This window comes from Pyrus communis, chromosome 12 (assembly GCF_041283825.1).
Source record: "Pyrus communis isolate YQ-2024b chromosome 12, ASM4128382v1, whole genome shotgun sequence".
Taxonomy (NCBI): domain Eukaryota; kingdom Viridiplantae; phylum Streptophyta; class Magnoliopsida; order Rosales; family Rosaceae; genus Pyrus; species Pyrus communis.
This window is the reverse complement of record NC_142576.1, coordinates 23,683,345-23,744,292: the sequence shown is the minus strand read 5'-3', so window position 1 is coordinate 23,744,292 and position 60,948 is coordinate 23,683,345. Positions and strand designations below refer to the sequence as shown.

Sequence of the window (60,948 nt, the reverse complement as noted above, 5' to 3'; positions counted from 1 at the left end):
ATGTGAGTGAGGTAAGAGAAAAAAAACAGTGCAAAATATTTTTTGCGAAATTATCTTAACACTTCATTTCTGCCATTTTTATTGAGTTGTGCATAAAGGAGCTACAATGTCTTTTCATTCTCTTTTGGTATGACAAAAAAGTTCTATTAAATAGTAGAGATATTTTCGACAAAAAAAAAATGTAGAGATATAATCTTTTGAAATTAGGATTACAATTGTTTGAATTATGTTTTAACTAATTAACATGAGTTCAAGGCACGTTAATGGTTTAGAGACATTGTTTGATAACGGTTTTGTCTTTTAATTTTTAATTTTTTATCTTCTTTGTTTTTTAGATATGAGAAAAGTATATAGAGAAATGAGGGTTGAAGAAAGGTGATAGGGGAAAGGAAGAAATAATTAACAAGGGAATGAAAATAAAATATTGAAAGTAAAAACAACTTCAAAATGTTTTGAATTTTTTTTTAGTTGTTAAGTAAAATCTAAAAGCGAGGGATGACAATGAACCCTCAAACAACAATTACAAAATTTTCCCACTAAAGGTGGAAGCTTCAAGCTTGGTTCTCTCCTGTTTTTCTTATTTGAAATTAAGTCAATATGTACGATCGTTATGATGACAATGGTATGTCGATCAAGTCATTTGATTCTCAAGTAACTCGATATCCAAGTTAGTTGATACTCAAGTGATCTTGCAGTCTCGATGGCGGAATAGAACGAGTAGAGGAGAGGAAAAGGATCTGGTATGAACATTTATGCAAGTTAAAATTGTCAATGTCAAAATTCAGATGGAGTCTGATTGGGTTCAACACTTATTACGAGCTTGAGTGACGATATAGTCCCAGCAATAGTATCGCTTCTTAAAGGAATTTCTAATTTGAATACATTGCACCATATATTCCAATTAGACCAACACAATATAGCCGCTCGAACGAAACAGAGAGGCCAAAACTATAACACAAAGAAGTAGGCCCAATCCGAAGTTATAAAAACTCTCAGCTTTGTAACTTTGCCGTGCTACAAAGAAGATCCTGCGCATTTCTGTTTTGATTTTTAGTCAAAATGATTTTTAAGATAGACATACTCTTCATTTTGATTTTTGAGGTTTGAAATCAATAGAAATGGTCATGAGTTTATCACTGTCAATTATTTTAGCCAATTTGTGAAAAATCTCGTTAAATAAGGACTAATATGACAAAATATCTTCAATTATTGTCAAATATTTTGGTCAATTGTTTATTAATTTGAGGATATTTTTATAATTTTGATCCTTATTTAATATAGATTTTTTATGGAATAACCAAGATGATTGACGGTGGACAAACTCATGAATCACTTCAATCTATTTCAAATCACTGAGACCAAAGTGACGAGTTATACCAATCTCAGAGCCATATTGGTTGAAAAGCTAAATTGCAAGCTTTCTTCAGAGAAGGATCAATGCCATTCCCACTGGGTAGTACCATCCACATATCCATTTATACTTCTTACACACTCCTTTTAATTTTTGACCGTCGAATTGAATAAATTGAATAAATTGAAAAAGATAAATGGCTAAAAATTTAAGTAGAGTATGAGAAAAAAATGTGTGAATAATCCAATCTTTCCCATTAGATCGAGTACGCAAATTACGGGGTTGAACGAGGACCTAGTCTCGTCAATGTTACCTCTTCTGAGATGAATGATTATTTTGAATACTTTGTGCATGACACCTGATCCATCAAGTACCAAAAGACAGACTGGTAGATCATCCTTACACGGTTCCGAAGCGCGAGAAAATGATTTTACTGTACGTATGCTGCGCCTCTATCGCTCTCTCTTGCACACACTCATGAAGCACATTTTACGATTTTCGAAATTTCTTGCATCAATCAGGAGAATGGTTGAATAAACCGTTTCTAACTTCTCCTCATCGTATCTGAAAAAAAAAAAAAATAATAATAATAAAGAATTCAATTGATTTCATTGTTTCCCTTCTAGGCCTCCGCATTTGATATGGGATACTGGAAATCCCAGAAACTTGGTTTTCTTCATCAACTCAAGGAGGCAACTACAGAGCTTTCCAAGGGGGAAAATGAACTAGAGTTGGCGAAGTATATACTCGAGCACGCTCAGAATTTGAAGAAAATGGATACTTCATTCACCACAGCAATCTAATGTGGGAAAGACCATTAGCAGAAGCAAGATAATCTGCAGTACTGCCACGGTTGTCTTTCACGAAAAGCAAAAGGGACGGAAAGAAATGTGGACATATCCATCCTTCATCTTCTCAAAAGGCAAACGACTTGAAGTTTGAATTCCAATCAAATAAAGATGAGCAAGAGTACGAATATTATAGCATTTTAAGCACTTGATAGAGAAGACTTAGCAATCGGAATACTATAACATATGCATCTATGTCAGGCATTTTGTATATGTCTAGCGCATTGTGGTCTAGTGAATTAATAGAACTCCAAAAACATGATTTCTTGCATAATTAATTATACTAATCCAGCAGGCAAGTCTGCTACCAAAACAGGGATAAAAACCAAGAGTCTAGCAATGAAAACCAACATGTCAAAACAATGCACCAACAAGAAGCAAAATGGGTGACCATCGACTACCACACACCAGCAGATTCTTAAAAAACATGGAATGCCTCAACCAAATGACGAAAAACTACAAGTAAACCAGTAGCAAACTGGTTTCACAACGGAAGTATGCATTTCCAACATCGGTTTGCTATTATTATATGTCCTTACTTCATCCTGTAAATTCCCAAAGTTCATCTTTTGATTGTAATCTCCTTCTTCTGGCCAGTGGACATGACCTCAGCAGAAACATTCAGGATACCATTTGCATCAATTGAAAAACAAACATCTACTTTAGCAACACCCTTAGGAGCTGGAGGAATGTCATCGATGTCAAAGCCACCCAAATAATTATTATCTTTGGTTAATTCGTTCTCACCCTCGAAAACTCCGCAGTAAACACCAGTTTGATTGTCCTTAAGAGTTGTAAAAGTATGGTTCTTCTTGGTGGGAATTTTGGTGTTTCTTGGGATCATAACATGCATGAGCTGTTCTTCACCAGAATCTGTCCCAAGTGACATAGGAATGACATCCAAGAGAGTGAAGTCTTGAAGCTTCAAACTTTGATTACCATTCAAGACAGCAGCTTGAACAGCAGCACCATATGCCACAGCCTCATCCGGATTAATGCCGTTGGACACCTCCTTGCCGATGAACACGTTGTGTAATAGCTCCTGCACCTTGGGAATTCTAGAGGAGCCACCAACAAGAACAACATCATCGACATTGCTTATGTCCATTTTGGCATCTTCCAAACATTTCTCCACTGGCTCCATGCACTTGTTGAAGAAATCCATGTTCAGTTGTTCAAATTTTGCACGGGTAAAAGTTGTATAAAAATCAACACCCCGATACAAACAGTCAATTTCAATATCTGTCACAGACGTAAACGAAAGTCTCCTCTTCGCCTTCTCACATTCATTTTTTAACCTCCTAAGAGCTCTAGGGTTTCCACTGACGTCCAAACTATGCTTCTTCTTAAACTTCTCAACACAGTAATTCACCATATTGTTATCAAAGTCTTCACCACCAAGGTGAGTATTTCCAGCCGTCGCCTTCACTTCAAAGTCACCAGAACTTATGGTAAGCAGTGACACATCTAAAGTACCACCACCCAAGTCAAATATCATAACATTTCTCTTGCTATACCAACCAGCCTTATTGTCAATTCCATAAGCAATGGCGGCTGCAGTTGGTTCATTGATGATTCGCATCACCTCTAAGCCAGCAGTGACACCAGCACATTTTGTAGCCTGACGTTGTGAGTCGGTAAAGTAAGCAGGGACAGTAATAACTGCTTTCTTCACACTGGAGCCGAGGTAGGCCTCAGCAATCTCCCGCATCTTTGTAAGAACCATAGATGATATTTCTTCAGCAGCAAACTGTTTCTCTTGACCCTCGTGGGTAACCACAATCATGGGCTTGTGATCAGGACCTTCAGTGACCTTGAATGGCCAGAGCTTCAAATCATTTTGAACAGTAGCGTCAGCAAATCTCCTTCCGATTAATCGCTTTGCACCTGTAAAATGAATGCCAAACTTAGAAACTCAATCAAATAAAGTAACGTGGAAGGATTGCAAACAATGGTGTAAAATAAACCAAAAATTTCAGTTAGCTATATCTCTATTTATTTGTAAATGTCAAGTAATATAATGAAAAATGTTTCACTTTTTCCAAGTTTCTCATTCAGTCTGATTGGATTGTAACTAAAAAGATGCTGTTATCAAAGTTATATAATATCATTCAGTACCTACATCATTTAATTATGTCTTTTACATAACTAACCTCATTAAAATGCAAAAACTAGTTAATTTGGGTACTGTGAGTCTGTTACTACCCAAGAAATACCCATAGGATATATTAGGGGTCAAATAAGTAACGGATCGATCATTAAACATTAGGATTAGAAATGCATTACATGAGCATTACAAAGGTTTGTAAGCGGGATTTATAAACACCTTGCAAAGCAAGGGTTGACAAATCTCTCTCACATTGCTTTCTAATGCTCATATGGTGCTTTTTTAATCCCTCTTGTCAATCAGTTTGAGATCCATTTCTTGCTAACTTATCCTCAGACCCTCGAAACATGAAAATCCCTCACCCAACCATAGCATTAAGCACCCATTAGCAGGCTCACAAAGCTCAGATTAAGAAAAGTCAATATTTAGCTAATGAAAAAATTTATGATAAAAAAATAAAAAAATAAATAAACACAAAAAAAGCACAAAATAGTTTATAAGAGTGCAAACACTTGGAGCCTCGAAGGGTTTGAGAAAGAAATTAAAGCTGTCTATTGTTATATATGTAGATGTGAGAAGATTAGCCTTACCAAAGATTGAGTTTGAGGGGTTTCTAATGACCTGGTTATATGCTGCATCACCGATTAACCTTTCAGTATCAGTGAAAGCTACATAAGACGGAGTTGTTCTGTTGCCCTGACCATTCACTATGATTTCAATATGATCATATCGCCACACTGCTACACACGAATACGTTGTCCCCAGATCGATTCCAATTGTGTGGCCTTCTTTTCTACTCATTCTCAACTCAGGAACTGGAAGAACACAAAACAAGGAGAAAAATTATCGCAAAGCGTGTTGAATGAAGAATGCCTGGGTAAGTACGATCCCCGGCTATGTCTTCAAGTTGTGAAGTAAGGTTTCGCAAATAAAAGCGGCAATGAAATTGTAAACAAATGAAATAAATAGCTATCATCAAATGAAAATAGCATGAAAAGAGGGAGTAATGGAAGAAAGAACAACTCTTGGTTGGAATGAGGCTTCCTGTCTTGTGTTTGGAAATGCTGGGAAATAGGGCCATGAAATACCATTTTCTTCCATTCCCATGTTTGGTTTACATTGTCATTTGAACCAAAATATGTAAGTTTTCCAGTAATACTCTTCCATTAAACGCATTATATTGGTAATTTTGGCATCACATGGGAATGTGGGAGTAGTGAAGGTAAGAGACATATACGTGAAAAGAGAAACTTTACAAGGGCTTATAAGAGGTTGGACTACTTCCAATATTACCAATTGGTTTTGTGGTGGAATATGAACTTTCTTTATACTATCAGAGCAAGTTGGCCCATATGTGAAGTCTAACGGCTACACCTAGGGGTGGAATTTTTTGCCAAATTACCATACCAAAGTTGTGCCAAAAAATTTGTACCATTGGTAATGGTATGATATTTGTACCGTACCATACATTTTTGGTACAGTAATGGTATTCAAAACCATTACCAGTGGTATACTGTATCGTACCACTACTATTAATATTATATCATTTATTTATTCATTTATATATAATTAGGTATTTTTATCATTATATATGCACTTTATATTTTTTCCTAGTCATTTATCCAATTATCTCACCGTCTAACCTCTACTTTCCCAATAAAAAAACCTAAGTCTTCTTGCGCTGCGACTCTTCATCTTTTCACTCCTCTAGCCACCAACTTCATCTCTGCTGCTCCAGTTTTGGTGACTCTCTCTCCAGAGTCCATCTCATCTTCTCCTTCATCAAATTGGAATGTCTTTCTCTCTGGCTTCATCAATCAAGTTAATTTTTGTACAATTTTAAAGAATGTAGAGATGGAATTTAGGAATTTTTGTACTATTTTTTTTAGGGATGTTGGGTTCTTTCAACAATTCTTCCATCTATTTACTTCTTGTTTCTTAAATGAATCTCTATTAAATAAAAAAGTTTTATAAACCCAAAGGGAGTGGCTGAAGGGAGTGGCCAAAACACGTTTGGCCCAATCTATAAAATTCTTATAATTAAATAAAAAAGTTTTAGAAACCCAAAGGGAGTGGCCAAAACACGTTTGGGCCTTGAATTGGGTTGGAACAAAAAATCAAATTTTGGCTCAAAAGAATGACCCAAAACAAAGTGGTAATTACCATTACCATACCATGTCAACCAAACTATTTAGCATGCCAAAATTCGGTATACCGAAAGTTTGGCACGGTAATAGTAATATATTTTGTCATACCAAAAGTTTGGTATGGTAATTGATACATGGGTTTTGGTACAGTAATCGCACCTATACCACCCCGAGCCACACCTCACCCAATTCATGTTTCCCACGTATTTAGTTTGAAAATTTTGCTGCACGTGATGAGGCGTGTGAGGAATGAAGGTAAAAGAGTCGCCTATTGGTGATAAGAGAAACTTTCAAGAGCTTATAAAAAGTTAGACTAATTATGTTGCCAATTGGTTTTATGATGAAACCAACTTTCTTCGTAATGGTATCTCATATTGATTCACTAATCTGCGAACCAAACGTCGGTTTGAGATACACGACCGGTCCAATCTATGAGCAGTAAAGACTAAAGAGAGGGTGGACGCCCCATGGCTTTAAATAAAATAACACTAGGTTCATGGGATTAGTTTGATTTTTAAAGGTATTCATCAATTTATACAGCCTTTAAGCAAATACGTATACAAATCACCGAATGTTGATCTTCTCTACTATTTCTAAAGCATCCCATTTCAAATAAGCAGCGGTTAACTGAAGCAACGAATTTAAACGATGAAATCAAAATAAGCAGGAGTTCCTGCTAATTATTCATCAGCCAAGCAAGTTCTCAAAAGAATTAACGAGAGAGGGATTCGAAAGGTAAGGCCTTACCTTTAGCCTTCTTAAAACAAGAAGAAGAAAAGAGTTGTTAGTTTCTTACCTTTAATTTCAATAGATTGCTGAAACAAGCAAAGATCATCAATCCGGGAACCACCGCGACCAGAACGTGAGAACTGGAATTATTTTCTCCCGCTTTAAAGTTTGGCGCCCTGAAGAGTAAACGAAACGAAAATCCCCCGGCCACTCTACTAATAATGATTTATAGAACCGATATTTTTCATCATATTCGATGTTTAACACAAGATCGATTTCTGATAACAAAAGTTAGATACTTGAGCTTCCTGGTTAAGCAATAAAAAGGATTTAGTAAAAGAGATAAGAATAAAGTATTTTTATTACCTTTAAGGTTTAAAGTTAAAGTTTAAAACTTCCTCTTTAAAGTTTGGTCTATTTTTAGCTATGCCTCTTTAAACTGCATTTGATTATATTTTGCCCCTTATAACTTAAAAGTTATCACTTTACTTTCTGAAACTCAAAATTTTTTCTATTTTAATTTGTGGACTTTCTTTTCTCTTTTCTCCTAAAACTTGTAGGTTGTTTCCTAAAAGATGTGGCACCCAACACTTAATAAGACCATGCCACATGTGCAATAAATAATCTAAATATTCATTTTGCGTTAACATTCAACAATTAGAGAATTTTAAACTTGAAATAAATTGAAGAGATGAAAACAATAAATAAACAAATAAAGAAATTGATTAGTTGGCTCACCCAAATCAAATCCACATAAGAAACTAGCATATCTAAGGTAATGTGAATCAAATTTTGAGTTTTACAGAGGTGGCTTTTTGTATTAGGGGGCAAAATAGGATCAAATCAAGTTTTAGGGGGCAAAGTGGAGCGAACTATGAGATTTAGGGGATAAAGTAACAACTTTTGAGTTACATGGAGCAAACTGAGATTAAAATCGAGTTTAGTTGAAAATAAGCGTTAAAGTTCTAACTCATTATATATGGCTTATGCCCATTTGGTTTTGTGGCATTTCTCACTTTTGTCCTCGAAATTGAAAATTGATAAAAGTGATATCTGAGTTTGTCCACCTAAATTATTTTGTTTCTTCAATAAAAAATTTGTCAATATCATTGTTAATAATCTTTTAAAGATGTTTTAAATTTATTTATTTATTTTTTTTTTTTTTGTGAAAACCAACCCCTCTTCTTGTTTTTTACCTTTTTCTCTCATCTCTCTCATCTCTCTCGTCTTTTCGACCTTAATACTTTTCCTAAGAATTATATGAATTCCGTGATTGTTCATCGTACATCATGTGGTTAAAAATCATTTCAAAATTTAAATTTTAAAATTAAATATAAATAGTACTTAACGAAAATTGACTGCACGATATACGATAAACGATCACGATCACATAATTCCTAGGATCCCAAAAAATATATCCGGCGGGGATCGTTTTCCCTTAATCCTTATCTCTCTCATCAATTTGTCCTTGTCAGCATATAGAGAAAAGGAAGAAGAGTGATTAGGATTTCATAATTTGGGGTTTAATTGGCATTGAATAAGGGTAGAGTGTATCACTGAGGAAGTACGGTCCTCTGGTCATGGTGTTTCTTCGAGGTCCAACATAAAAAATACATGCGCTCATGTTGCATTTTGCCAACTTTTTCTTCCTTTTGGTAAGCTTTATGATTGAGTGCTTTCCATTCACATTTTAAAAGTTTGTTTTCTGTGCAAGTTGCGCTTATTTTTTCCTAACCAATAATATTTTGATAGTTGGAAAGGAACCACACCGACAATAAACTTCGTTGTATCATATATTAGGACTCAGTATTTGGGTCTTACTATTTAGCCTATGATATATGTAAGAGAGGAGAAAAACCCTTATTCTATCAAAGTGACATTTCAACCTCACTTTACGGATATAAAGATGGCAAACCATAGTGTCTCTAGCAACAACAATGTAGCTCTCATTTTATATGGTGAACCGGATTGATACTAGTGTGGACGTAGCCCCAACTTGAGGGGAACTGCGATAAATCGTTTTGTTCTTGGGCGTATGTATGATTCACAGTCGGATTTACGTTGGTCCAAGATTAACCCGATTTTATGCATCAACAAATTTTATAGATTTGTGTAAACAAATATTGGTATTTAAATGGACTTTTGGCATTGGATAAGGGTTTTTGGTATTGACTTAGGATTTTGGCGCTGAATAAGGGTTTCTTGCTCTACCGATACGTCCTCATGTGACAGTAGACATGAAAATTTGGCATTGAATCCAACACTTCTTTGGATGCTCAAGTAATAAGTCTTCATTTACTTGGAATATTTGGCACTCTTAAGATGAACATGGTTTCTTTAAGTTCCCTGGTAACAGTTTATCATACATTCAATCTACCACAATAATTGAAGACCGCAGAGTATGATCATGTTCAAAAACCTTATTTCAGCATTTTCTTTTAGATTTAGTAGTTTAGCATTTGAAAGTTGTAAAATTGCATGTGATCTCTAAAAATTAATGAATTTGGTAATTGGTTTGGCAGCTGACCCTGACAAATTCAATTTCAAAATCCACCATGGGGTTAGATCATTCAAGGGAAGTCATGAAAAATAGATTGGAGGTTAAGTTATTTTCTTAGATTGGATTTCATGAAAAATACATCAGAAGGGGCAGAGGCATGGGAAGAGGAAGAGGTAGGGAACAACATCTAGCTCGCAACCCACTGCAATCCACTCCACAAGTTCAAAGGATAATGCTAGAGATTAAATTTGGAGACTAAATTTACAAACTAAATGATGTGTTACCAATAGATATGAGCACGTTTCTCAATATTTAAGTAATAAATTAATCATCAATTTTTATGTCCTTTAGGCCTCATTTGCCAACTCAGACTGTATTGACAATTTCAGTCAGATATGATAAATAATCATTAGATAGTACATATTAAATTAGTCGGACGTTTGGTGCAAATCAGACTAATAATCGAATTATTTATATTGCCATTGTACATAACAGGAGCACTTCATACTATTATTATTTTCTTCAAACCATTATTATTTTTGAAACTTTGATCATCAATGAAAAAGAAAGGAATAAAATTGCTTCAAACCAAAATAATTTTGGTAACTTTTCACAAAATAACATATGTTAAATGGAAAAAGGAAAAACTAAAGAAAAACAGAAGGTAAAAAAACAAATTAATCATACACCGACCAAATTTTGGGATAGGCATGTCAGATAAGCATCTTTGATCCTGCATGATGAACCTTTCAATCCAACAAAACTCCACCTCTCAATTTCTCATACTACTCTTCCAAGAACCAGATTAAAAGCTCCAAAATGGCAAAACAAAGAAAACCCATATCAAATTAGATGAGGATTCACTTTAATTAGAACCCAGAAAGGCAGAAAGCTCCAATACCCATGAATGAAGCAAGAATGAAGCAAGCTTTTTATCCAAAAATCGGAGCTTTGAAGGAGTCCGCGGTTAAAAAGACCAAGTTCTTGGTGATGGCGATGAAGAAAGCCCAAAAGACAGCGATAAGAATTTGTGAAATCAGTCGACAAAGAGAGAATTTGAAGAAGAAGGCATACTTTCAGTTACAGAAGAAGATGGCCTCACAAGCAGATCGCGAGAGAAAGGGAAAGAACGATGAAATTCTGTTTTAGCATTTTTGAGAACCCGACTAAATAATACAGAGGTTTTTGAGTGGAGAAGTTACACGGCGTGAGCCGTATAAAACGGGCAGGCCCTAATTAATAAATTAACCGGTGGATATTTAATACGTAGTAGCATCGAATACTTGATTCGTATTAAATAGTTCTATCCGGTGTTTAATACAACATGTCAAAAGAGATCTTTGTTTTCTAAACTTGATACAATTCACTTGGACTTTACTTTTTGTTTTAGCTTTTGTACTGCTTATTCCTTAGTTTTTAAAAGTTTTTGTAAAATGTCATTATGAACTTATGCATTATTTTTAATTTGTTATATAAATTAAAATTTTAAGCCATTTGTCATATCAATTCATTCAAAACCATTAATTTGTCATCTCATTCTAACTTTGTTTATTTTGGACGTTTATTTGTATGCAAAGATATATTAACACTAAAGTGAGGGAATAAATTGGAGATAATGTGGAGATATCCATCCTTATGATGGGCCATAGGTTTCAAATCCTTAGACCATCTCCAACCGAAGGAGAGCTAGATGACTCGTTTTAGCCCTTTAGCCTTCCAAGAAATTAATATTTTAATGAACAGTGCATTGTCATATTTCTTACTGTCTCCAATCGAGGGTCAGGCCAAACATAGCCCTATCACAAAAAAACCATCTCCAACCAAGGGCCAAACATAATTTATTATTTTAATTAAATTACCTCAATAACTTTACGTTATGGATTGTTAATAATTTTCATGTTGTTAAATATTTTTAAAAATGTTGTTTAAGTTTCATGTTGTTAATTTTTTTTTATGTTGTTTAATATTACTTAATGTTATTTAATGTTAATATTGTTTAATGTTGTTTCATGTTACTTAATGTGTGTGTGTGTGTATATATATATAAACTAATAAAAAAAAATAATCAAGTATGACGTCAGCATATGGCCCAGCCTAGGGTCGGCTGGCTGGCTCATTTGGGTCGCCCAGTTGCCCCTTTGGCCTTTTTTTGTCCAATTTGGCTAGGTCCTCAATTGGAGACGGTTTTCGGATTATTTTCGGCTCTTTGGCCCTCTGGACCCTTCGGTTGGAGATGGTCTTGTCCACAAGGTTGTTTACTGAGACTCCTTCATTGAAGATGCCGCTGCAAAGAGTTGTGATTTCTTTCAACTCTTCATTATAAACTCTCTTGTATTATCTCCTATATTTGGGGATTTATAGAATTGTTATTTGTGATAAGTTCTTCTTGAAACTCACTGATGTAAATGTCTCTATAAATACAAGCATACGAACTCATCAAAATTAACTGAGTTGAGCATCAACAACTCTTATAGCCTCTTCAAATTTGTGTGAATATTTCTCCTTTACCTTCATCTTCTATACAAACAAACAACTTGGAGTTTGAATTCCAAACAAATAATGATGAGCAAGAGCACGAATATCATAGCGTTTTAAGCACTTGACTGAGAAGAGATGGTATTCCGAATTCGATAACTTTGTGCATCTATGTCAGGCATTTTGTACGTGTCTAGCATATTGTGAATTAATAGAACTCCAAAAACATGAAACATGGTTTCTTGCATAATTAATTGTACTACGGTCTAGTATTATTCCTCTTTACTTGTAAGTGAGAGGTCTTAAGTTTAATTATAGCTAAAGACGAATTTGAACCACATTATTGCTAGTTTATTATGAGACTAAACTCACATTCTTTTCCGTGTAGATAATATTATTTGTTTAAAAAAGAAAATTATACTAATCCGACAGGGAAGTCTCTTACCAAAGGTCCAAAAAAGGGATAAAAACCACGGGTCCAGCACAGAAACCAACATGTCAAAACAATGCACCAACACGACGAAAAATGGGTGCCCCTCGACAACCACACGCGCGCTGATTGTGAACAAACATGGAATGACTAAACCCAATGACGAAAAGATAAAAGTAAAGTATGCATTTTCAACTTCAGCATGCTATAATTATATGTCATTACTTATTCATCCTGTAAATTGCCAAAGTTCATCTTTTGATTGTAATCTCTTTCTTCCGGCCGGTGGACATGACCTCAGCAGAAACATTCAGGGTACCATTTGCATCAATAGAAAAGCAAACATCTACTTTAGCAACACCCTTCGGAGCAGGAGGAATGTCACGGATGGAAAATCCACCCAAATAATTATTATCTTTGGTTAATTCATTCTTACCCTCGAAGACTCCACAGTGAACAGCACTTTGGTTGTCATGACAAGCTAGAAAAGTACGGTTCTGCTAGGTTGGAATTTTAGTGTTTCTTGGGATCATAACTTCCATCAATTTTCGTTCAACATGAGAGTGAAGTCTTGAAGGTTCAAACTTTGATTACCATTCAACACAGCAGCTTGAACAGCAGCACCGTACGCCACATCCTCATCTGGATTAATGCCCTTGCTGAGTTCCTTGCCGACGAACATATTCTGTAATAGCTCCTGCACCTTGGGAATTCTAGAAGAGCCGCTAACAAGAACAACATCATCGATATTTCTTATGTCCATTTTGGCATCCTCCAAACATCTCTTCACAGGCTCCATGCTCTTGTTGAAACAATCCATGTTTAGTTGTTCAAATTTGGCATGCGTAATAGTTGTATAGAAATCAACACCCTGATACAACAATCAATTTCAATATCTGTCACAGACGTAAACGAAAGTCTCCTCTTCGCCTTCTCACATTCATTTTTTAACCTTCAAAGAGCTCTGGAGTTACCACTGACGTCCAAACTATGTTTCTTCTTAAATTTGTCAGCACAGTAATTCACCATATTGTTATCAAAGTCTTCACCACCAAGGTGAGTATGTCCAGCCGTCGCCTTTATTCAAAGTCACCAGAATTCCATAAGCAATGGCGGCTGCAGTTGGTTCATTGATGATACGCATCACCTCTAAGCCATCAGTGACACCAGCACATTTTGTAGCCTGACGTTGTGAGTCGGTAAAGTAAGCAGGGACAGTAACAACTGCTTTCTTCACACTTGAGCCAAGGTAGGCCTCAGCAATCTCCCGCATCTTTGTGAGAACCATAGATGAGATTTCTTCAGCAGCTAACTGTTTCTCTTGACCCTCGTGGGTAACCACAATCATGGGCTTGTCATCAGAATAGAACTTTTACGGAATGTTTTCTTGTATTACTTGTTCTGAAATATATACATGTACAATCTAAGTTCCACAAGGAAACAAAAGCTTTAATACAAACCTACTTAAAAAAGGACTCATATTATTTACATTCCTTTTTTTCCTAATATTGACTCATGATCAACACTCCCCCTCAAGTTGGTGCATAGATATCACACATGCCCAACTTGACAAGTGAGTCATCAAAATCTCGACTACATACTGCATGAGTTAGAACATCTGCAAGTTGCTCATCTGAACTCACAAACGGGATCGATACAATCTTCCTTTCAAGTTTCTCTTTAATAAAATGTCGATCAACTTCCACATGTTTTGTTCTATCATGCTGTACCGGATTATCAGCTATATCTCTCGCTGACTTATTATCACAGTATAGTCTCATGGTCTCCTTTGGCTTGAACCCAAGCCCCTCAAGAAGTTTTCGAAGCCAGAGAAGCTCACAAATGCCGTGAGCCATCCCTCGAAACTCGGCCTCAGCTGAGGATCTTGACACTACCTTCTGTTTTTTACTTCTCCATGTGACTAAATTGCCTCCTACAAAAGTAAAATATCCCGAAGTCGACCGTCTGTCACCTACACTTCCTGCCCAATCAGCATCCGTGAACCCCTCAATCCTCAAATGTCCATGCTTCCGATAGAGAACTCATTTTCCAGGTGCAGACTTTAAATAAGCTAAGATACGCATAACAGCAGCCATATGATCTTCACTCGGTGAATGCATAAATTGACTTACTACACTTACTGCATAGGCAATATCTGGTCGTGTATGAGCCAAATAAATTAGTCTCCCTACAAGTCTCTGATATCTCCCCTTATCAACCAATTTCTGATTCGGATCCAAACATAGATGATGTTTTTCAACAATAGGAGTATCAACTGGCTTACATCCCAGCATATCAGTTTCTTTTAACAAATCCAAAACTCTTTTAACAAATCCAAAACATACTTACATTGTGACAAGAAAATACCTTTGATCCTGCATGATGAACCTTTCAATCCAACAAAACTCCACCTCTCAATTTCTCATACGACTCTTCCAAGAACCAGATTAAAAGCTCCAAAATGGCAAAACAAAGAAAACCCATATCAAATTAGATGAGGATTCACTTTAATTAGAACCCAGAAAGGCAGAAAGCTCCAATACCCATGAATGAAGCAAGAATGAAGCAAGCTTTTTATCCAAAAATCGGAGCTTTGAAGGAGTCCGCGGTTAAAAAGACCAAGTTCTTGGTGATGGCGATGAAGAAAGCCCAAAAGATAGCGATAAGAATTTGTGAAATCAGTCGACAAAGAGAGAATTTGAAGAAGAAGGCATACTTTCAGTTACAGAAGAAGATGGCCTCACAAGCAGATCGCGAGAGAAAGGGAAAGAACGATGAAATTCTGTTTTAGCATTTTTGAGAACCCGACTAAATAATACAAAGGTTTTTGAGTGGAGAAGTTACACGGCGAGAGCCGTATAAAACGGGCAGGCCCTAATTAATAAATTAACCGGTGGATATTTAATACGTAGTAGCACCGAATACCTGATTCGTATTAAATAGTTCTATCCGGTGTTTAATACAACATGTCAAAAGAGGTCTTTGTTTTCTAAACTTGATACAATTCACTTGCCCTTTACTTTTTGTTTTAGCTTTTGTACCGCTTATTCCTTAGTTTTTAAAAGTTTTTGTAAAATGTCATTATGAACTTATGCATTATTTTTAATTTGTTATATAAATTAAAATTTTAAGCCATTTGTCATATCAATTTATTCAAAATCATTAATTTGTCATCTCATTTTAACTTTGTTTATTTTGGACGTTTATTTGTATGCAAAGATATATTAACACTAAAGTGAGGGAATAAATTGGAGATATCCATCCTTATGATGGGCCATAGGTTTCAAATCCTTAGACCATCTCCAACCGAAGGAGAGCTAGATGACTTATTTTAGCCCTTTAGCCTTCCAAAAAATTAATATTTTAATGAACAGTGCATTGTCATATTTCTTACTGTCTCCAATCCAAACATAGCCCTATCACAAAAAAACCATCTCCAACCAAGGGCCAAACATAATTTATTATTTTAATTAAATTACCTCAATAACTTTACGTTATGGATTGTTAATAATTTTCATGTTGTTAAATGTTTTTAAAAATGTTGTTTAAGTTTCATGTTGTTAAATTTTTTTTTTATGTTGTTTAATATTACTTAATGTTATTTAATGTTAATATTGTTTAATGTTGTTTCATGTTACTTAATGTGTGTGTATATATATATATATATATATATATAAGTATGACGTAAGCATATGGCCCAGCCTAGGGTCGGCTGGCTGGCTCATTTGGGTCATCCAGTTGCCCCTTTGGCCTTTTTTTGTCCAGTTTGGCCTGGTCCTCAGTTGAAGACGGTTTTCGGATTATTTTCGGCTCTTTGGCCCTTTGAACCCTTCGGTTGGAGATGGTCTTGTCCACAAGGTTGTTTACTGAGACTCCTTCATTGAAGATGCCGCTGCAAAGAGTTGTGATTTCTTTCAACTCTTCATTATAAACTCTCTTGTATTATCTCCTATATTTGGGGATTTATATAATTGTTATTTGTGATAAGTTCTTCTTGAAACTCACTGATGTAAATGTCTCTATAAATACAAGCATACGAACTCATCAAAATTAACTGAGTTGAGCATCAACAACTCTTATAGCGTCTTCAAATTTGTGTGAATATTTCTCCTTTACCTTCATCTTCTATACAAACAAACAACTTGGAGTTTGAATTCCAAACAAATAATGATGAGCAAGAGCACGAATATCATAGCGTTTTAAGCACTTGACTGAGAAGAGATGGTATTCCGAATTCGATAACTTTGTGCATCTATGTCAGGCATTTTGTACGTGTCTAGCATATTGTGAATTAATAGAACTCCAAAAACATGAAACATGATTTCTTGCATAATTAATTGTACTACGGTCTAGTGTTATTTCTCTTTACTTGTAAGTGAGAGGTCTTAAGTTCAATTATAGCCAAAGACGAATTTAAACCACATTATTGCTAGTTTATTATGAGAATAAACTCACATTCTTTTCCGTGTAGATAATATTGTTTGTTTTAAAAAGAAAATTATACTAATCCGACAGGGAAGTCTCTTACCAAAGGTCCAAAAAAGGGATAAAAACCACGGGTCTAGCACAGAAACCAACACGTCAAAACAATGCACCAACAGGAGGAAAAATGGGTGCCCCTCGACAACCACACGCGCGCTGATTGTTAACAAACATGGAATGACTAAACCCAATGACGAAAAGATAAAAGTAAAGTATGCATTTTCAACTTCAGCATGCTATAATTATATGTCATTACTTATTCATCCTGTAAATTGCCAAAGTTCATCTTTTGATTGTAATCTCTTTCTTCCGGCCGGTGGACATGACCTCAGCAGAAACATTCAGGATACCATTTGCATCAATAGAAAAGCAAACATCTACTTTAGCAACACCCTTCGGAGCAGGAGGAATGTCACGGATGGAAAATCCACCCAAATAATTATTATCTTTGGTTAATTCATTCTTACCCTCGAAAACTCCACAGTGAACAGAACTTTGGTTGTCATGACAAGCTAGAAAAGTACGGTTCTGCTAGGTTGGAATTTTAGTGTTTCTTGGGATCATAACTTCCATCAATTTTCGTTCAACATTCATCCCGAGAGACAACGGAATGACATCAGAGAGAGTGAAGTCTTAAAGGTTCAAACTTTGATTACCATTCAACACAGCAGCTTGAACAGCAGCACCGTACGCCACAGCCTCATCTGGATTAATGCCCTTGCTGAGTTCCTTGCCGACGAACATATTCTGTAGTAGCTCCTGCACCTTGGGAATTCTAGAAGAGCCGCTAACAAGAACAACATCATCGATATTTCTTATGTCCATTTTGGCATCCTCCAAACATCTCTTCACAGGCTCCATGCTCTTGTTGAAACAATCCATGTTTAGTTGTTCAAATTTGGCATGCGTAATAGTTGTATAGAAATCAACACCCTGATACAAACATGTTGATCATGAGTCAATATTAGGAAAAATAGGAATGTAAATAATAGGAGTCCTTTTTTAAGTAGGTTTGTATTAAAGCTTTTGTTTCCTTGTGGAACTTAGATTGTACATATATATATTTCAGAACAAGTAATACAAGAAAATATTCCCGTAAAAGTTCTATTTGGTATCAAGAGCCAAAACCCTAGTTTTTCTTTTCCGCTGTGCGTTGACTGTTTTTTTTTGCAAATCTTCTGCAGAAAAACAGTGTTGTCGTGTGTGTGTATTTTTGGCTGCGTGTGCAGCAGTGTGGGTGGTGCTGTGTCTGCACAGTGCTGCCGTGTGTGTGTGGAATTGCTGTGAGTATTGCTGGTAGTGCAGTGTGCGTATTGCTGTGTGTATTGCTGCCAGTACCCTTGTGCGTTGTTGGGTTTGAGCCTTTTTCGAATCCAATAGGTCACGGGTTCGACTTCGGCGGAAGTTGTTGTTGTTTGTTTGTGTATTGCTGTGCTTTGTTTTTTTTTTTGGGTAAAGTCGAATGGCATCAGAAGGAGGCAGTGGCATGTTGAAGTTAGAGGGCAGTAATTCAACCAATAATCAAGTAGTGAATCCTGTCGTTATTCAGAGTGATGCGTCTGCTGTACCAAATACCGTGAAATTAAATGGATCAAATTATCCTCTTTGGTCCAAGGTTTTGGAGATGCACATTGCTGGACGCGATAGGAAGGGCTTTGTGACTGGTAGTACCAAGGAGCCTGCTGAGGCTAGTGCTGAGTATGAGGCGTGGGAGACAGGGAATGCAATAGTAAAAGGGTGGTTGATCAATTCTATGGAACCTGCTATCATGGGATTTTTTATTCACCTACGTACTGCTAAAGAAGTTTGGGAAGAGGTGGCTCGAACTTATTATGATGGTTCAGATATTTCTCAGATTTATGAATTGAAGGTTAAATCGTTCAGACTCCGTCAAGAGGGTCGGCCAGTGGGTGTGTATTATGCTGATCTCAAGTCCGTTTGGCAGGAGTTAGATCAACGGAGACCAATCAAGATGGTATGTGCTGTGGATTTCAAGACACTTCGAGAAGAAATTCAGGTTGATCGTGTGTATGCTTTTTTGGCGGGTTTGGATGATGTGTTTGATAAAGTACGTAGTGATATTTTACGTACGCAGCCCTTACCTTCTGTTGAGGAGGTGTTTTCTGTTGTTCGACGTGAAGTTCAACGACATGCTACCATGATGGGTGAGAGTAACAATCAAGGAGGATTGCTGTCCATGGCAATGATCTCTCGGCCAGCTAGTACTCATCGTGCTAGTAATTTTTCTAATCAATCTTTAAATTCTCGACCTTTCAACCGAGAAAATAAAGATGATTTGAAGTGTACTTTCTGTGGACAAACCTGTCATACTGAGGATACATGCTTTACTAAGCATGGGGTGCCTGATTGGTTTCCAGAGTTCAAGAAAAAATTGTGTGCCAAGGAGCGTGGAGCAGCCGGATCCAGTGGAGGCCGTGCCTCCCTTGCTGCGGCTACAACCACAGTCCAGGAAGCCGTGCCTAGTTCTAGTCACTCTAGTCAGAATTTGTTGCTTGGTACTCAGGGTGCCTCGTCGTCCGACACAGGTACCATGGGACATATTCTCTTAGCCTCCGAGAACCAGCAGCATACAGGTTGGATTCTGGACTCTGGGGCAACGGATCATATAACATATGATAAAAATATGTTTCAATACATGACTATATCTCACAGGAAAAATATATCAACTGCCAATGGTACTCTGGCACCCGTGTGTGGTGCCGGCACTGTGCATCTCACCCCGTCACTTCCCTTACATCATTGCTTGCTTGTTCCGTCTTTATCCCATCACCTATTATCCATACCACAGGTTACTGAACAATTGGATTGTGTTGTTCTAATGTATCCGCTTTTTTGTCTACTCCAGGATATTCAGACCAAGGAGATAATTGGGCGTGGCACTAAGAGAGAGGGGTTGTACTACGTGGACGACGTCGTTTCTGGAAGAGCAAATGCAGTTCGCGCGTCCCGGTCTAGTAATTTACAAGCAGTGTGGTTGTTGCATCGTCGGTTAGGCCATGCATCTTTTGGGTATTTAAGGCATATGTTACCTAGTTTATTTAGTGGAATAACTGAATCAGACTTACATTGTGAAGTATGTATTCTTGCTAAAAGCCATCGTGCTTCTTTTCCGCCTAGTATGAATAAAAGAGCTTTACCGTTTGAACTTGTGCACTCTGATGTTTGGGGACCATCTCCGGTTGTTACTTCTTCTGGGATTAAGTGGTTTGTTACGTTTGTTGATGATTGCACTCGTATGACGTGGCTATATGTGTTAAAAAATAAGAGTGATGTTGGTATGGTATTTCGAAATTTTTCTCAAATGCTTTGGACCCAATACTTCTCTGTGATTAAAGTTCTTCGTTCTGATAATGGTGGTGAATATATTAATCGTGAATTGTCAGAGTTTCTTGGTGATCAAGGCATTCTCCATGAAACAACCTGCCCCTATACTCCACAGCAAAATGGGGTGGCTGAACGGAAATATCGCCATATCTTAGAAACGGCACGTGCACTACTTCTGGGTGCTTCTGTTCCTAAGGTTTTTTGGCCTGAAGCTGTTACTTATGCCGTCTACGTGATTAATCGTATGCCCTCTCGGGCGGTTAATTTTCAAACTCCGTTTCAAGTCTTCACTCAACATGTTCCTGTGGTGTCTTCTCATAATCTCCAACCCCGGGTCTTTGGGTGTGTGGCGTATGTGCATATTCAGAAAATTCATCGCACTAAGTTGGATCCGTGTGCACTTCTCTGTGTGTTTGTTGGTTTCTCCTCTCACCAAAAAGGATATAAATGTTATCACCCTGCGACTCATCATATGTATGTTACCATGGATGTGACCTTCTCTGAATCAGAGTATTTTTATGCTCCCGTATCTTCATCTTCAGATCACCAGGGGGAGAGCTCTAGTGATGATCTGAAATGCTTGAACTTGGAAGGAATCCCTGGGGTTGATGCCGTGCATAATGGGGCAGTGATTATACATGCCGAGAATGATAAATCTGCAATTGTTGCTGAGAGCAGCATGCAGTCAGGACCGGTTCCAGATGAGAGTGATCCCGAGAGTAATAAATCTCCAACAGTTGTCAAGAGCAGTCTGCAGACTGTTGCCGAGAGCAGCATGCAGTCAGGACAGGTTGTTGACGATCCTACTAATGTACCCCCTCTCTCTAGCTCCACAGTGCTGCCCAATGAATCTTCTCTGGATATACCTGAGGTAAGTATTGTGGATGATTATGTAACTAATACAAGTAATGATGTAAATACATATAAGCTACCACCGAGACAAAATAAGGGTGTGCCACCTAACAGGTTTTCTCTGGAAGGCAAAGTGAAGTATCCAATAGCCAACTATGTCTCATGCAATGGTCTTGCACCGGAGCGCAAGACTTTGGCGGACAATATGGAGGCTACTCGAGTACCAACCCGTGTGGAGGAGGCTCTAAAGGATCAAAAATGGGCAAACGCAATGGATGAAGAAATGTTGGCGCTACAGAAGAATAATACCTGGGAGGTGACGTCTTTACCAGAGGGAAAAAAAAACAGTTGGCTGTCGCTGGGTGTTCACTGTCAAATACAAAGCCAATGGATCAATCGACAGGTACAAAGCAAGGTTGGTAGCTAAAGGATACACCCAAACATATGGTGTAGATTATCAAGAAAAGTTCTCTCCGGTTGCCAAGATGAATACAGTACGAGTTCTGATATCTTTAGCTGCCAATATGAACTGGCCATTAAAACAGTTTGATGTGAAAAATGCCTTTCTTCATGGGAACTTGGAGGAAGAAGTATATATGGATTTTCCTCCTGGGTACAGTGCTGGTAGAATATCGGAGTATGTCGGTTGCGTAAGTCTCTTTATGGGCTTAAGCAATCGCCTCGTGCATGGTTTGATAGGTTTACTCAAGTTATGAAAAAGATTGGGTATAACCAAAGTCATTCTGATCATACATTGTTTGTCAAACGAAGACAGGGAAAAGTGACGGCCTTAATCATCTATGTAGATGACATGATTATTACTGGGGATGATTGTGATGAGATTTCAAGGCTGCAGAGAAATCTTGCGGCTGAGTTTGAAATGAAGAACCTAGGGGATTTGAAGTATTTTCTTGGAGTCGAAGTTGCTCGATCTTCGAAAGGTATTTTCTTGTCACAACGTAAGTATGTTTTGGATTTGTTAAAAGAAACTGGTATGCTGGGATGTAAGCCAGTTGATACTCCTATTGTTGAAAAACATCATCTATGTTTGGATCCGAATCAGAAATCGGTTGATAAGGGGAGATATCAGAGACTTGTAGGGAGACTAATTTATTTGGCTCATACACGACCAGATATTGCCTATGCAGTAAGTGTAGTAAGTCAATTTATGCATTCACCGAGTGAAGATCATATGGCTGTTGTTATGCGTATCTTAGCTTATTTAAAGTCTGCACCTGGAAAAGGAGTTCTCTATCGGAAGCATGGACATTTGAGGATTGAGGGGTTCACGGATGTTGATTGGGCAAGAAGTGTAGGTGACAGACGGTCTACTTCGGGATATTTTACTTTTGTAGGAGGCAATTTAGTCACATGGAGAAGTAAAAAACAGAAGGTAGTATCAAGATCCTCAGCTGAGGCCGAGTTTTGAGGGATGGCTCACGGCATTTGTGAGCTTCTCTGGCTTCGAAAACTTCTTGAGGGGCTTGGGTTCAAGCCAAAGGAGACCATGAGACTATACTGTGATAATAAGTCAGCGAGAGATATAGCTGATAATCCGGTACAGCATGATAGAACAAAACATGTGGAAGTTGATCGACATTTTATTAAAGAGAAACTTGAAAGGAAGATTGTATCGATCCCGTTTGTGAGTTCAGATGAGCAACTTGCAGATGTTCTAACTCATGCAGTATGTAGTCGAGAGTTTGATGACTCACTTGTCAAGTTGGGCATGTGTGATATCTATGCACCAACTTGAGGGGGAGTGTTGATCATGAGTCAATATTAGGAAAAATAGGAATGTAAATAATAGGAGTCCTTTTTTAAGTAGGTTTGTATTAAAGCTTTTGTTTCCTTGTGGAACTTAGATTGTACATATATATATATATATATATATATTTCAGAACAAGTAATACAAGAAAATATTCCCGTAAAAGTTCTATTAAAGTCAATTTCAATATCTGTCACAGACGTAAACGAAAGTCTCCTCTTCACCTTCTCACATTCATTTTTTAACCTTCAAAGAGCTCTGGAGTTACCACTGACGTCCAAACTATGTTTCTTCTTAAATTTGTCAGCACAGTAATTCACCATATTGTTATCAAAGTCTTCACCACCAAGGTGAGTATGTCCAGCCGTCGCCTTTATTCAAAGTCACCAGAATTCCATAAGCAATGGCGGCTGCAGTTGGTTCATTGATGATACGCATCACCTCTAAGCCATCAGTGACACCAGCACATTTTGTAGCCTGACGTTGTGAGTCGGTAAAGTAAGCAGGGACAGTAACAACTGCTTTCTTCACACTTGAGCCAAGGTAGGCCTCAGCAATCTCCCGCATCTTTGTGAGAACCATAGATGAGATTTCTTCAGCAGCTAACTGTTTCTCTTGACCCTCGTGGGTAACCACAATCATGGGCTTGTCATCAGGACCTTCAATGACCTTGAATGGCCAGAACTTCAAATCATTTTGAACCGGAGCGTCAGCAAATCTCCTTCCAAATTTAGAACTCAATCAAATAAAGTAAAGTAGAAGGATGGGAAACAATGGAGTAATATGCACCAAAATTTTCAGTTAGCTATATCTCTATTTATTTAAAAATCCCTCGCCCAAATATAGAATTAAGCACTCATTAGTAGGACAACAAAGCTCAGCTAAAGAGAATTCATATTTAGTTAATGGAAAAAAAGATGATAAAAAACAAAACAAAAAACACAAAATAGACTATAAGAATGCAAACACAGAGAACCTCGAAGGATTTGAGAAAGAAATTAAAGCTGATCTATTGGTATATATGTGGATATGAGAAGATTAGCCTATTAACCGTTCAGTATCAGTGAAAGCAACGTAAGACGGGGTGGTTTTGTTGCCCTGATCATTCACTATGATTTCAACATGATCATATCGCCACACTGCTACACATGAATACGTTGTCCCGAGAACAATTCCGATTGCATGGCCTCTTTTCCACTCATTCTGAACTCAGGAACTGGACGAAGAAGCACGGCAGTAGCGATAAGACCCCGGTCCAGTGAGTAGAATAGGGGAAAATCACAGTAGAAACGGATACCAAACGTTAAACAACTGAAAATAGAGAGACAACAAAACTAGAATCGACGTGTGAATGAAGATAATTGAGTTCCCAAGAAACTCTTAACCTAAATTCTGGAATATGATTGATAAAAAAAAACTGAATAAGAGTCTTTTGATAACCTGTTTATACAAAAGTAAAACAGCCTAGAAACCTAATACTTGTCTACCTAGACATCCAATCCAACGAAGACTTACCCCTTGACAAAACAAACTATGACTTAACCAATTAATCCCACTAAATAGGTCTCTCATGCATCATTTCAAGGTCCTAAAAAGATTTGAGTATTATGATTTTTACTGTAGGCCTATACATATATACAAGGAAAAATGCCCCATTTCCTTTGGGTATTTGTTAAATGAGGTTATGTAGCCTATAAAATTAACTGATCAGAGTGGCGCAGCGGAAGCGTGATGGGCCCATAACCCACAGGTCCCAGGATCGAAACCTGGCTCTGATAGAGTGGCTTCCGCGTAGTTCTTTTGCACTACCTATTTTTACATTTATCTTGTTTTTTGGCCATTTCCAAATCTGCTTGTTTTTCTTTTCAACAACACAAGCGCTTTTCGAAGCAATTGGTGAGTGTGGGTTCATTCGCCTACTCGGGTTTAAGCCGAAGGGGCAACCGTGCTGATATTTATGAAATCAACAAGAAATCTCCACGAAATCAACAGAAAGTTTTCAGAGAGTAGAGAGAGAGAGAGAGAGAGAGAGTAAACAATGACGAAGGCTTAACTAGGCTTGACTAATACTTTGATTGAATCTCAAATCTCCATGAATCAACAAGAAAGTATTCAAAGAGTACAGAGACAAGAACTGTGACGAAACCTTTTTTTTCTTTTTCAATAGTTTTGTAAGAACTCATTACAATATCATTACATAATTGATAATTCACAGTTGAACTAATAATTTTGGTTATTAGACTTCACTAATCACAATAAACCCTAACTGGCCAAGAGAGCCGTTACCAGGTGTAGTCCTCTAAGGCTTTAACAAATCTAGCCATATCAGTTTCTGATATGCTATCTATGAATTCTTCTTTTGATTAAGATAAATAAATCCAAGCATGTGATTATCCGGCCGAATAAATTTATTTAGAACACACAAAAATGTGAAGTAAACGGATTAAAACATCCTATAACACAGTGAGACGTAGGAGGATTTATCCATATCTTACAGGGTTAGTACATGCTTCTTTAGAACAAATTTACTACGATATTTGCGGTTTTAACTGCACCTTTCATTCTATATTTATACTTTCACAACAGTACTATCAAGTAATATTTCTGCAGTCGTTGTATGGTAATTATTATTCAGTACTCCAAAAAAGTCATCATGCATTTCTTATAAAAATATATAAGAATTCCTAGTACATATCAACTCTCACCACTAAGTGAGTGTTGGAACCTAAATTGATCCTGGTTCCATGGATTGATGGCTGCAAAGTGAAGGAGTGAAGATGAAGCTGTGCTGCAGGCTTCGAAACAAGAAGAACAAAGGTTTTAAACCCAATGGTTAGTTTTTTAGTTAAAGCTTTAGTTGTGTAATCAAGTGCCAAGCGCACACTCCAGATAAGATCACTTAAAACCCCAATGAAGGGCTAGGATCAAATCTGGAGAATGGTTAGGTGGATTAATAGTACATGTTTGTCATCAAGAACATTTAGAGATAGGATTGTGAGTTGGCAATGTACCAAAACCCTACAATCCATTTCATATATAAATCAAGTAATGGTTGACGTGTTGACTGATATACACATAAGCAACATACCACATCAGCAATCCACATCAGCAAGGTTGTTATCCACATCAGCTAATCTGTTAGTTAGACAGTTGGGATTGTAGGAAGTTATAAGGTGGTTATTGGTTTGTTAGAAACTTACTAAGAAAGCAAAGAGCATGTATAAATAGAGAGCTTCTCTATCTGACTTGTATCAAATTCATTCTGCAATATACAAATCCTTATTTCTCTCTCTCTCTCTCTCTCTCTCTCTCTCTCTCTCTCTCTCTCTCTGCAACTTGGTATTACTTTGTTCTTGTTCTTCGATTCTTAGTATAGTGTTAATATGATGCATTGGCACAACCTCATAGCCGTCATACTTGGAAACTCTCCTTATTCCTTTTGTTCATTCTCAGAACCACCAAAACCAATCAAACAGTAAATAAAAAATACATCAAAATTACAGAATTAAACAGCGAGTGCATGCTTGCTTAATTATAGGATGATGAAACGACTCCACACAGGATATCGATCACATAATGGTGCAAAGAAAACTAGCTGCTGCAGCACCTACAGCACTTCCAAAGGCCCAACAGCTATTGAAATCATTTATTGCTTTAAGTACAATGTCCTGAAATAACAATAACCTCCATCAGAATAAATCTTCTACTTCTATTTTTTTTCCTGCTGAAGTAGTAAATTCTCTCTAATTACTATGCAACTATACATATTTATATGTTCCATTGGTTCTTGTTGGAACCCCCAGTCCCACATCGGACAGAGGGAGAAGAGAAGAGTGCTTTAAATAGAAATACCTCTCTCTAATTAACACCGAGGCCTTTTGTGATAAAACCCCACACCTGAGGATTGTGCAAGTGGTTAAGTGGGGACAGTATCGGTGTTGTTGGAGTGGGCCCTCGGCCCGTCGACCTGAAAATTTCCACATGGTATCAGAGCTAGGGGATGGGCCCGTACTGCCACGTGATTGGGTGGGTCCCCATTGGCCCCGCGTGATTGTCCACGTAGGCCAAAGATGCCACGTGTTTGGGTGGGTCCCCATTGGCCCCGCGTGATTGGGTGAGTCCCGACATGGCTCCACGTGGTTGCCGATGTGTGGAAATTCACGTGTGACCCATAAGTGGGGTCTCACGTGCGGGGGAGTGTTGGAACCCCCAGTCCCACATCGGACAGAGGGAGAAGAGAAGAGTGCTTTAAATTGAAATACCCCTCTCTAATTAACATCGAGACCTTTTGTGATAAAACCCCACACCTGAGGATTGTGCAGGTGGTTAAGTGGGGACAGTATCGGTGTTGTTGGAGTGGGCCCTCGGCCCGTCGACCTGAAAATTTCCACAGTTCTCAAACTTAAATGTGAGATTTAAGCATAGAGAATGACATTATAAGTAATGAAAGAGCAAACTTACAAATCTAGATGGTCCAGATCGGCTAACCTGATTGGACTGCATCAATAAAACGCTTTCAGTTGGTATGAAACTATATTTACAGTTATATATAAGTCAAAGGAAAATGATAACCAAACAATGCATTTGATATTTATTCAATCCGAAAACCAGAGAAGAAAATGGTGTATCATTATCATTTCCCTAAGTCAAAATATTACTGATTATTAATTAAAGAGACGCATATAATTTCAGTGTACCTGAAGTTCAGTAAGTAATACTGTTAGTGACCCCTTGGAATCCAGTAAGATGTAGAAAAGAGTTATAAATTCCTCAAAATCCAACTTCCCGTTTCCGTTTGTGTCCAACTCCTGGAAGGAGATCCTCTGAGAGATTATCATAACAAGCTGAAGCAGTCTCACGTATTTGTTGCATCTCGACCTCTTCCATCTTTCTAGCTCTAGATTTCTATATATGTAGATGCCTGTGGACAACTCCAACCCATACAAGCGCTTTAAAAAAATTACTAATCCCATAATTAAGTTTTGTCATTCCTTTTCAGTAATCATTTCTATGTATAGTAGACCTTTTCTCTGGGTTAAGAGCAGACTTCTGTTTTGGGAATATAGTTTACTAAGTTGCTATTGTCGTTGCTGATTCCTTTTCAATGAATAATTCAATCTGTATAGTAAACTTTTTATTGTTTTTATTTTATTTGGGGGATGTAAACGGATGTTTATTACCTAGTTGCTGTTTTTGCATGCTAATCATTTCAATAAACATTTGGTGTATTGTGATAGGATTTTTACTACCTGCAAAAGTAGGAATAAAAGCACTTAAAAATATTTGCAAGAAAGCAAAATCGTTTTCCACCGAGATTGAATGAATAATTTGTGTTTAAAACCAACTCTTAATTAATTATTGAAAACAAAGTTTGGAAAATGTTGATTTTAGAATTTAATATAATAAAAACGAATTTTAAAATAAAACAATTAAAGAAATTAACTAGAGAACAATTTAAAGAAAATCAATTTGTAAAAGCCTAGGGTTCGTCTCTTTAACAATCCTACGTAATTTTACCAACTACTTATGAATTTCCACATACATGCTTTGAAGGTTAAGTTTTCCTAATACATATTTTCCTCATGATGTTTAAGCGAAAACATATATCTAACATGCAACCCGTCTGTGATGTTCAGATCAAATATAAACATGCAAGACTTATTAAGCTTTGTGAAAACCCCTTGAAAAACCATGCAACCCTTAAGAGCCTGATGTTCACCTTAAGTGAACTTACAATTACTAATCACAAGAAACCCTTCTCAATTTCAGGGTGATGTTCCAACAGAAATTGCATCAAATTACTTGTCTAAAAACCCTAATGGTCGCGAATCACTAAGACAATTAGATAGTTTTAATCGCGGTGATTAATAATTCAAAACAAGCATGCATCCATTCATAAGCAAATTAATAAAATCACATATTCATGCTAAGGTTCAAGGCTTCACCCTAGCAAAAAAAACTTAGTTATGGACAATCATAAAACAAAATATTTTAAAGAACAAGGATAGAAAACACCTATAAAATAAACTTGAATTGTCAAAGGCTTGTGCGTTTCCTCCTCTCCTCGCCCCAACCCTAATGGCTAAAAAGTCTTATTTATACTACTACAAAATAAAACCCTAAAAGGTCTTAGAATAAAATTAGCAAACATAATAAAAATAATAAAACAGAAATTAAAGGTTTCCTATTTGAACTAAAATTCAGACTTCTCAGAAAATCAGACTTTTGATAGAACAAATCAACTCCAATTTGGTCCCAAAAGGTTTCTTTTGAAAGCTGGAGACGTCCCCTACAAATCCTCAGAAGGAATCTTCCTCAAAATATGTCATCTTGACCTCCAAAATACCCAAAACGTCCAAAAACGTCAATCTGAAAAAGCTGCGCGTTGGGCATTTATTTCATTGCCACGGTCAAACGGCTTGTTAGAAAAATCTGAAACTTTGATACAATCATCTTGAAAGAATCAAGAACATCCTCCAATTGAAATCACTCTAAAATTCGTCCGTTTGATCACTTTTTGCTCTAGAGGAAGTTGCATGTCCTACATTGAGAATATATAACAAAATATCAAAATTCTACCAAAATAATCAATAAATTAATACTAAGATTAGGGTGAAATATATAGTATAATATGGACTCATCAAATATCCCCAAACTTAGTTTTTTGCTTGTCCTCAAGCAAAACAAAACTAAAAAACAAATATAAAAACTAACAAGCTAAAAAACTTTATTAAAACTCAACTAAGACAAAATTTTCCTCTTCAAGTTACAATCCATAGAAAAGGTAAAAAATCAAAACATCTTTCCAAAAGTTCCAACTAATCCCACCACAGAGTCTAAGTCATTTAGAATTAATTAGAAAAGAATTCATAAACTTTCTTTGGTGTAAAGTGAACCAACATGGTTAAAGAGACTTGACTAAAACCCCTACCTTTCGTCCTCTTTATTCATACTTCACATACTAACTTCACATTTTTTTTTTTCTTTTTCAAATTCTCTTTTTTTTTTCATAATTTTTTTTTTAGTAACAGTAGTGGTTGTGCAATGTTAGTTCCATTAAGCTTTCGATCCAACCATAAAGGCTTTAGGGCACTAGGTGTAAAACACCCCTAAGGACTTAATAACTCGAGCTAAAAAGACTACGAAACCAATTAACCAACCTGCCCCATGCCAAGACTCTACTGTTTGACTCGAGAATCATTGTTGATCAGGCAGGATTGGCCTCGTTACTAAGCAAAGTCTCGGGTGAAACAATTATTACTTTATTGATAACAACTAACTTTACTTTATTTAGAACAAAAATTAAAAATTTCTTAGATGAAAAGTAAATTTTCCAATCTCACTTCCCACAAACCATGTTGGTGTGAATGTGCAAATTTTCAAAGTATAATTCATGAATTAGTGTCCAAGTAACGATAAATAGAAAAGATTCTAGTGTAAGATTAACCTTCACCATGTCCATTTGTTCTAACGTTTAAAATAATCTATGGATATTAACTTAAAAAGAATGAAAATTTTTATTTGACTTTTAATTGACTCAAAAATTAAAAACCTTAAAGTTTACTTTCCCACCCCCAAACTTAAATCACACATTGTCCTCAAAGTGTGGAAACAAATAAAAATAAAATAAAATGACTCCTTACTACTAGAAAGTCCTAAGACACAAACATAAACGAATCTAGACAAATAAAAGAAATACTGAAATGAACCAAAATATAAAATAAACAACGAAACAGCTAAAAATATAATAAAACAAATAAAATAGAAAAACGAGAAAAAGAACGAGCTGACCTGGAGTGGAACTCGAGACCTGGTGGCATCAGCATGAGGGGCTGGACATGGAACCCTCAGGGTTGAACCACGTGTGAATAAACCCACATGCTTCGCTGTACAAACACACTTGGTAGCCCATGCTACTCCATTTCTCATTTCAGCCGATGAGCTTTTCTCCTCTCTAACCTCGAGCCCAGAGCCATGAGGGCCTTCCGTTGCAGAACTTATCCAAACCAAAATCATTCGAGTTCAGTCACCACTCCTCTGCGATGTCCTCGTTTATCTTCTTGCTGTCTCCATGTCTCAGAAATCCAACTCCCTCGAGCAACAAGACCCTTAGCCTGTGAAGATGAAACCGCAAATCGCATCCTTCTCTGAGTCTGACACACTCACAGGTTTTTTTTTTTTTTATTTTTTTTTTATTTTTTATAATCCCCATTTCCCTTCGATTTTGTCTCAGATGCTTAGATTAGGGAAAAATGAATGAAAATTGCCTAATGCATGTGTGTTTCCTGTGGTGTAGAGTTTGATCGGAAAGAATGAAGACAATAGAGAGAAGGAGATGCAACCACCTAGCACGGATCCCAAATGCTGAAGAAATACAGACCATGGAGAAACTGAGACTCACAGATCTGCATTGAAAAGGTATGCTTCTATATCCCTGCAACTATGTGGTCTCAAGGTGTTGACTTGGCTTGTTCGTCATGCATGCAGAGCTCTACAAATTCATCATGTCTTCTTCTCTGTGCCATTGCATGCCTGCATCCATGTATCTCTTGATTTGCCCACTATGCTCACGTGCTTGGTTTCTGTCTCTGCTTTGCATGTTTGCCATATGAGGAATATTGAACCAAATTTTTGCATGAATCTGCATCTGAACCTGGTCATGAACAACGGTCTCACCTCTGTGCGACTTGATCCCTCCCCCAAACTTGAATGTAATTATATTTTAATGAAGTGTGAGAGAAAGGGGTCCATTAGCATAGAGGTCTTCTCAGCATCCTCACTGTGAGTATCCCTGGACCTCATCCTGTGCTCGCTCTGTATCCTGTGCTTGCATTTGTGTTGAATTTGACTCCCATGAATATTCTTATGAATGTGATGATGAATTTGTTGTGATGAACATATGAATGCTGCTGAATGCCTGATTCAGTCAATTGTGCACACTTAGTGGATATTTAGGGCCGATCAAATCCAAATGCAACCTGCAAAAACGCATTAAAAATCTAATTAGAGTAAAACCCAAAAATAAAACACTGACCAACTGAAAAAAAATTTCTATTTTTGTGTTCTTCAATTTTCTGATTTTTTTTATTTATTTTTGTTTTTGTGATATTGTGATAATGAATGAAAGCAAGAAAATAAAATGAAAATAAAAGCAAAGAGTTAGAAAAATTGGGTTGCCTCCCAATTAGTGCTTTAGTTAACGTCTATAGCTAGACGTAGAGGAATGAGGCTAATGATCACGTCACTTGTTCCTTCAGAATTAACCACTCCTTAGCAGCATCATAAAGTGTTAGTAGGTAAGGACTGACTTGAACTATGCATTTGAATTCATTGGTTGAATCTTTCTTGTCCACCCTTCTAAGGGAATGAGTCTTTGTAAACAAATAAGGTCCCTGGACTCCCTTCCAGTAAGGTTTTGGTATTTGTTGAATTGGTTTCCACCTTGTATTTAGCACCCACAATTTTTGCAATGGCTGGATTTCTCTATGAGATACTTGGCTGTCAATAAGCTTTTTCTTTCCCATATAGATCTTTGCCTGTTCGCAGGAGTCATCTGGCATTTCTTCGAGTTTGATGGACTGTGCAGGTCCACTGTTTGTTATAGCCGAAAATATTTTCTTATTAGTCGGTAGTTGTCCTGTATCCGGATTTGTCAGTGTGTCCAAAAGCTGACCTTGTGATGTACCAAATGCCGATTTTGTATGAATAGCTTCTAACACATCAATTTTTGTGCATTCGTGCAACCTTTATGGGAAGGGTTTTAGTGGCACATAAGCATGGGTGGCCCTCGGTTCTGGGAAAAGATCCGTATGTGTTGCTTCCTCCTTTGGGTGTGAATGGCTGGCAGAGTGCTCCTCAGTTCCTGAGGCAGTCTCCTCCTCATCATTAAAGCTGTTCCCACAGTTTGATGCTTGAATTTGAAATCCTTGATGGGTTCTTTCAATGCACAACTCAGTTGATTCCAACAATAGAGAAATTTTGTCCTCCACTGAGAGCTCTTGTGGCACATTAGGTTGCTCAAAATATTGCGCAAAAAGCTTTTTCAGACTTGTAGTGTAGAACTCTGAATAGGGATTGTTCCAATTCCTTTTGGAGTCGATTCTCATATTGATATGTTTTTGGACAAACTCAGGAAAATATTCTCTTTCGGGGCACTCCAAAAGATCATGGGTCTTCAAACAGCAAATGGCGCAAACTGTAGGTTTAAATCCATAAAAACCCTGATTATGCTAAAGAAACCCACAACGGCAAGCCTTCTATCGGTGGTTCCATCATGGACTTGCTCTCAAGATCAACAAATTATAACCTGTGAACCATATAAAAAATAAATAAAATCAACAAATAAATAAAAAGATACATACAAAAATAATTAACTAAGAATATGATAAACACAAATTATTTGAAACAATTCCTGGCGACGGTGTCAATTTCTTGATAGGATTTTTACCACCTGCAAAAGTAGAGATAAAAACACTTAAAAATACTTGCAAGAGTACAAGGTTGTCAAGTATAGCAGCTCAAGCAAAGTCGTTTTCCACAGAGATTGAATGAATAATTTGTGTTTAAAACCAACTCTTAATTAATTATTGAAAACAAAGTTTGGAAAATGTTGATTTTAGAATTTAATACAATAAAAACGAATTTTAAAATAAAACAATTAAAGAAATTAACTAGAGAACAATTTAAAGAAAATCAATTTGTAAAAGCCTAGGGTTCCGCCGTCCCCTTAACAATCCTACGTAATTTTACTAACTACTTATGAATTTCCACATACATGCTTTGAAGGTTAAGTTTTCCTAATGCATATTTTCCTCGTGATATTTAAGCGAAAACATATATCTAACATGCAAACCGTCTGTGATGTTCAGATCAAATATAAACATACAAGACTCATTAAACTATGTGAAAACCCCTTGAAAAACCATGCAACCCTTAAGAGCGTGATGTTTACCTTAAGTGAACTTACAATTACTAATCACAAGAAGCCCTCCTCAATTTCAGGGTGATGTTCCAACATAAATTGTACCAAATTACTTGTCTAAAAACCCTAATGGTCGCGAATCACTAAGACAATTAGATAGTTTTAATCGCGGTGATTAATAATTCAAAACAAGCATGCATCCATTCATAAACAAATTAATAAAATCACTTATTCATGTTAAGATTCAAGGTTTCGCCCTAGCAAAAGAACTTAGTTATGAACAATCATAAAACAAAATATTATTAAGAACAAGGATAGAAAACACCTATAAAATAAACTTGAATTGTCAAGGGCTTGTGCGTTTCCTCCTCTACTCGCCCCAACCCTAATGGCTAAAAAGTTTTATTTATACTACTACAAAATAAAACCCTAAAAGGTCTTAGAATAAAACTAGCAAACATAATAAAAATAATAAATCAGAAATTAAAGGTTTCCTATTTGAACTAAAATTCGGACTTCTCAGAAAATCAAACTTTTGATAGACCAAATCAACTCCGATTTGGTCCCAAAAGATCTCTTTTGAAAGCTGGAGACTTCCCCTACAAATCCTCAGAAGGAATGCGTTGGGCCTTTATTTCATCGCCGCGATCAAACGGTTTAGTAGAAAAATATGAAACTTTGACACAATCATCTTGAAAGAATCAAGAACACCGTCCAATTGAAATCACTCCAAAATTCGTCCGTTTGATCACTTTTTGCTCTAGAGGAAATCGCATGTCCTACATTGAGAATATATAACAAAGTATCAAAATTCTACCAAAATAATCAATAAATTAATACTAAGATTAGGGTGAAATATATAGTATAATATGGACTCATCATATTGAATTGAGAATTTGAGAGATTTTAATGGATTTATAAATTCATGGAATTTTATGGAGTTTAATTGATTTGTAGAGATTTCATGTAAAATTTTGATTAAATTCCCTCAAAATCTCATGAGAAGAAGTGAGATTTGTGGATGCTTAAAATACACTACGAAATCTCTCCAATTCCTTCGAATTCTTCAAAATTTTCAAATTCTTTAAATTTATCTAATTGAATACACTTGTAATGTTATAAACTGCTTTAAAATCCTAATTGAATACACCTGGACTTTTTAAGGGTTTTAATTAACTATCTTAAAATCCTGATATTGAATACACTTTGAATTTTAGGAATCACTTAAAATCTTAATTGAATACCTCTAAATTTATTAAAATAATTAAAATCCCTCAAAATCTCATTTGAATACACCCTAATTTGTAGTAGACCCCTATTATTTTATTTTTTTGGGGTAATATGGGACCTTTATTGATTAAAAAACATTGGATACTTACACCAAGATATACAAAGTTGAGCTGTTATTCAATTTAGTCTAGTTTTCTATTTTTTTTACTTTAATTAGTTCCTTTTAATTTATTTTATTTACCTATGTATCTTTACCCAAAATTTTAATTTGACTATTTAAATACGTAGACCTAACTACTTTTCTCGAAAATTGTTAAAAGAAAATTTATATGTCCTTGTATATGATACCCAAACCATTGGATAATAAAATACATTTAGCATTTGGTTGATAAAATACATTAAACGTGTGATGGAGGTAGAATATACATAAATAAATAAAACTTAATGTACCTTTCATCTATGAAAATAGTTCAAAGAAATTTGGTGTTCTTTGATCGAAGTCCAAAAAATTAAGCTGTTAATGAATTTAGTCAGTGTGTTATTTTTCTACTTAATTAAATTATATGATTTATGAAATCTTACTCACATTTTAAAGTTGAATATTAAAATATGAAGATCTAATCACTTTCCTGAAAAATAGTCAAGAAAATTTATATGTAATCATATATGGTACCTACACCCTAGGTTGATTAAAAAGTGCCTACACCCTATATATAAAAAGTGCCTAAAATATAGATTAGTTAATAGGGCCAACTTAGGCTTAGTGTGGGTTGGGCGACTGTTTGAGGCCCGGAAAAATTGGGGCCACCAACATTATTAGGGCGGTATGACACATCCCGACCCAAAATGTTCACCTGGACTCCGAATCGAGTTGTGGTGGCCGACACCAGTAAGGTGAAAAAGTCATAAAGTGTAGAGATATGGGAAATGTGAGTAAATATTAAACATAAAGGTGACTAAATGCAAGAGTGTGCATGTGAACGGGATTAAACCTATTTCACACGTGAGGTTAGAGCATAAGTATGTAGAGTAAAAGTAATATAAGAATTATAGCATCAGAAGTAATCTCCTATATCAATGGTTGCCAGATATCCTTGTCGACAAAAAAACTTTGTCGCTAAATCCTGGAGGGGCGAAAAACAAGGGTGAGTGGGCTTGAAAATAAAGTTTTGTAAAACCTTTTCGAAAACATATAACCCCTCACTGTAAAATAAGATAGTTTCCCAATATAATATACTTGTATAGTATGAAAACACTTACTGTAAATAGCGATATCTTAAGAATGCAATAATTCACCCTTTTTCGCATAGAAAACATATAATATCTGGTGCTCATCAACTTACGATGATGTAATGATGCAATAATTCCTGCAGAAATATTCTGACAGGAACATGACTGGGTGTAATGATGATTTACGCTCTAGTACTACAATCACGTGATGATTGGCGCTATACACATCACATGTGAGTCCTAATTGCCTATAAAAATTTAGGATAGGACTAGCACCTACCATGGATCCAAGGTAAGTGTATCAGTGCGATGTGAACATGCATGTGAAGACTAGCCTTGACTGGGACGAGTACCAACACTAGTGTAACATGCATGATGAGCAGTAATATAAGTATGATCATGCCATGGTAACTTCCACACATACATATAGTCTTAGCATAGTATAAAATTATGCATAATAGCGCATCCTATAGGATGTAGGATAATTTCATAAGTTCTATCAAAACGCTAATTCTTATCAATGTTAGTCTAATCATGGTATAATGTAAAAGATACTTTATACACATATATACACACACACACACACATATAGAAACTAAATAAATATATAATATTTAAAAGTAAAGGCCCACTCACGTTACTTGCGAGGTCACATTCGTTCGAGCTAAGAGTAAGATGCTTCAATTTGGAAATTTCAGGGACAAATTTTTTTTTTAAAGGGTGTAGATTGTTAGGACCCGTCCCAAATTTTACAATATTTTTATTATGAAGGGAGTGAGTTGACCAAAATGCACCTAGAGGCGAGAATGTTGACTTTAATTGACCATCGTGTTGTGACACGTATGCGTTAATGTATTCATGTAGTACTTGTCGCTAGGAATGCGTAAACGTAAGTAGAATCAAATTCGAAGTTATGATGAAAGTTTAACACTCACTATTTCAGATATTTTCTTTTCTCTTGTTTTATTGATTTAATTTTAGAATTTTTTATTGTGAGTCCTGTGACCCATTTTTTATTGTGAGTCCTATGACCCACTTCTCATCTCTTGTCCCGTGTCACTCTCCTCCCAACTCTCTAGGAACTTTCTCAATCTCTCTTCTCCCTCATTTTATCAACGGTTAAGTAATAATCTAATTATCAACTTTCATATCATTTAGTTTACTAAATTTTACTTACAAACTTAATTTTTCTAGCATTTGCTTTTTTATAATATTAATAAAGATATAATATTATTTATCTTTTCAATTATTTATCTTTTTATCTTTTTCTTTCTTCCCGCTTCTCGAAACCTCGCCCCCATTCTTTATTTCTTTCTTTTTTTCCTGCTTCTTTTCTTTATGTTTTTACGTGGACTCCCCTTCGCCATGGGGCTCATAAAGCCTCCCCAATTCAGGGTTTTCAAAATTTCCCTATGAACTAAGCTTGTTGGCTGGGTCAAAGCAACAGCCAACAAAAAGAAGAAGAATGCTGGGTCTCATCGCGTCGAAGTGGTACAAAGTCGTCGGGGTTCTCCTCCACCTCAAACCCCACCGGAGCTTCCTTCACCACTAGAACCGCCTTCCACGGCAGCTCTATTCGCCTCCCAAGCCTTTGATTTCCAACACCGTCCGTACAGCATCATTCGCGTCAACGCCGCCGATGGAACATTCGGCCTTCTCTGCAATTAATTGATTTTTTTATTAATTTTTTGACGTGATGCTGACGTTAGACCACACGGGACTGGGTTAGGCTAATGTAGCCCGAGCAGTCGGGCTATGCTTCTTTTTACTGTAGCCTGACTGATTGGGCTTGGGGTTGAGTGGATTTTGTTGGATTTAGTCACCCAGTTGCCCAAGCAATTTGGAGAGATGGACTTGCTCTCACTTTAAGTGGTTGTCCAACAATTTCAGAAAAGGGACATAAGTTCCTCTATAAATAGAAGATAAATTGTCAAATTGTTAGAGAGAGGGTCGAAGTCCACTTTCAACAACATTGATATTGTCTCAAATTTGTTAACTACCACATGCTCAGTCCAATAGGTGCAAGGTTTTATCATAAAATGTCTCGGTATTATTAGTTAGAGCGAGCTTAAGATATTTAAACTCTTATTTGTTCTCCCTTATTTTGCTGATGTGGATATTTCAACACATCCCCTCACGTAAAACCCAATTAGTAGGTCACACATGGAAGATCTACACATTGGCTGCCACGTGGAGCCAAGGGGTCTTGCCCAACATGTGGGGCCAAGGGAACCACTACCATCGTGCGGGGCCAAATGGATCCACCTATCACGTGGTAGTACGGGCTTGCTCATTGGTTTTGATACCATGTCAAATTATCATTTGGCCCATTTCTAACAATATCGTTACTGTCCCAACTTTTTAATTACCATCTGCACAGTCTGACAAGTGTGAGGTTTTATTACAAAAAGCCTCGATATTAGTTAGAGTGGGATTAAGATATTTTTTTAATAAACAATATTATCTATACTAAGTGGGTGGGGGAGTGGGTTAAGTCTCGCAATGAGTTAGCAATAATGTGGTTCAATTTCACCGTTGGCGAGAATCGAACCTAAGACCTCTTGCTTATAAGTAAAGAGGAATATCACTAACCGTAGTATTAAGTGGCTAGTAGAATTAAGATATTTAAACACTTCTTTTCTTCCTTATTTTGCAGATGTGAAGTATTTCAACACAAATTGTGGAGTTTTATTCATTCAAATTTCATACAAAACATCCTATAATAGGTAAAAGAAAAGCTTTCTAATTCTCCATCATTTCATTGAAAAATCAAAGTTCTAAGAACAAGTTTTTGTAACCCTTGTTCTTAGAGAACACTTGAATGCTCTTCTAACCCCATCCTTTATAAATAACATTATATATATATATATATATACATTTATCTCCAAAATTCAGGAGGCTTTTGTTATCCCAAACGAGGCTTTTCGCTTCCCACAAACATTCAAACACATTCTTTACAGAATTCTAACTTTGGCATCGAAGATTCTTCGGCTAAAGCCCCCCATTCATCGTGTGCGCATGAAGCTTTTAGCCCTAATCTTAGGTGTTTTTATTTTGTAGGTGCAGATTCGTCAATCAAGGAAAGGCGAAAATTTACATCCACAAATTGGTGCTTTCATTGAGAGCTCTTATTCGAAGACTTGAAGAAAACTCTCACTTTCAATTTCCTTCATTCGTAGATCCACGACTACGATGGTAGGAAATTCAGAAACTACAACCAATGGGACCCCTTACGTTGAAGGACATGGACCAACCGATGGAGATTGCGACGTGGCTCCATGTTGTCGCTCCTTGAGGCTCACCACGACAAGGACTACACCTTTGCCACCACGAGGTAGCATGGCCATGCTAGTAGCAGCAACTACTGCTGTAGTGGCCCACGGGGCAGCCTTTGCATCACCCGTGGAAACCCTAGGGCAGGAGGCCCATGGCACAAGCGGCCAGCAGGCGCAGACCCAAGCATCTGTTCGCCCTTGACAGCAGCCTTTGGTGCCTACCACCTTCACTTGGATGCAAGCTGCCCATACCAAGGCAGCTCAAACCGCACCGACTGAGGTGGCCCAGGGCCCATGCTCCCAACCTGCTCAGCAGCCATCCCGACAGTTCAACATGGTTCATATCCATTTCAACCTACACAGATCTAGATCCCGAGGTCAACGGTTGAACCAAAGGTATTTTCACCCCACCTTACTGCAGACCTGACCCATCCTGGCTCAAGCTTTGCACCCGGAGTCATTACACTTCCACAACTCAAGCAGACGTCTATTGTCCCAGCTCTTCCACTCTAAATGACGAACACCACCTATCCTGACAGGTCGCCAAACTGACAAGCACCCTCGCATAGTAGATTACCTTGGTGAGTTAGCTCCTGCAACTCACTTAGATACAGCATGCCCCAAACAAAGTGTCCAGAAGTAGGACAATGGTAGGTGATGACGTTTTCTCTCCAACGGTGTCCTGGCAAGCAGCCCCTCTATTAGCCATAAATTGAGCGTTCTGGCAATGTACACTCTCGTCTGGGCCCCGAGATAGCGTAGACTCTCATCTTAGCGCACAAATGAACATGAACTCTCGGTTAGGCCCTCGGACGAGCATACATTCACGGTTAGGGCCACACTCCGATAATCAACATGGGCAACCTTCTAGGCGAAGTGTTCATTCGCAGCTAGGCCCACCATGAGCATCCTCCAACTCACATCAGAGTAAGCAGCACAGCAGAAGGGGAGAAGCAGTTTCACAATCTGACTCAAGTTCAACTGGCCACCACGACTAATCCCCTCACCTGCTAGGAGCGTACCACATGCACCGCAACCATGACATAGATGAACCGAGCACAGAGATGAGCAGCTGAAACCAGTAGGTTATGACCGGGGGCAGCCGTAAACTTCGCTGTCTAGACATAGGCAAATTCAAGAAGAAGTAGAGAGGTTTCTAACTGAGCGATTATGCAGATTCCAGTGCATTGAGACTACAGACGAAACCCTTCGTAAAAACATGGCACACATGGGCATATTACCTTTCACGGACAAGATCGAGCAGACGGAGCCCCCGTGTAAGTTCAATATGCGCATTTCACCTTGTTTAAGGAAGACAGACTCGAAAAGACACTTAAAGCACTATCGCAACGCGATGATCCTCTATCGAACCAACGACGCTTTAATGTGCAAGATATTTGCCACCACTTTGCAAGGCGAGGCGCTTGATTGGTTCCATACCTTGCCTCCACAGTCCATCTTTTCGATGAGCTTTTCGTTGTCTTCACTAAGGAATACTTATCCTACTGCTCGATCAAGAAGAAGTCTGATCATCTCTTCAACATTAAGAAAAATCTAAATGAGTCGTTTCGTGACTATGTTAAGAGGTTCAAGGTGGAAAAGGCAAAGATGGTAGATTGCAATGACTCAATTGCCAATGCAGCCTTCCAAAATGGACTTCTAGCAGATCATCCCCTATTTGGAAAATTGATCATGAAGAAAGACTTGACTCTAGTAGACTCATTCATTTTGGCAAAGAAGCATACGCTTTAGGATGAGGCTCGACAAGCAATCAAGGCACCTAAACAGCCTTATAAGGAGTCTGAGGCAGCCGAGAAGAAAGTAGACAAGAAGCAGTCCAATGATCGAAACAGGCAAGGGGCCAAGTGCAGAAACTGGTTCCTGACAAGAGGCTGCCAAGCCACCAAGAACTATACCAAGTTCTAGATCCCAATCAACCAGATCCTCTGCGATCTCAAGAGTGAGCTTTGGTTCAAGCTACCAAAACAATCTAGAGGATGCACCTCTAAGCTGGATCATACCAAGTATTGCGTGTTCCACCAAGGTCCTGATCACATGACTGACACCTGTTATACCTAGAGAGGTTACCTAGAAAAGCTGGTGAAGGAGGGTAAATGTGATAGATACCTAGACAAACTAGATGTGCAGCCTAAGAGGAACGCAGATGTAGACAATGAGCCACCTGCCAAGACCATCAGAATCAACAACATCTTTGCTGAGTCTGAATACTTGGAGGCCACAAACAACTCCAAGAAGAGGCTATAACAATTTCTCATGTTCGGGCAACCTACTCTAAACTTGGACCTATCGTTGGTTTCACCAAGCAGGATGCTCTGGTAATGTCTATTCAACTAGCATACGCTAAAGTCGACAGAATGATGGTGGACAATGGCAGCACAATAAATCTACTTCAGTTATACGTCATCCAGATGATAGACCTGGAAAGCACGATAATACACTAAGCATAGGTACTCATCGAATTCAACGGAAACACCTCAACTGCTATTGGCAACATAACACTCGATGTGAGAATACCACCAGTAGTCTCAAAGCAGACGTTCATTATATTCAGTGACCTGTCTCCCTATAACCGGATTCTGGAAAGACCCTGGCTAGTGAAACTGGGCACCGTAACCTCCGTCAAGTACCAAAAAATCTGTTTTCGCATCCCTAGAGAAGGAGTCGGAGAGATAAAGTTTGGCCAAGCCGCATCTCAACGATGCATAGTGTAAATGCTGAAGGAGTCAAACAATAAGTCCTTCACCCCCGTAAGAGCTATCGAGGTTGAGAAAGATAAGCATGTTACCCAATAATAGCCACAGCAGGCGGATCAAGACGATGACGTTCAAGAAGACACGCCGACAGAAGGAAAAGGACGGAAGCCAGAAGAGGACTCCGAATACATCATTCTTGATCCTGAGCAGCTGGAGAAGACAGCTAGAATCGGCTCACGACTGAGCACAACCGTACTAAACCACTTCCCCTCGCACTCAACTGATTAATGCAAGCCTTTTTTCAAAGCCATCAAGAAGGCACAAAGAGACAAGTGGGACGATGAGTGCGAGCAAACATTTCAAGACTTGAAGATACTTGACATCACCTCTGCTACTATCCAAGCCGTAAGCAGTTGAGGAATTATACATCTACTTGGCAGTCTTAAACGTAGTAGTAAGTTTTGGCCTCATACGAGAAGAGTTGGGGGCCAGTATTCTACACTTATAAAGCTCTCATCGATGGGGAACAAGATACCCAAGGATTGAAAAGCTAATTTTGGAGCTAATTATTGCACCTGGGAAGCTCAGACCATACTTTTAAGCGTATATGGTCGTTGTCATGACTCAGTATCCCTTATGATCTATTATACATCGTCCAGACTCTTCTCAACAAGTAATGAAGTAGGCTTTAGAACTCGGCCAACACGACTTGGTTTTCTGACCCTGCACGGTGATAAATGCATAAGCCTTGGCAGACTTGATAACGGAGTTCACCCTGACCTAGTAGACGCAACAACATAGCCAAAAGACGGCCTCGAAGCAGCCGAGCACACCCTGGCCGTACCAACCCTTGCCGACAAGGACTTTTAGCGCTTGAACGTAGATGGCTCATCAAACTACAAAGGTTCTGGAGTAGGTTTGGTTCTCGTCACCCCAGACGGTTCAATGCTCGAACAAGCAATCACTCTAGGTTTCAAGGCATTAAACAAAGAAGAAGAGTATGAGGCCTTATTGACAGGCCGCCGAATGGCATAAGATTTGGCAGTTAAGAAGCTTATAATCTATTCTGATTCTTAGCTTATCATTAGCCAAACTGCCGGGGAGTATGTAGCAAAGCATCCAAGGATGGGAATATACCTCAAGATGGTACTCAAGTAGCTTGAGGCATTTTAGACTTATACCCTCACATAGATGCCATGGGCATACAACGCTCATATAGACACCTTGGCAGCATTAGGCTCCGCTGTAGACTACCAATTCAGACGCTCCATCTTGATTGAGTATTTGGGAAAGCCGAGCATAAAAGAAGTACCGGTAGTCGAGTTGTTACAAGTCAATACAACCTCAAGCTGGCAAGACCTTATCATCGACTATCTAGTCAATGGGACACTCTCTGTAGAAAGATTAGAAGCTAGGAAGCTCCAATTAAAGGCGGCACGCTAATACATATGGAATAACATTCTCGTTTGAAGATCATTTTCAGGCCCACATCTCTGCTGCCTAGCACCTCCAGACGACTTGAAAGTTTTGAGCTCGATCTGCAAAGGAGTTTGTGGAAACCACTGAGGAAGTTGATCCTTAGCATAGAAAGTCTTCAACGCTAGCTACTATTGGGCCACTGTGCATCAAAACGCTAAGGAATTTGTTCAAAAATGTGATAGCTACCAACGTTTCAAGCATGTACCTGCACTGCCTACCAGCGAACTCTACCCACAGACAAGCACATGGCCATTCATGTAATGGGCAATCGACCTGGTAGGGCCTATGACGCCCGTTACTGGGGGCAGAGGTATGATGATCGTGGCTATCGACTACTTCACCAAGTGGGTAGAAGTAGAGCCTATGACCACCACTAGTTAATCAGACATAGAGCACTTAATATGGAGGAACATCATTTGTCGATTTGGCATTCCATAATCTATCGTCACCGACAACGGCTCGCAATTCGTGGGCAAATACTTGGTGAGGTTCTTCAAAAAATATGGCATCAAGTAGCACATGTCTACGCCTAGATATCCCCAAGGCAATGGGCAGGCAGAGGCATCCAACAATATAATCCTAGACTGCCTCAAGAAATCCCTCACAGACAAGCAGGGGAAATGGCCAGACGAACTTTCTGGTGTTTTATGGGCCTATTGCATAACCAAACGGCGAGCAACCGGTGAAACTCCTTTCTTCTTGGCATTTAGTTTAGAAGCAATCATCCCTCCTAATGTCATTATGCCGAGCATTAGCACTATACTGCTAACTTTGGAGTAGAACAAAAAGAAGATGGCCACTAATCTAGATCTGGCAGAGGAAGAACGTGAGAAGGTCATCACCCGCATTGTAGCCTACCGGCTGCAGCTCCTCTCCAGCTATAACAAAAGGGCAAAGATTTGGTAGTTTCAACTTAGAGATCTAGTTATAAGAAAAACATTCATCACTGCTCGAATAGACGGCTCCAAAAATATGAATCCAATCTGGGAAAGTCCGTACAAAGTTAGCAAAGCAGGCGGCAAGGGTAGTTACACCCTCACCACCATGAATGATAAAGAGATTGATAAACAATGGAATGCTTACAACCTGCGAAGTATTACACATGACCTCCCACTTCTCCCCGAGCACTGCTTGGACGAAACAAAGCTCGAAGACTCAAGCAGCTCGACGAGCAGTACCTAGCAAGCCGAGGACTATCCAGTTGTTATGCAGTTTTTACCTTCTAGCTAATTTCGATATCCTTCTTCTTTTTTTTCAATAAAGATTTCTGAAGTCATTCATTACTTGACTTGGTTGCGTATCTGTAACAACTGTCTACTTCAGCTTTCATTGAATATTGTGCCCAATCAAAGACTTATCGTAGGAATTGCATCCCCCCTAGGGACTAACCTTGCTCTCTCATTGGGAAATGGTAAACTACGCACTCCGAATATCCAGACATGGATGGGTCAGGCTGCCCTGGTGTAACTAGAGCACGATGTGTTGGAAATGTACCCTAAAGCCAATCATATAATGATACTTTATGAACATTTCACATGTTAAACTAATCAAGTTTACTATAAAGGGCAAAGATTATTGTTTAAAGCTGTCTCATATAAATGTTATATGCTTAAACTATAAATCTAAAGAATATGTAATTGGGAGAATGTGATCTAAAGAAGTTAGATTCATGAGACCATTCTCTTTTGTATACATATCCTAAACGTTCATGATCATAGGATTGCCAATTGGGCATTGACAGTCCGTTAAGATCAGTACGTACTATGTCTTCTCTTTGAGAGAGTGACTGGTATCGAGTCATTGGTGTGATTGACACCAAGGCAAACATGTAGGTGCTCAATAGAGAATGAGTCCACTGAGCACGATCAACGAGGAGTTCTCATACTCATGTCACATGAGAACTCATGGTTGAGATAATACAAAGTAGTCATTTGACCTGAGGCATTATAGTTGTCTTGTGGTTAGGTCCTTGATCTTTGAGTATGACAAAGTCATTCCATCATGGGGTGTCCACGGCATAGTTGGGGTTAAGCCACTTAGCCATGGAGGCAAATGAATGCGCAACAAGGGATCTCTAACCTTCAAACCGTTTGAGGGAGAATACTCTATGATATCATTAAGAATCTTTGGCCAGAGTATGAACGAGATTTAGGAAGTCGTTCCAAATCACATTCAAGATAATCATATAAGTAAGAGAATCACATTGGATAGGAGACATGAATAAACTATCAAACCAAACCATGTGGTCAAGAGTATTGTATTAGAGAAAGACCATATTGCATTGTAATCCTAAACTGAATAAGTTCTCCACCTCTTCTAATTAGCTTAGGTAGCCATGATATATTGCTAGGTGTCACTCATGGTTTGTGGAAGTCCTAAAGGTGAGTAATCACTAAAGGGAGAATTGAAAGTAAGTTTCAATTCACAATCAATTTAAAGAGTTCTAATTGCCCACTGCCTCGCTAAAAGGAACCTAATCGCCCACTGGATCGTACACCGAGTAAGGTAAAAATTGAAGAAACAACGAAGATAAGTAAGGATAATTAAATGGTTTAGTTATTTAAGGCTAGGATTAATTAAATATGTTAATTAATCAAACAAATATGTTCGTTATAGACCTCGGGTTAGTTTTGGGCCGCAAAGCCCAATGGGATTTGAATGTAAAGCCTATTAACTCAAGTTGTATGACAACTTGAAAGCCCAATGAACCCTTAAGGCCAGTCACATTAGAGGATGAAGGGTTTTTTTGGTTCTTTTGTCACTTAATTGAAGGGACTAAATAAAAACTTTATAACATTTTCCTCATTAGGGTTTTCCTAGAGGAAATTAGAGAGAACACAAGCTCTCATTTTCTCTCTAAGAGGTCGGCCATCCTAGAGGAAATTAGTTAGCAATCTTACTTCCTCTAGGTCATTCATCTCTTCATCAATGCTCTCCTTGGTGTGGAGACTTAGAGGTTATCTATTTTGGGAACTTGGAGAATCCATTCATCCATCCTCTTCCAAGAAATCCATGGAGCTAAGAAGTAAGGAATGAAGGCCTTCTCTATTGGGTGATTCGCCTTTGCTTATGCAAAGAGGAATCAACAAAGGTATAAGATTTCTTAACTCACTTTGTTTTGAGTTGAGTCTTGGTTCACCATAACTATTAGGCTTTGAATTTCATGGGTTAAGTTTTGTTTTTGAGTGCATACAAGCATGATTCTGCCTTTTAATTGTTAATAGCATGCATAGATGTTGCTCAAATGAACTAGTTTTCACAAATATTTCCTTCACGATGGCCTGCGCCGGCATCCATAGAAGTAGCCACAATGGTCTTTTTTCAAGACTTAGGGATCCACCATCAACTTTCATGTCCACATACACCAAAATAGAATGGCGTTACCTAATGCAAGCATCACCATATTTCTGAGATTGGTCGCACTTTATTACTCACTGCAAAGCTTCCACACAATTTATGGGTTGAGGCTTTCACGACTGCGATCTATATAATAAATCGATTGCCTACTTCTGTTCTTGCTTGGAAGTCTCCCTATCAATGTTTATTTGGACATACCCTTGATTATTTGGCACTTCATGTTTTTGGTTGTGCTTGTTTTCTGTTTCTTGGTGATTATATAACTAACAAGCTGCAACCTAGATCGGTATCTTATGTTTTTTTGGATATAGTGCTCAGTACAAGGGATATTGTTGTCTACATCCATCGACTGGCTGAGTGTACATTTCTAGACACGTCATTTTTTACGAGAAGGAGTTTCCTTACGAGCAGCTCAGTCCCTCCACTTCGGTGCGCACTCCAAACTTGGCCTTTGTACCACATGTCACAATACTTGCTGCTGCCTCTTCATTTATGCCTTCCTTTTGTGCCACGTCATTGTCATCCACTACACCTACTCCAGACATTGTTTTTTCTGCTCCTATCACTCTTCCCACAGTGGCTACATTGTCTTTAAGTCAACCATCTTATGACTTGAAGGCAATGTATTATCTGCAGTGCAAGTTCTTTTCGTGGCTCCCACTAGTAATGAGTTACTTTCAGTGCAAGTTTCTTCCATGGCTTCCACTTATGTCCTTAGACTCGTTCTAAGTCTGCATTTTTATGCCCAAAGTACGCTTGCTCTTTGTGTCTCGACATCTTTTTTCCGTAGCGTTCATTACTCTTATTTACAATGATCAAGAGCCTACATGCTTTAGCCAAGCATCGCAATCTCCACATTGGTGGTAGGCTATGGTTGAAAAGTTTAATGCCTTATTGAAACAAGGCACCTGGACCTTCATACTTCTTGTGTTGTATGCCAATACCATTGGGTATAAATGGGTTTTCAAGTTGAAACGTAAGTCCGATGGTTCGATTGAACGGTACAAGGTGTGACTCGTCGCCAAGGGGTTTCATCAACAAGCTAGAATAGACTTTCTTGAAACTTTTAGTCCCGTGGTCAAGCCTACTACAATCTGGACAGTGTTGAGTCTTGCGGTTTCTTTTGGATGACTTCTTCATCAACTAGACGTGAAGAATACGTTTCTCCATAGTGTTCTAATGGAGGAGGTGTACTTGACGCAACCCCCGAGATTTATTGACCCCAGCCGTCCAAATTTTGTTTGTAAATTGCATAAGGCAATTTATGGCCTTAAGTAAGCCCCACGAACATGGTTCCAACGTCTCAGTACATTCCTCATACAGTCCGGTTTCGTTCAAAGTCGTATTGACTCCTCCATGTTTACTTTTCATAATGGCTCAGCCATCTTCATCTTTCTTCTTTATGTGGACGATATTGTTTTGATGGGTAATTTTCTTTCACTAATTCAGTCCTTTATTCGTATGTTGGGACTTGAGTTTGAACTGAAGGACTTGGGCAAATTAAATTATTTTTTTGGAGTTGAAGTTTCCTATTTGGATACTAGCCTACAATTATCACATATTAAGTATCAACTTGAACTTCTTAAGCGAGGCAACATGCTTAAATGCAAACCATGTTTAACTCCCATTGCCGTCAAAACTCAACTTTCTACTCATTCTGTAACTCCCATACCAGATGCCACTGTTTATTGACATCTTATCGTGAAATTTCTGAATTAGATCCTAGTGCTGCCATTGTAGAATCCAGGATAAAAAGAATAATTATCCATGGATTGAGACCCGAATATCAAGCCTTCATTGTTGCTGTACAAGGATGGCCGACCTAACCATCATCTGTTGAGTTTGAAAATTTGCTTGCCAATCAAGAAGCTTTAGCAAAGCAAATGGGAAGGGTCTCGTTAAAAGGTGAAGAGGAAGAGCTCTACACCAAAAGTAAAGGCAGTTTCAAGCAGCGTGCTGGTGGAGGATCTAAAACAAATGGTGATAAGGCGAAAGGTCGTCAAGGATGAGGGAGTTCTCGGCCAAGGGGAACTCCAAAGTATCACCAAAATCGTGGTAAGTCCCAGAATAATAAAAGGTTTGAGGGAAAATACTACAACTGTGGTAAGAAGGGTCACATGGCTAAAGATTGCTGGTTTAAAAAGTCCACAGAGAGTAATGTCGCCAACTCAAAGGAGAAAATTGAAGATGATTGAGACGTCGTTGCGTCTCTAGCCTTGGAGGAAGAATGGAACGCTGAAGCATCCATTGTTTTGGAGAAGCAAGAGTCAGCTCTCACAGTAGCAAGTCCAGAATAGATTAACTACCAGAATGATTGGATCGTGGATTCAGGCTATTTAAACCATATGACAGATGATAAGAAAAAAATTACAAAGTCTGACTGAGTACAAGGGAGGTCGATTGGTGGTGATGGCCAACGACTCGAGGTTAACGATTGCTTATATTGGTAAGACACAAATTGTGCCTCGATACAACACTAACCAGGTGTCGTTTCAAGATGTCTACCATGTTCCAGGTATGAAGAAAAATCTGTTTTTAATGCCTCAACTGACGTCATTGGGAAATTATGTGTTGTTTGGTCCACGAGATGTGAAGCTGTATTAACACCTTAAGATCTTAGAGACGTCAATAATGGAGGGACGGAAACTGCAGTCAGTCTATGTAATGTCAGCAAAAATTGCATACGTAGACAAGACAAGAAAGAACGAGACAGTAGATTTATAGCACATAAGATTGGGTCACGTTAGCTATCACAAGCTAAATGTGATGATGAAGAAGTCAATGGTTAAAGGGGCTACCTCAGCTTGACGTGAGAACATACATCGTTTGTATAGAATGCCGTATGGTAAAGCACATCAACTACCATACGAAGAGTCGAAGTTTAAAGCGAAAGAACTATTAGAGTTGGTTCATTTCGATGTGTTCAAGCCCATTAAGCAACCATCAATAAGTGGGATGTGATACATGGTGACGTTCATTGATGATTTCTTCAGGTATGTATGGATTTTCTTTATGAAAGAAAAATCTAAAACATTTGCAAAATTTAAAGAGTTTAAGGAGACTGTTGCAGGAGAAGTGGGAAAGAAGATCCGTTGCATACACACGGATAATGGAGGAGAATATAGCTCGAATAAGTTTTCCCAGTATCTAATAGAATGTAGAATACATCACCAGTTCACCTGTGCCAATACACCACAACAGAATGATGTAGTGGAAAGAAAGAATCTACATTTTGCAGAGATATGTTGAAGTATGCTCTATGCCAAGAATGTACCAGGAAGGTTTTAGGCTGAAACAATGAGAACTACAGCTCGTGTGATCAACAGGCTTCCTCAACCAAGGTTAGAATTTGTCTCACCCTTTGGGAAACTGTGGGATATGAAACCTATAGTTAGTTACTTTTGAGTATTTGGCTGTGTGTGCTATGTATTTTTTCCAAGTCATTTACGTAGCAAGTTCGACAAGAAGGCAATCAGATGTATCTTTGTGGGATACGACAGCCAAAGAAAAGGGTGGAAATGTTGTGATCCTACGATTGGAAGATGTTACACATCATGAGAGCTGGTGTTTGATGAAGCATTTTCTTAATGGTCTTAAAAAAAAGAGGCATTGCCTAATTCGAAAGAGATTGAAGATAAGCTGCAGCAGAAGATAGGTGAGCAAATTGTTCGAATCCAATTGAGACCAGATGAGTATGAGGATTTACTTGATGGTGATGATGTTAAGCAAGCGATACCTTAAAACCCTTGGCAACCTGGTGTATATTAACAACCAAAAGAAGAAAGACTTGGTGAAGTGAAAGTATCAACTCCACAATCACAACTAAGAAGGTCAACAAGAATCCGAAAGCCAAATCCTAAATACGCCAAAGTAGCTATAGAAGAAGAAGCAGTTTAACCTGAGTGGCTCAAAGTTGGGAGAAGAGGTCACTGCAGTGAAGCTAAAGCAAGCTTGGAATCTCATGCTAAAGCGAAGAGATGTGAAACCCATATCACCCAAATGGGTGTGCAAGAAAAAGCTTTGTCGTCAACTCGACATGGAGGAAAGAATGAGTTGGTGTTGAGGAGGAGTGTTGAAGATCAACACCAGCCCAATTGGTGTTTGGATTCTAGAAAAGTCTAGCAAATACAAGCAACAAACTTGGAAGGCAGAAGCTTTTAGAGGACTTTGTCCAGCTGCAAATGAACTAGACCATTCTAGTTCAAATCTGCATGTTAAGTCGATGGGCTTGCATAATAAGCTAGAAAGTTCTAGCATCTTGTAGTATTGTATGGATATTGCAAAGACTATGTCGGTGATGGTGCAATGCATGATAAGTAGCTAGAAAGTTCTAGCAATACCAAATTCGGCAAACCTCACACTATAAATATGTGAGGTACTAAGCTTGTAATGAAGAAGAATCAAGCAACCAAGCAACCAAGTGAGAATGAGAAGTAAGAGTAGCCTTCTAAGAGTGTGAGTGGTCTGGAGTGTGTCTCTAGAAAGAGTGAGTGTCATAGATTCTAAAGTTGTGTCCTTGTGAGTGTTGTAATATTTTGTGTGTGTAATACAAGTAATTTGTTTACTTGTTTTGTCTCTCCAACACTTGTGTTAGAATTGTGTACTCTATTTTTTGTTGTTGTCGTGAATCCTTGATCTAGATGTCAAATGTCATTTTTGTTTCTTTTAGTTGCAAGGTTTGGTCATTCTTCAATGTGAGACTATGTTTTTCACATTTTCACATGATCACCTATGTGTGACAAACTTACAAGAGCCTAGCATTAAGATGAGAAATTTAGTGACTTGGACGTATGACTATGGAGTTTCACACGTGAATCAATTTGACTCTATTATCGTATTAAAGTGTGAACATATGTTCTTCAATTAACTGGCAATACACAAAGTAGTCTAACTCTCTTTAAGTACTTTCAAGACTTGGCCATTCTCTGACGTGAAAATTATATTTAGGTATTTGGACTATTTTATTTATTTATTTTATATTGATGCTATCTCTTGATATCACAAGAATTAACTAATGTCTCTTTTTAAAAGAATGGAGGGGCCATTATCCATCGCAACTTTTTGGTTGTTTTTTGCCAAGTGCAAAATGTGATCTACCCAAATCATTATTAAGTACCTATAGCTTTTTCGGATCCGAAGGAGGTGAATAATCTTTTACCACTAGCTGTTTTTTTTTAAAAAAAAAAAAAAAATCATTATTAAGTACTTCAAGCAAAATTAATGATAGGATAAGGGGTACTAGAGTTTCAAAGGGCCTAACGCATACCAACTACGAAGTCAATGAGGGATAAGAAGTCATACGTCCCCACTTTATTTTTTAATTTCAAAGTTGCAGCACCCTAACGTGCTTGACTTGTATATTTCCTACCAATGATCAATGATCGTGGGCAAATAGGATATGGAGCCTTAATTTTTTTTTTTTTTTCTTTTCATTGCTGGGTAGGAACAAGAGATCCCCGTTTGTATATTTCCTACCAACTACATAAGTGATATTGTCAAAGCAAGACAACAACTTAGGTGTTAGGAATTTTTTTTTTTTCACATACAAAATTATTAAATGATCCTTAATCTAGTGATATTTCTATTCATATTAGAAGATGTCCAAATTCATTATCAGTGTTTTTTTTGATAAAAAAGAAGAAGAAAGAAGTTGGAGTTTCATTATAAAATCATATGAGAAGAAGTTAACTTATAATCTCATGCAAGGTCCATCCTTCATCAATGTGAGATTCATTCTCAATACGCTCTCTTATGTGTGACAAATTTTCAAGCCAAACATGTGGAGAACACAAACAAGGTGACTTGGAGCATATGTGGTCTTTAGACTTCATACATGATACAACCTACTCTAATACCTCGCGCCGTAGCCAGCGGGTGGACCACACGCACCTCCTCTGAAGGTACTATGTTCTGCCGTTGTCCACAAACTTTCCGGCGACCTATCTCGGGGTGTGGCGGTGCGTGTGGTGGGGCGTGGCTGTAAGGGCCGCCGCCCTATGGTGGCGTGTGGCGGTGCGTGGGCGAACCCGAGGTCTCTCCTTAGGTTTTGTGACCTGTTGAATCCAAATATGCTGTCCGTTTTTCCAAATTCTATCTTTTTAGTAGAGTTTTACTAAACGGTCTGTATATGTGGTTAGGTACATTGATTGGGAGTAACACCACCCTTACTAGTTCGAGTGGCTCCCATGCAAAGGAAAAATCAGTGAGTGGACCGTTTCTCAAATGGATATTTTATAAATCCTTGTGAGCTTTGATGTTTTGGCATGAGTTTTGAGATATGGTTTTGGTTAATATCTAGTGGGTTATCATACAACACATCCACACAACACGAGTATAGATTTATGTGGCCATAGGACACAATTGATAAGGATGAGTGAGATATGACATATGTTATACCCCCAACTTCACTGCCGAAAGCAGTGTAGGACATGATACCCCTAGAGAGTACAGTATGGACGAGATTTATGTATTTTCCTTTGGGCGGTTTTACTACCATCTCCGAGCATTGTCTTACGTATACATGTTTTACAAATGTTTTTCAGTGCATGCTAGAGTTCTTAGAAAACTTACTATATGTTTTTCCGAGCATTGCCTCCTCATGATTTAGATTCGAGGCACATGATTCCAATGTCAGGACACTTCTGCATAAATATTCTCAAGTCTTCTCAATATAAGTATCATTCCTTTATTCGTATATTTTTCTTAGTAATTCTTCCATATTATTCTTAGTAGTTGTAAGCTTTGAACACGTTCCTCCTTTGGCATAATTGTTCTAATTGCATATCTTTTATTTGCATGCATGTTTAAACTGGCTTCGTCACCTTCGGGTGTCGGCCGGCACGTGCCTACCTTGGTATGTGGGGTTATCAGGGTTAGAGTGTGTCAGTTTGGTATCAGAGCATGGTTTGTTCAGAGCATACATAGGATATTCTCCTACTCTAGTAGTGTGTCAGCCTTGATATAATTTGGATGTCACAGCTTCCGTGTATTGAGGTCATTCAGCACGGTTGTGCAATCCTTATTCTGCGTGAATAGTCACATCTTATTTGAAGTATGAAAAATTCGTGTCGGGATTGTGCCTTAAGTTTGGCATACTAGGCTATGAATGACTTTGAAAATCGGACCGTTACTCTGCAACATGCGTCCCCTAGAGATGGCGAGAAGAGTCGGATTTACATAGAAATGACGTGAAATAGAGAAATCTTAATGGGAGGAAGTTTAGTTTAGATTAGTTGAGGAAATTAGTTTCATCGGGCTTGTTTCATCGTGTTGGATGAAATCAGGGAAGTACTAGATGTAGGTGAAATTAGTAGGTATTCGTGGAGTAGACCAAATTAGTTTCATCGGGCTTGTTGTTTCCACTGAAGGAAATTCGTGTAGACCCTCAGGAAATTTCTCAGCGATTGTTTCACCGATAACATTCTTGTCTACTTTGACCACGAGGTCAATTTTGTAAACATCAACAATCAGCCTTATACCAAATTCCTAAAATGTTGACCTTGCTTAGATTTCGTAACTTCTTTAGGAAATGTGAGTGTAACAGAAGGTCTTCTTACCAAATCCAGGGCTGTGGCAGTTAGAAATCAAAAATCCTTTTGCGTGTCTTGAATTACAAAATATCAGTGGTCTTGTCAATTTTATCGACAGTTGCCATTGATTATTTGACCATGATCCAAACTCTAATTCTTTTGGCTAAGGAGGTGTTGTCTCATACTACCATCCTTCTTACACTTTTCGATGACGTTGACCAATCTCAAATCTTGCAGTGATGTCTTACTGAATGGGTAGTTGTGCGCTAATGCAGCATGAACAAGTGACGCTTATGCCTTTCGACGATCAGAAATGCATGAAGTGAACTGCCCTATCCATGACCTAAAGTCAACGGCTACCATCTTAGCTTGAAAACCCAATGACACCCTCTGTAGAGACTTGGGTAACGATTCGATGTTTATCACTTATTTCACTTGGTGTATTAACCATCAATCTATGAGGACTATACCTTGAACCATTTGGTCGAATTCCTCATTAATCTTTCAAACTCTTGGACATTTTGGTCCATGTCGATTTTGTTTGTAATCTAAATTCACCTTTTGGCACTAAAAGAAATCTTTGTCAATCTCGGGTTGTTCTACTGTTCTTCGTATCATTTTGAAGTAGACAGACCATCCAGAAGGACCACTCAGATGTCGAGTTTTTAGATGAGGTCGTCAGTCCTTGAATCACCTAATCAACACCCTATCGAGCGAATCTTCACCACTGGTGATTTATTATTCCATAAGCTACCGTTATAACGAATCTTTGCAAATTTTGGGTCGAAGAGAAAAATCTAAATTTTTGTATGTTCATTTATTAGACTATCGCAAACTTCTTAGTTATATTTTCCCTCAGAATGAACTAAGTCTCCGGTGACGGTGATTGATAGAGTATGTCAATGTTTACGACTGCACCTTCGTGTACCACCCTGATTGTGCAAGCGTAATTGCAAAACACCTCAGTAGAAAGATACATCGATACCTAAATATTCTTGCATTAGTCCTATTTCCACCTTATGTGCAATTCTTAAATACTTTTGTGACATGACTTTTGAGCATCAGGAAATCGAATTAGCAGATTTTCAATTTCGACCATTTTAAGTGTTGCTACCCAATCAAGTTGAGTACATACTTACATTCAAGCATCGGAGTTGTATATTCAAATCCCAATATCTGGTACTCAAGATTTGGTGGATTTATTTTTACCCTCAAATTTTGAGTGTTCTTTAAGCCTTCTCGACATGGTTTCTCGCTCAATCTGTAAAGAATTCATGAGGGATTGACTCGACTAAAGTGTGCCCTCAGGTTAGAAGCATAACCTTTTCACAAGCTTACCAGATTTACCAGGAAGAGTTCCAGGTGGGTGTGAGGTTCGAGCTGTCTTTTAATAAGAGATTGGTGAAGATAAGAGTGCAGGTGGTTAACGAATTGCATCACCAATCACTATCTTCACGCAGAAATGAATAGTCATCTCCTATTATCTTGCTACAATTAATAAGCATCATATCGTACTCTAGTAGTTCTTTTCCAACGATATATATATATATATATATATATATATATATATATATATATATATATAAGTTCATTTGCTCAAATATTCTAAGGGTATCTTCCACCCAACCCTAACATACCTTTTATATGCATCTATGAGATTAAATTCCCATCTTGGGTTCCAAGCCTGGTGATTGTGGGGCTAATTTCTATGAATAGGTTGCAGCTGCAACTGTTACTCGAAGGAAGTAGTTAGAGTGAAAGTTCCTCTAATACAGGTTTCAAATCTTCTACCTCTCGACCAGGAGTGCAATAGTTGCAGTTAGCCACGAAAGGAATGTTTTATGACATGTGTTTGTCTCTACGCATCTTTTAGTTATTTCACTCGAGGACTTTATCGTTCATGTGTACGTAGATGTTGAAGCACTTCTAGCAGCTATAATTGGTAAGTTTAGGGATAGTACGGCAGTGCGATTAAGGCGTAGATTAGACGATTTAGGCACATTCTCATAGTGAGGAGCAAAATGGTATTTTGGAAACTTCGGAACTCGGGAACTTCTCATTTGCTTATCGAGACAATGATGAGTTATCAACATTACAGGCTGCAAACTATAATATTGATGGCTTAATTGTTGGGTTTGCTAAGAAAGTGGGTAAGTCGGCTCGTCTACGGCAGGAGCTGTTGGTTAGTTATGATAGGACTCAACTCAAGACACACCCATTCTCGAAGTACGTGACATGACAAATGTTTGGGCAAGGCTCATTTTCATTATTGGTTTCAATTTTCAAAGAAGCTTAAAAACAAACGACATATTTAGTCAAAGAAGTTTAAAAACAGATGTTTACGGTATATTTAATTTGATTTTCTTTTTCTTTCTTTTTTTCAGGTACATTGCTTTATTTTTTATGTAACTAAAGGGCAAATTTGTTAACAAGAGATCATGTTGTTGGGTTAACATAGACAAAAGGGGTTATTAAAATCTAAAAGGGTGAGTGTAATGTTTAAAATGTGAAGGAATTTTGTGAAAACAACATAAACTTCAGAGGGTATTTGTTGACCCTAAAAACTACCAAGCCTACGTGGCGCATAGGCCAAGTAACTAATGAGCTAACTACGTCATTTGTTTGACGGGGGGTGTGCCAACTCGGCCGAGGAGTAAAATTTGTTGATGTTGTGTTGAGCGAGTTGTTGACTTCTTGATCTTGTGACTGCGGCCAAGGAAAGAATATGTCTCGGCCTTCAGGTTCTAGAGCCTGAAGACAAGGCTACTGGTTCTGCGAAAGTTTAATATCAAATTCGGCTCTCAGGGTGCCGAGTGTAGTAACCTAGAAACACTTCACTTTGCCGAGAAGGCTAATGAGATGACCTCTGCCAATAAGTATTCAAAAATCCTTCTCGACCGAGACTTGGATAGATAACCAGTCAGCCTTGATGTAGTGCTGTTTATCCAGTCTGAAGGTGCTCCAGGAATGACTGATTCTACGACAACAGTGCTGCTTATTCAAACTGAAGATGTCACCGGTTGCCTTCATAGTGTTGTTTATCCAAACTGAAGGTGTGTTGGCGGAAAAAGAAAATAGAAAATCTCAAAGTGTTTGAGAGATTTGCATAGGGCAATTTGTGTGTTGAATTGGAGGGGGTTTTTTCATTGCCACTGCATATGTATTTATATGATTGATGTACTTACTTGGCACGGCTAGATAACTGTGTAGAGTCCGACTGCAACTCTAACTCGTTGAATAACATCTAATCCGTGGCATAGGCCAAACATATCCTTCAGACTGTAGTTCGTGACTTTTCAAACAAGATAAAAAAAAAAAAAAAACCTATCTAGGCAAATCATATCACATCAGAAGCCTAGATCACCTAGACTTCTGATCTCATAATAAAACCTCCATCAGAAACCTTTACAGCCATGTGATCACTTTCATCACCATGCAAAAACAAAAAACCTAGCCTACCTAGGTTTCCTATGCATCATAACACCACCACCAAAAACATAGTTTTTCTAGGCTTGTCTCATCATCATCACTCAAAGTCACCATTTTCTTACCCCATTGTCGCATGCATCCTCACCCCATGAATATTAAATTCATTTTTAATTATCACCATATTTAAATGGATAATAATTAGTTCAAAATCCAATCCCATTAGTAGTTTCCAAGTGACCTCCTAATATCATCCTGTTCTGCATGCTTCATTATTTGATGTCGTGCATATCTGTTAACCAAAACTGATCCAAACCACACACCCATATGCCAAACATCCACATCAACTTGAATTGTCTTGAATTGTGCCGCCTGTTTCCTAGCTTGGAGATATATTTTTTTCATAAAAAAATGTCAAGATAAATCATTATTAAAAGATAATTATGATAAAAATCATAATGTTATCTTTTAATATTAATAAAATTATCTTCACTTTTTCATCGACGGTGTGGAAGCACGCTTACTCAACGGCCTCGATTACTCGGGCTGAGGGTGTAATTTTGGGTCCAAACATTGCCCCCACACCCCCCCTACCGCGAATTTCCTTGAACTTCAGCTCATAAGCCGAATGATTAAGGAAATTAATTGTTCGTAACCAACAAAATCCTGTTGTATTGCCGAAAAAGAACTTTGCTCCTCGGCAGTAACACCCCTGTTCGACCATCCATCTAATACGGTTGAATGACCCAACACCTGCCAATGGGGTCGAGATAAATTAGGGCTGAGACAAGCCACTCTTGGTAGCTCGGCCTGTCATCAATCAACGCTAGCAACACAGCTTGCATATATATTTACTGCAGGTCGAATGACCCCATGGCTAATACTGTTGGCACTCTTTCCAATTTCTATCATTGTCTCCAGCATGACTATTGACAAATTGGGTCTACAATTTGAATGACCTCAACAGTTGGCTATATATATATATATATATATATATATTTATATACACACACACTCGCCCATTAGCTGCAAGAATGTATTGAATGGCGTTGGCAATATACTTTTTTGGCTTGGCATAACAACCTTGGGATTTATTTATTTATTTTAACCAACCACGGCCAAAACCAATCTCGTCGAGCTCAGCAATACAAGACCTTGAATCTGCCAATGCCTGTATGGCCACCATAGCATCTTCCCGACTCTCGGCCTCAACCTAGACAACCGAAAGTTTTTTTTTTATTTTTTATTTTTTATTTTATATAGTTTGATAGTTTGTGTACGAGGCATTGCCCTCCTATTTTCTTATGCATCAGCTTAATTAGCTAAATGATTAAGAAAATAATTTATTCCTTTTCTTAATAAAAGAAAATGAAAGTGGCCGAACTAATAAAGAGGAGGAGGCCAACAATGCTTTATTCCAAGTTGAGATCTTAGACCGAATAAAGAATTTTCTCCAAATATTTTTAACTTGACGAAATATTTTTCATTTTCGGCCGTCGAATGTATTGAACAATTATTATGCCCCCCAGGCATAATTTCTTCGCCAATTTCGGCTTTCAACTCGAACAACTTAGCCAAACGGGATTTCTCCATATCGGCTTTATCACCAATAATCATATCGATTGGCGTAGTTTCGGTGTCTAAAACCATGTCTCCAATTACCATATCAATTGATGTGGTTTTATGGTCTGAAGTCTCGTATTGGTCTTGTTCGTCATTGGAACATTCCTCTAACAAATCATTTTCTGAGTTAATTTTTGGCTCAGAAACTTGAACATTTTCTTCTAGGCCTACCACACTATTAGCCTTGACCGAAAAAATAGGTGGCCTTTGTTCTTCGACCAAATTAACAATTTTATTAAGCCGATGTCTGATTACAGGCGAAGCGGAAAATTGCCCCCCGGCCTTTTCAACCAACCATTCCTCAAATGGAATCGATTTGTAGTCGAAAATGTAAGGAAAATATTCTCCATCTAGCCAAGCATTAAATCGAGCCCTGTCTTCGTTTACCCATTGCTCTTGTAGGGTAATAGGAGTTTTTTTCTCAACATGTAAGCGAATGACTTTTGCATCTCTTTATGGCCACAAAGAACTTTTTCTACTTCCAAAAGATCTTTTTCGTTCCTCATTGTGTTTTTTCAATTCCTCTAGGAGCTCATACAATCAGCTACGTTGAGCCAGATTGGAATCTTGGTATATCATATGAACTTCGTAGTTTTAGCATTGGGTCCTACTGGGTGTGCCAAAATGTTAACCCTAAAAACTACCAAGTCTACGTGGCGCGCAGGCCGAGTAACTAATGAGCTAACTACGTCCTTAGGTTGATGTAGGGCGTGCCAACTCGTTGGTCGAGGAGTAAAATTTGTTGATGTTGCGTTGAGCGCGTTGCTGACTTTTTGATCTTACCACTGTGGTCGAGAAAGGAACACGTCTCAGCCTTCGGGTTCTAGAGCCTAAAGACAAGGCTGCTAATTTTGTGAAGTTCAATATCAAATTCGGCTCTCAGGGTGCCGAATGTAGTAACCTGGTAACACGGTCGAGAAGGCTAATGAGATGACCTCTGCCAATAAGGATTCGAAAATCTTTCTCGACCGAGACTTGGATAGATAGCCAGTCGGCCTCGACACAGTGCTGTTTATCCAAACTGAATGTGCCCCAGGAATGGCTGATTCTACGGCAACAATGTTGTTTATCCAAACTGAAGATGTCACTGGTTGCCTTCACAATACTGTTTATCCAAACTGAAGGTGTGT

The 60,948-nt window shown here is 38.0% G+C and overlaps 2 protein-coding genes, 1 long non-coding RNA gene and 2 pseudogenes across 4 annotated transcripts; 1 reads left to right on the top strand and 4 right to left on the bottom strand.

The window, feature by feature from the left end:
- Window positions 1-2,438: 2,438 nt before the first annotated feature.
- Window positions 2,439-7,496, bottom strand: LOC137746161 (heat shock cognate 70 kDa protein-like). Its single transcript, XM_068486245.2, has 3 exons — window positions 7,250-7,496; window positions 4,897-5,121; window positions 2,439-4,086 (listed from the first exon to the last, which is right to left on the bottom strand). Exons 2-3 carry the CDS (start codon window positions 5,105-5,107, stop codon window positions 2,762-2,764), a joined length of 1,536 nt encoding a protein of 511 aa, XP_068342346.2. The 5' UTR covers window positions 5,108-5,121; window positions 7,250-7,496; the 3' UTR covers window positions 2,439-2,761.
- A 5,326-nt stretch (window positions 7,497-12,822) lies between these two features.
- On the bottom strand, window positions 12,823-14,443 carry LOC148692540 (heat shock cognate 70 kDa protein-like; annotated as a pseudogene).
- A 2,842-nt stretch (window positions 14,444-17,285) lies between these two features.
- LOC137744574 (heat shock cognate 70 kDa protein-like) lies at window positions 17,286-25,358 on the bottom strand (annotated as a pseudogene).
- A 1,245-nt stretch (window positions 25,359-26,603) lies between these two features.
- LOC148692539 (uncharacterized) lies at window positions 26,604-27,872 on the bottom strand. The gene is made up of 2 exons (XM_088680971.1): window positions 27,732-27,872; window positions 26,604-26,702 (listed from the first exon to the last, which is right to left on the bottom strand). The coding sequence occupies exons 1-2, from the start codon at window positions 27,870-27,872 to the stop codon at window positions 26,604-26,606; spliced, it is 240 nt and encodes a 79-aa protein (XP_088537097.1).
- Window positions 27,873-30,975: 3,103 nt separating this feature from the next.
- LOC148692538 (uncharacterized) lies at window positions 30,976-32,770 on the top strand. Of its 2 annotated transcripts, XR_015954491.1 has the most exons (3): window positions 30,976-31,202; window positions 31,331-31,452; window positions 31,522-32,770. It is a non-coding gene; the product is annotated as an uncharacterized LOC148692538 (long non-coding RNA). The 2 variants fall into 2 exon arrangements; XR_015954490.1 differs by having other exon boundaries at window positions 31,331-32,770.
- The last annotated feature ends 28,178 nt before the right edge of the window (window positions 32,771-60,948 follow it).

What these genes read in the sequence shown, in the direction of transcription:
- LOC148692539 (XM_088680971.1), bottom strand. Translation starts at nt 27,872, where the DNA reads ATGATAATCTCTCAGAGGATCTCCTTCCAGGAGTTGGACACAAACGGA. An exon ending in TATTACTTACTGAACTTCAG is followed by an intron (nt 26,703 to 27,731) that starts GTACACTGAAAT and finishes TTGTTATTTCAG; the next exon opens with GACATTGTACTTAAAGCAAT.
- LOC137746161 (XM_068486245.2), bottom strand. Translation starts at nt 5,107, where the DNA reads ATGAGTAGAAAAGAAGGCCACACAATTGGAATCGATCTGGGGACAACG. An exon ending in CCCCTCAAACTCAATCTTTG is followed by an intron (nt 4,087 to 4,896) that starts GTAAGGCTAATC and finishes TTCATTTTACAG; the next exon opens with GTGCAAAGCGATTAATCGGA.